This window comes from Pelobates fuscus, chromosome 12, assembly GCF_036172605.1.
Source record: "Pelobates fuscus isolate aPelFus1 chromosome 12, aPelFus1.pri, whole genome shotgun sequence".
Taxonomy (NCBI): domain Eukaryota; kingdom Metazoa; phylum Chordata; class Amphibia; order Anura; family Pelobatidae; genus Pelobates; species Pelobates fuscus.
Genome location: NC_086328.1, coordinates 87102356 through 87173922, shown reverse-complemented (window position 1 = coordinate 87173922; position 71567 = coordinate 87102356). Strand labels below are relative to the sequence as shown.

General features: G+C 43.5%; 1 long non-coding RNA gene across 1 annotated transcript; it reads left to right on the top strand.

Annotated features, from left to right (window-relative positions):
* Window positions 1-34951: 34951 nt before the first annotated feature.
* Window positions 34952-43704, top strand: LOC134578621 (uncharacterized). The gene is made up of 2 exons (XR_010086112.1): window positions 34952-35167; window positions 43450-43704. It is a non-coding gene; the product is annotated as an uncharacterized LOC134578621 (long non-coding RNA).
* The last annotated feature ends 27863 nt before the right edge of the window (window positions 43705-71567 follow it).

Here is a 71567-nt window from a genome sequence, read left to right as displayed (position 1 = left end):
CCCCCAAACTCCTTTATTCTTACCTTTACAAGTTCCACTTCCAACAGCTCAGGGAAGAAAGGCCGCGATGCAGACAGTTTCAGTAGAGCCGCCGCCGCGCAGCCGCCGGATGTGATGTCATGTCGTCATTTGCCGCTCACATCCGGCGGCTGACAGGAAGTATCGCACAGTAAGCAGCAGCAGCAGCGGCCGGCTCAGGTGTGGCTGCGGCCGCGCGGTTGTGGCTGCGGCCGCGCGGTTTTGGCTGCGGCTGCGCGGCCGCATAGGGTAACAGAAATTTTTTTTACAGGTCTTGTGGCTGAGTGCAGCCACATGTCAAAGCGGCCCCAGGGCTGGCGGCCTACCGGGAAATTTCCCGGTATCCCGGTAGGCCAGTCCGGCCCTGCCTGGAACAGCACTGTCACTTTAAATGTGGGAACCAATACAGCAGAGAAATAAATGCCAAGACACAAATGAATAGGATAAATAAAGAGATAATATATATATTTACAGGGAACCAAAGAAGAATGCAAAACAATATATACGCACACACAGACAAGGCCACAAAATATATACAGTAAATCAAAATAAGCACTAATCATGCAGGCAACAAATACTATAACAGTCCTTTGGTATAAGGGTAGGATTGTGCAGCTACCACAAGTATCCGGTAGGGCAAAGATCCAGAGTCACAAGACTAATATAGTTACATCAAGATCAAAAGGAGAATCAATGAACAAGTCTGCAGGGACAGGATCACTGGTAGGAAACCGGGACCACGGAACCAGAACACAGGATCGGAGGACACAGCAACGAAGGACCAGGAGGACACAATAACGCAGGATCAGGAGGATACAGGATGAAGACCAGGAGACACAGGACACAGGAAACAGGACCAAGTCACTGTATGCAGGAGCCAGGAGCACAGGAAACCAGGGAAACAGAAAACAAAGGGCAATGATCTGGCAAGGAGTGAGGGGAGAACCCAAACTAAATAGGTGCTAAACAAGGACCAGGTGAAGTGCTTAATGAAAAGAAATCAGGAACAGTGCCAAACAGAAACAGTGGTGAGTATGAGTACTGCACGAGGGCAAATCAACTAAGGAGTGTCGTGACAGTACCCCTCCCCCCCTTAAGGAGCGACTCCAGGCACTCCAAATCCCCAAGATCCCCCACAGGTGACAGAAGAAAATCAGGGTCACCCAACCAGTAGAGGAAAACAAGGAGGAGGTTCAGGAGGAATGAGAGGTGGAGAATCCCATGGGAGAAACCAACGAGGCAGAATAGAAACATACAAAAGCAAGGACTGTAGAGTAACATTTAACATTAGAAGGGCAGACACAGAAACTAAAGATTTGCGGCCTTGAATAGAACTTGAATAGAAGTTTTGACTATCCTCCTCAACAGGGTCTTGCTGACTTGATCTTATAAGAGCCCCCCACCAGTATTACTATACAACACTCACCTATATCCTGAACATATCTTCAGCTTGCAATAGTGCACAGAGAAACCTGCTCCAAGATTGTGGCTGCCGAGATGGGATGAGGCCATCTTTATAGCATTCGAGAATATCCGCACACAATTCTGGCTTTGCATCAATGCATGAGCGCTACAATCTACCCTCGCTGATGTACAATCGAACCCTAGTCATGCCTCACAATCTGGACCAGGAACCCAGAAGTGTCCTAACCCTTGACACCGCTCACAAACGTGGGAGTCTCTCCAATGGCAGGGATTTTTCCAGTACTGCGACCTGAGTACCTGGAGTGGAAAGGTCAGAGGACACTGTGTCATGGTTCTATTTAAAGCGTGGGGCTGAAGAATTGGACATCAGTGGCAATAGTGGACACACTCTGCTGTTCTTCAACTACGGTCTAGCAATACAGATTTTAATTGTCTGCGCATAATGCTACAAACAGGCTGACTTCAGTGAGTACATGCCTAGTACAGGTAATTTTGTGTTTGACCTCATTTGTACAACTCCTTTTTATTTTGTTTTATTTTGTCTCATTTTTAAATAGATGTGCCATATGAAAAAGTTTATAGAATTGTGAAGTCCAGCAGACTGGTGGTTTTCTTGCTCCTATGACCCATTTTGATTACTGAACCTTTTGTTACCTTTGTCTCTATACTCCTTATCACAATTCAAGTTGATAACAGTATTGACAGGTTGCTTCAACTTAGTTCTTGCTTGAAGATGTGTTACTAGACAGTTTACTTTAATTTCTTTTTTTTTATTTTCTTTAAAATGAAGGTTATTAATGGCATGTATTACAAAATTCGATTTATCTTAACTTTACGCTTTTGTTCTGCATTATACCTGTACTGTTCACACTTATATGTGAATCCATGTATTGCTGTCCTGCAATACCTTTGCTATACTTGTAAGATTTGTTGTATGAATAACCTCAATAAAAATAGATTGTCAAAAAACAAAACAAACAAGAGTATTGAGAGGTAAAAAATGCAGTGGAACTAGAGATAATATGCTGTTTTGCAAGATGAAGATAAGCCTCAGGATATCAGGCTCACGTTCGGAGTTGCAGGAGGAAAACAAAATAAAGTGTTCAAGTAGGTGGAGATTGTTCATGGCTGTTAGTTGAAAATGAGATGGAATTTGCTGCCTGGAAATAACAGTAGGCTTGGAGGTGAAGATGAGATTGGGATGTTGAAAGAGGTGAGGATATGAATCTAGGTCTAGGTGGTGGATGAGAAGCAAGAGGAAGGGGAGGAGGTTGTAGGCACCATTGAGGATGAAGCTGAGATGAGCTTTGAATCACTAAAGTAAGAATCGTGGATAAGCTTGAAGATGAGAAAATCACACAGTCGGGAAAATATATATTACCAAGGCTGAAGCGTCTGGTAAATAGGTTGCTGATTTGAATAAACAATAACTTTCCTTTCAATTACTTTAGGTAATTAAGTAGTTTGTGGTCCTGAAATAGATCTAAAAAGATTGTTTTCAAGGCAAGATAGAGGAGACTCTAAGCTGCGAACATCTTCCCCTAAGCTGGCATCACTAAGAGTGGCCTTCACATGGATAGTTTTATATCACTAATGGAAAAAACAAACACCGTATTCAGCTATTAATGGCAGACCAACTGGTTGTCATCATGCACCAGCTCTAACATCAGTCTTTAGAGTTATGATAGTGATGTAGTGTTACGATTCAAGAGTCAGTCTAGCTCTCAGACCTTTTGCACAGGTACTTGTTACCCTCACTACTAACACACAGAAGGTCAATGTTCCATTACCTAGACCAGGGGTAGGCAACCTTTGGCACTCCAGATGTTGTGGATTACCTCTCCCACAATGTTCTTACTGCCATCATGCTAGTAAAGCATCATGGTAGGTGTAGTCCAAAACATCTGGAATGCCTATCCCTGACCTAGACAATATCCTTCTGACAGCAAAGGGCCAGAACAGCATGATACGGATCTGTAGAGCTTTGGGAACTCTAATACATTATGAGAGCAGCCTGGCACCTTTGCAAAGGATGTTTTTTTGTTTTTTTTTTAATGGGGTGCACTTCACCAACCTTCAGAACAGACAGGGTTATTCACTAACGTGAGAATTCAAGATGAATTCAAAATTCATTTCAAATTTAAGGTCAAAATATCCAAACTGGAAAACTGGAAAGCAATCTCTAGGTCAGCTAAGCTTGCATTTTAACCGAAGAGAGGAGATTTTCCTATAAAGAGAACGAGAAAAATCAGTTTCGGGGACGCAGAGGAGGAAAGAAAAAGAAAAGAAAAGAGGTACAACCGATAATCCCGATTGGGATTAATAATATTTCCACATATTCCCTTAAGGAAAATGAAATTAAGGTCCTAAATAAGGGACTCAAATTTGCACCATCAAGAAGTTTTAATACGTTTCCAGCATATATAGATCTTATGAAGTATAGCAGAAGATTATGTATTAAAAAATTATTTTTAAACAGACAAAATAACATTACGTATAGTTCAGAAGATGAGGGTTTTAAACACACCTCTTTTCAAAATAAGTCTAATTTTTATCCCAATTATTTAAAACATGGTAATATAGAGGCATTCGAAAAAGCGGTTTTTAATGATTTTTCAAAATTAGAAAATAGACGTGTTCAACATAACCTTACTTATGAAGAAAGGGCAGCTCTAAAGGGACTCAGAGAAAATGATCAGATTGTCATCAAACCCGCAGATAAGGGCGGTAGTTTGGTGATAATGGACTCTGGGAAGTATGTGGCAGAATGTATGAGACAATTGGAGGACACTGAGGTTTATAAACGGTTAGATGGTGACCCATTGGGGAATATGAAAAAGGTACTGACAAGACTTTTAGATAGAGGAAAAGTAGAAGGCTTTTTAACTTGCAAGGAATATGATTTTTTGAATGTAAAAACACCAACAATTCCTGTATTTTATATCCTTCCGAAAGTCCACAAAGATCTAATAAATCCCCCCGGAAGACCTATTGTCTCGGGAATTGGGTCTCTGTCTTATAATGTATCTAGATATATAGATTCCTTCCTACAACCCCTAGTGAACAATACCAGTTCCTACCTGAAGGACACTTCTGATGTACTAAGGATGCTCAAAGATTTTGAATGGAAGGAGGGGTATGCCTTAGTGTCCTGTGATGTTACCTCCTTATACACATGCATACCCCACGATAGGGGATGTGCTGCTGCCAAGTACTTTCTGGAGTTAGATCAGACATTGGAGCAGAAACAGATTGACTTTCTCATCGAATGTATTAGATGGACTCTAGAGAACAATTATTTCTGGTTCAATTCCCAGTTTTTTTTACAACTAAGGGGGACTGCGATGGGCAGTACCTATGCGCCCAGTTATGCCAATTTATTTATGGCCCATTGGGAACAGAGTTTCATCTATGGGCAGCATGACTGGAGCGCACGGGTACGTGCCTATCGCAGGTATATTGATGATATGATTTTTATTTGGGATGGACCAGAACAGGATTTTAATGAATTTTTACATTTTATGAACAATAATATGTGGGGTATTCACCTTACTAGTTCTTTTAGTTCAGAGTCCATAGATTTTTTAGATCTCAAGATTCTTATAGATGGAGGAGTCCTGAAGACGGAAACCTTTTTTAAGAAGGTGGATGTTAACGGATATGTGACCTATAGCAGTGGGCATTATTCCCCATGGTTGAACAATATTCCAAAGGGCCAACTCCTAAGACTGAAGCGTAATTGCACAGAGGAAAAGAGATATCAAGAACAAGCACAGGACCTTTTGAAGAAATTTAAAGAGAAACAATATCCGGAGGAAATTTTAGAGAGAGCTATTGATGAAGTGAAAGGGATAACACAGATGGAACTGATAGATAGAATACAGGAACAAAAAAATGACCCAGATGTTTTTAAAGATGTTTTAGTTTTTGATTTCAATGATCAACACAGGTCGGTTAAACATATAATAAAAAAATACTGGCCAATATTAAGAACAGATAAAGATTTGGGAGATTTATTACCACCAGAACCTAAAGTAACTTTTCGAGGAGCACCCAGTCTAAGAAGCACTTTAGTACATAGTTTCTATAAAGAAAAGACGAAGAGACCACCTGGTACGTTTCTAGGAGAGTCAAAAGGCTTTTATAAGTGTAAGATGTGCTATGCATGTAGGACCGTTAATAAGAAATATACCAAAACGGAGCAAACTTTTAAATCAGAGAAGACAAGTAAGGAGTTTAGCATCAGAGAGCATATTAGTTGTCATTCCAATAATGTAATTTATCTTCTCCTGTGCCCATGTCACTTACAGTATGTGGGGAGGACCACACGTCCTCTCCATGTCAGAATAAGGGAGCACATATATAATATTAAGAGGGGTTTGGAGTGTCACAGTGTCTCTGAACACTTTAAGAAAATGCACAACCAAGACCCGAGTGGGTTGGAATTTATAGGGATTAAACGGGTGCTCAGGGATTGGAGAGGAGGAGATTTTATCCGTAAGATCGGACAGGAGGAGATGCGCTGGATTTTTTTACTTGACACTTTATCCCCGTCCGGTCTTAATAGGGACTTTGAGTTATGTAATTTTTTATAATTTTTACAAAGTTCCTGTCCCTTTAATTAATTTTTTATAGGAGATGGTATATTTATATGTTTTATATGTTTTATTATATTTAACATTTATTTGTTTATTTTAGCTTCATTTTTATCTGTACCCAATACAGATATATACAAATTATTTCTCTCTCCCTGTATGGTTATTATCTCCTTTATACCTTTATGATGTGTTATTTGGGAAGTTTGCGTTTAGAAGATCTTCCCCTTTTTCTCCAAATATAGATTCTTCTCTGGACTGTTCTATTTATGAGCTATGGGATGTGTCTCTTCCATATAAAATTAATATGTATTTAATGTAAGATCAATTTTTTGTACATATGATGTGGTTTTTAAATATAGATTATATATTAAACTCTATAATTATTGCTGTACACATGAGGTCGATATATAGAATAGGGCTTATAACGTTTTAGGGAATTGTAGGATTTTATCAGCTATTTTAAAGCAAAGTTTTTCCACAACTGATTGATAATAGACTTTTTACGAACTCAATGAGGTTGAAAGGCCGATTGGATCACGGCCTCAGGACATATGATATTTAACAGGTTCTCCAGTGGGAGGAGAATATGCTCGTTTGAGAAAGCCCCAAGAGGCGGGGCGAAACGCGTCACGGGACCACGTGATCAACATACACGGAAGTGTTTGTTACATATCCACAAGCGGGAAACACCACTCCGAACGGGGGAACAAGAGAAGGATCAGATCATCATCCTCCTAACAGCAACAGATCCCCAGATGGAGTGGTGAGCCTGCAGTGGACTTTGCCGCTTTAAGTTTGCAGATTGGAGTGTGTTTTTTTATGTGAATTAAATTTTTGGCGTTTGACACAGTGGTCACCAGAGCATTTCTTCGGATCCCACGTACCCAAGGGGCTGATCCTCCCTGGGTTTGATAGCCACGAGTGGGGCTTATACCACTCTTCACTTGTGAGTTTTTTATCGCTAGAGAGAATTTTATATTCTTTTATATTATTAACTCTATTGCACTAGGAGTGCTTTTTGTTGTCCCCCCTTCCCCTTTTTTTGTCTCCTTTATTATAGTATCCAGCTGTTCACTGGCAGGCTATAAGTATACACCTGTCAGTGTTTTGGTTTTATACACCTTGTTTGTTTTTTTTTAAATATCATCACTGTTTTGCATATTGCAAGTCACTTTTATGGATTGGAGGTGTCTTTATATGTTTTATGCGCACTAGCACTTTTTTCTTCCTATATTACTGTGTACCTTTTTACCAGGGTATTTTGTTGGTGCTGCTGTCCATACCCAGTTTCTATTTATAGAGGTGTTTTGCGCCGATTTATCTATCTTGTATATTATTCTAAGCTTGCATTTTAGCTACTCTGGCCTTAAATCTGAAATTAACTTTGAATTCTCACTTTATTGAATAGCTCTGAATGGTTTTATCTCAAGAAAGATGTCAAACTCTGATATGACACTTGTCCTTCAGCTTGAACTTCCATCTGCATACATTGTTCCCCTAGTAGTTGGAATGATTCTTACAGCTGTCTAGAAAATGGCAGAATTCATCACTGGCCTATTGTTGCCACTAAGAATTTAGTTTCCCATTAAGATGAAGATGAGCAGGTGAAATCCCACACTAAAGTCATACCCAGCCATACTTGTTATCATGAACTCTTTTGATTTGCTTGGATTTCGAGCATGGTTCTCCATCTATCTCTTATCATTTTGAAGCCTTTTTGAAGTCCCAAAAAGTGTATGTTATTTAAGGGTTCAAATCTTGGTTCTCTCTTCCTTGACATCATCATGTTTTTTTGTTGTTCACCCGTTTCATCTTGTGGAAGTGGTTATAATGTCCGAAGTCCCATGATGCCATCTTTCCATTTAGTGTTAAGCTTTTTAGTATTAATGCTAAACAGGAGCCCCCAGCAGCCCATCCCCTCTGTGCTGTTTGGGCTAATGAGGAAAACTTATTCTAAGTAGCAATGGGCAGCTGTGATTGGCTGAGAGTGTCAGCCGACCACTTTAAGCCAGGGCCGGACTGGGAACTAAAAGCAGCCCTGGAAAAAAATTCTATACCAGCCCAATAATCCGTCGCGCCAGCATAGTGTGCTGATACAGAGGGTGAAAAAATAACTTGAAATTGAAAACTCTTACTCCAACGAAAGAACGCATATATGGCTTCAAAATAAACAAAAGAGCACCTTTATTTTAAGTAGAAGTACATTTGCATGTAATCAATGTTTCAGTACAACTACTTTGGTACTGAAATGCTGAATGTCTGCAGTTGCACAAGTAAAAAAAAATGAAGTAATCTTGTTTATTTGGAAGTTCTATGGGTGCGCTCTTCACTTTGAATATGTTATTGTGCATGAGTATGCAACCAGCAACAAGACTGGGCCAATACGTGCTCATTACATGCATATATATATATATATATATATATATATATATATATATATATAAATAATACAAAAGTCCTTGCACTCACGCTTTGATAACTTTTGCTGTGCCTCTAGGCTTGCCGGGTGCAGGGCCGGTGCAAGGATTTTTGCCGCCCTAGGCAAAAGTAAAGTTTGCCGCCCCCCATCCCCCCCCCGATATGACATCACAATGCCCCATGTTAACTAACGCAAGTGCTGCAGTGCCACCGTGTTTACATTAAAAGGCCTGCAGGGACAGGCAATAGACACCAGAACCACTACATTAAGCTGCAGTGGTTCTGGGGACTAAAGTGTCCCTTTAATGTGAGGTAAATTAGAGATTAGTGCCACGAATAATATACTAGATTGCCTACTTACAATCAGATGAGGATGGTGATGGGCTCTACCTGCAGTCTGGCTCCACTGGTCTGGTGTAGAACAGGCTCTCTGGAGGCTGTTTGTGTTCTGGGAGAACAGGAAGAAGGCTCCATTTTTTTTAAGGCCCTTTGCACAGCTCAAGGTCTGGGCCCCAGGGTCCACCTTCATGTTCCACCAATTAGTTTGTTCACAGGAGTAGGGGATGTCCTGATATGTGTGTAAGGAATGCATTGTGTGAATCTGTGTTTGTATGTGTAAGGGCTGCAATGAGTGTTTCTGTGTATGTACGGGATGCAGTGTGTGCGTCTGTAAGGGGTGCATTGAGTGTGTGTAAGGAATGCATTGTGTGTTTCTGTGTGTGTAAGGGATGCATTGTGTGTAAGGGTTGAATTGCTTGTGTGTGTGTGTCTGTGTGTAATGCATTGTGTGTTTTTCTGTGTGCAAGGGGTGCATTGTGTGTGTGTGATGGATGTCAATCTCTCCCCCCTCCCTTGTCACTCTCTTCTCCCCCTCTCCCTCCCTCGTCACTCTCTTCTCAACCCCCCTTGTCCCTCTCTTCTCCCCCCCATGTCCCTCTCTTCTCCCCCCTCTTGTCCCTCTCTTCCCCCCCTCCTCCCTTGTCACTCTCTTCTCCCCTGCGTGTCCCTCTCTTCTCCCCCTCCCTTGTCACTCTCGTCTCCCCCGTTGTCACTCTCTTCTCCCCTCCCCACTCTCATTCCCCCTCCTAATCCCGTCAATTCCCCTCCCTGTCAATTTATCCCCCCCCCTTTCAATTTATTCCCCCCACCCTGCCTGTCCATTTATTCCCCCACCCTGCCTGTCCATTTCCCCCCCTCCCTGTCCATTTATCCCCCCCCCCATCCATTTATCCCCCCCCCCCTGTCCATTTATTCCCAGCCCCTCCTGTCCATTTATTCCCTCCCCCTCCCTGTCCATTTATTTACCCCCTCCCTGTCCATTTATTTCCCCCCCTCCCTGTCCATTTATTTCCCCCCCTGTCCATTTATCCCCCCCCTGTCCATTTATTCCCCCTTCCCTGTCTGTCCATTTATTCCCCCCTCCCTGTCTGTCCATTTATTCCCCCCTCCCTGTCCTCCCCCCTCCCTGTCCATTTATCCCCCCCCTGTCCATTTATTTCCCCCCCTCCCTGTCCATTTATCCCCCCCTCCCTGTCCATTTATTTCTCCCCCCTCCCTGTCCATTTATTTCTCCCCCCTCCCTGTCCATTTATTTCTCCCCCCCCCCTCTTCATTGATTTCTCCTCCTCTCCTCCCTGTCCATTTATTTCTCCCCCCCCTTCATTGATTTCTCCTCCTCCCCTCCCTCTCCATTTATTTCTCCTCCCCCCCCTCTCCATTTATTTCTCCCCCCCCCTCCCTCTTCATTGATTTCTCCTCCTCCCCTCCCTCTCCATGTATTTATCTCCCCCCCCCTCTCTATTTATTCCCCCCACCCTCCCCTACCTCTATAGTAGCGTGGCCGAGCTCTGTATCATGGTCCGCGGGTACAGGGAGCTTTTGTTTCCTGTACCCGGCGGACTAACAGGAAGTGAACACCAGTGTTCACTTCCTGTTAGTCCGTCCGAGTACAGGAGACAGATGTTCCCTGTACCGGCGGACTATACTGCGCTCGGTCACGCTACAGAGAGGGAGTGACAGGAGGGAGCGCTGAGCGCTTCCCTCCTGTCAGCCCCCTCCCTCTCCTCATGCTGTGCCCGGGCGCCTCATGGACGCACCAGCCCGGGCAAAGCTGCAGCCGCCTGAGGCTCTCTACAGAGCGCTCGGGCGGCTGCAGCATTAGGGGGGCCGGCGCTCCTGGCGGCGCCCCTTCCCAAGGGGCGCCCTAGGCGGCTGCCTAGTCCGCCTTACAGGTAGCGCCGGCCCTGGCCGGGTGCCAGTCCTTTAGGGATGTTGATGTGGATAGATAGAAAAATGCAGGCTGCACTCACGTACTTAGAAATTCAAATGGTATTTATTCCATCAAACAAAATAAAAAAAAAATTCTATTTTGTTTGATGGAATAAATACCATTTGAATTTCTAAGTCCGTGAGTGCAGCCTGCATTTTTCTATCTATCTATCTATCTATATATATATATATATATATATATATATGTATTACTGTCAGGATCACATCAATTTACGTCTATTACCTTTACCTCGTTTAGTATATCTTGTCTCCAATTGTCTCCTTTTCTTCTCTTACAGCGACCCTTGTGCATCTTTTACTTCATCCCAGTCCCTGTGTGTTTCTTTTTACCCTTCTCCAGCCTCTGTATTACTCTTTCCCCCAGCCCCTTTTGTGTTGTTCTTAGCCCCAGCCACTTTGTCTCTTTCTGCCCTTCCAAATCTCATCTGTGTGTCTCTTTCTAACTCCAGACTCTGTGTGCCTCTTTCTCTTCTCCCAGCCACTCTCTGTCTCTTTTTCCCCAGCCCAGCGTTGCCTTCCACAAATCTTGTGTCACTTTGTTCCCCTTCCCTACTGTATGTCTCTTTGTCCCCCCAACAAACCTTATGTGTGTCTATTTATCCCCTCTCCTCCCTGTGTCTCTCTTCCCCTCTCCTCCCTGTGTCTCTCTTCCCCATCTCCTCCCTGTGTCTCTATTCCCCATCTCCTCCCTGTGTCTCTTTCTTACCCCTCTGTCTCTTTGTACCCCATCCCCTGTGTCTCTCTATTACCCCATCTGTCTCCGTGTCCCCCCTTCTCCTGTGTCTCTCTATTACCCCTCTCTTTGTCCCCCCAACCCCTATGCCTCTCTATTACCCCTCTGTCTCTTTGCCCCCCCTTCCCTGGTGTCTCTCTATTACCTCTCTCTTTGTCCCCCCATCCCATGTCTCTCTATTACCTCTCTGTCTCTTTGTCCCCCCCTTCCCTGGTGTCTATTACCCCTCTCTTTGTCCCCCCAATCCCCTGTCTGTCTATTACCCCATGTGTCTCTTTGTCCTCCCCCCTCAATCTGGTGTCTTTCTATTACCCCTCAGTCTCTGTGTCCCCCCTTCCCCTGTGTTTCTATTACCCCACTATTTGTCCCCCCTTCCCCTCTTTTTGTCCCCCCTCTTTTTTGTTCCACCCTTCCCCTCTTTTTGTCCCCCCTTCCCCTCTTTTTGTTCCCCCCTTCCCCTCTTTTTGCCCCCCCCCTTCCCTCCTTCCCCTTCCCCTTCCCCTTCCCCTATTTTCCTATGTGCCTGCTGACCTTGTTACAGGAGGACTGAGGGAGGGGGCGGAGCTAACTACCATGCTCCCTCGCGGTTCCCATAATTCCCAGCATCTACACATCATAGAGTAGTGATTACTCTATGATGTGTAAATGCTGGGAATTATGGGAACCGCGAGGGAGCATGGTAGTTAGCTCCGCCCCCTCCCTCAGTCCTCCTGTGCTGACAGTTATGCTGCTGTCAGTATCAGTGAGTGTATCGCCGGATCGCTTAGGCGACCGCCCGGCACACTCACTGATACTGACAGCTGCTAGCACACCGACATGCGGCCGGCTGCCGCGATATTATTAAAATATAGGGAGCCGGGCTCCCTCTTTACATGCAGCCCCCCAGGTGCCGCTGCCTACCGGGAAATTTCCCGGTATCCCGGTGGGCCAGTCCGGCCCTGCTTTCAGCCTTTCACAGGGCCCATTGCTGGTCTGAATTGGTACAGCTTAAAGGAAGTGTGTAATCTCTGCCTTCACTATACCACCAGTAGGGGCTGGGCTGTATTTGATCTGCTACCCTTATTCAGTGTTAAACTGTTTTGAAATAGTTTACCACTAAATGGAGGAGGGACAGTAGCAGGGGATTCTGGGCACTATAACCAACTCAATGAGATGAACTGGTTATAGCGCCCACAGTGTCCCTTTAATTGTGGTTCTGAATATTCAGCCAAAATTAAGATTATTTGTGCCACTGTGTTACATAGTTACATAGTTACATAGCTGAAAAGAGACTTGCGTCCATCAAGTTCAGCCTTCCTCACATATGTTTTTTGCTGTTGATCCAAAAGAAGGCATAAAAAAAAAAAACCCAGTTTGAAGCACTTCCAATTTTGCAACAAGCTAGGAAAAAAATTCCTTCTTTACCCCAGAATGGCAGTCAGATTTATCCTTGGATCAAGCAGTTATTACCCTACATTGAAAGATTATATCCTTGAATATTCTGTTTTTGCAAGTATGCATCTAGTAGCTGTTTGAACATCTGTATGGACTCTGATAAAACCACTTCTTCAGGCAGAGAATTCCACATCCTGATTGTTCTTACAGTAAAAAAAACCTTTCCTTTGCCTTAGACGAAATCCTCTTTCTTCTAGTCTAAACGCATGACCTCGTGTCCTATGTAAAGTCCGGTTTGTGAATAGATTTCCACACAATGGTTTGTATTGGCCTCGAATATATTTGTATAATGTTATCATATCCCCTCTCAGGCGACGTTTTTCTAAACTAAATAGGTTTAAATTTGTTAACCTTTCTTCATAGCTGATATGTTCCATTCCTTTTATTAATTTTGTAGCCCGCCTCTGCACTTTTTCTAGTGCCATAATATCCTTCTTTAGAACAGGTGCCCAAAATTGCACAGCATATTCAATGTGTGGTCTTACCAGTGATTTATAAAGAGGCAAAATGATATCCCCCCCAGGTCCGCCGGCCAAAGGGGAGCGCAAAAATCACTTGTCAGACTGACAAGTGATGCTTGCCGTCCCCCTGACAGGCTGCGTGCGGCTCCATAATGGAACCGCACACAGTGTACGCTGGGAGGGGGAGCGCCTCCCCCTCCCGCTCTGCACAGGAGTGCCGGGTGTCACGTGACTACCCGGCGCTCAGTCTGACACCGTGCGCCACTTGAAGAGGTCCCCCTCCCCTGCTCTGTGCGGTAAAACGGCAGGGAGGGGGACAGACGCCGGCTCTGAAAAAAAAAAAGCAGCTGCCTGCCCGCCCTGCCAGGTATTTAGTATGGAAGGGTTAGAGAGGGGAGATATAATTTGGGGAGGGGGAGGGGGAAGAGGTGGGTAGAAAAATGAATGGAAGGGGTTAGAGGCTACTAATAGGAATGGAGGGGGGGGAGGTGGAAGGGTACTAGTAGGGGTAGAAGGGGATCCTAATATGAATGGAGGGGGTGAGGGTACTAATATGAATGGAGGGGGGTAGGAGGGGGTACAAATATGAATGGAGGGGGTACTAATATGAATGGAGGGGGTTAGGAGGGGGTACTAATATGAATGGAGGGGGGTAGGAGGGGGTATTAATATGAATGGAGTGGGTTAGGAGGGGGTATTAATATGAATGGAGGGGGTTAGGAGGGGGTATTAATATGAATGGAGGGAGTTAAGAGGGGGTATTAATATGAATGGAGGGGGGTAGGAGGGGTACAAATATGAATGGAGGGGGTTAGGAGGGGGTATTAATATGAATGGAGGGGGTTAGGAGGGGGTATTAATATGAATGGAGGGGGGTAGGAGGGGGTGCAAATATGAATGGAGGGGGTTAGGAGGGGGTATTAATATGAATGGAGGGGGTTAGGAGGGGGTACTAATATGAATGGAGGGGGTTAGGAGGGGGTATTAATATGAATGGAGGGGGGTACTAATATGAATGAAGGGGGTAAGGGGGCTAATAATATGACTAGAGGGGGTGGGGCTGTGGGGGGTAGTAATATGAACGGTAGGGGTATGGGGGGGTAGTAATATGAACGGTAGGGGTATGGGGGGTAGTAATATGGCCGGAAGGGGTATGGGGGGTAGTAATATGAACGGAAGGGGTATGGGGGTAGTAATATGAACAGAAGGGATAGGGTAGTAATATGAATGGAAGGGGTAGAGGGGGTAGTAAGTGTCCCTAAATGGCAGTTAGGAAATGTGGTCACCCTAAGTCAGGGCAGCCATTAACACGGGGCAAAAAGGGCAGCTGCCCCGGGCCCAGTTGCTCCTGGGGGGCCCAAGGCAGTTGCCTCTTGAGCCCCGCTGCCCACAATAATATGCTAAAAATGTTCCCTCTCAAATCCTGATCTGATTCAATCCTCCACTATTCGGCATCGCCACATATTAAAGGACTTTGTTTGCTCCTCCCGACCTCCCTTTCCCTCTGCGTACGCGCGTTCCATGATGTCACGACAACGCTAGGGTGAGCTCCGGTCTCCTACAACTGCAGAGCAGCGCCTCACGCTTTCAGCCCTGAAACCAGATCACTGCTGGTGTCTTCAGTACTGTAAGTACAAGAAGATATATTACTTGTTTTATGGGGGTTAGGAGGCTAGGTGGTTGGAGGGGAGACAATTAGGGACGGGTGGATAAAGGAGTTAACCAGGGATATCATACTGATTACATGGAATGCTCCCATCCAGCCAGGGATATCATTAGTACAGTACTATCTGCACATTGTTTCCAAAAAAAAAGGATCGACATTTTTATTTCATACATTTGTGATGATTCTTTTTTCCCCTCTATATTCAAGTGACACTATAGTCACCAGAACCACAATGGCTTAAAGGACCACTCTAGGCACCCAGACCACTTCAGCTTAATGAATTGGTTTGGGTGCCAGGTCCAGCTGGGTTTAACCCTTTTTTATATAAACATAGCAGTTTCAGAGAAGCTGCTATGTTTATAAATGGGTTAATCCAGCCTCTAAATCCTCTAGTGGCTGTCTCACTGACAGCCGCTAGAGGCACTTGCGTGATTCTCACTATGAAAATCACAGTGAGAGCACGCAAGCGTCCATAGGAAAGCATTGTAAATGCTTTACTATGCGACCAGCTGAATGTGCGCGCAGCTCTTGCCGCGCATGCGCATTCAGCCGAAAGGGAGGATCGGAGGCGGAGAGGAGGAGGAGAGCCCCCCGCCCGGCGCTGGAATAAAGGTAAGTTTTAACCCTTTCCTCTCCCCAGAGCCGGGCGGGAGGGGGTCCCTGAGGGTGGGGGCACCCTCAGGGCACTATAGTGCCAGGAAAACGAGTATGTTTTCCTGGCACTATAGTGGTCCTTTAACCCCTTAAGGACACATGACATGTGTGACATGTCATGATTCCCTTTTATTCCAGAAGTTTGGTCCTTAAGGGGTTAATGTAAGCGCACCGCCTTTTCAGAAAAAGGCAGTATTTACATTACTGCCGAGGAATACCTTATCAGGCGGCCACTAGAGGTGCTTCCTAGTCCAGTGTTGCACAACATGCAGCACTAGCATTCACGCTGAACACTCCTCATAGAAATGCATTGATTCAACGCATCTCTGTGAGGAGATGCTGATTGGTGCAGCGCAGTGTTTTGCCACGCATTGGGTTGGCTGATATATATTCAAACACTGTATATTCCTGTGCATTGTATTGATGAGGTGATCTGTAATACGCTCACAAACTGCACGTTCCTGTGAGTTATTTTGCTGTAGAGCTTGTGATACACTCACACACTGCACTTTCCCATGCATTTTATTGCTGAGGTGTTCTATGATGTACTTGCACCTCACACATTACTGTCAGTTGTATTGCTGTGGAGCTATGCGATACACTGATATGCTTCACATTATATTATTTCACACACACACACACTTAAAATTTAACATTATTATTATTATTTTATTATTTACATAGCGCCATCAAATTCCGTAGCGCTGTACAATGGGATAAACAACTCCCAGTTTACTGAATAAGAATATACCCGGCGAGTAAGAATGCTATCCCCCCCAGATTTGTGTGGGTTCCTACGCCCATGATTGCACATTGTTGCATAGTTTGTTGTCTATAACAATTCCCAAGTCCTTTTCGTGTGTTGTTATCCCTAATTCGCTTCCATTAAGGGTATACGTTGCTTGTGTATTCTTTACGCCGAAGTGCATAACTTTGCATTTTTCAACATTAAATTTCATCTGCCATTTGAGTGCCCAGTCCTCCAGTCTATCTAAATCCATCTGCAGCAAAGTAATATCTTGCTCACATTGTATTATTTTACAAAGTTTTGTGTCATCTGCAAACACTGAAACATGACTTTCAATGCTGTCTTCAAGATCATTTATAAACATGTTAAATAGAAGGGATCCCAGAACAGACCCCTGAGGGACACCACTTGCCACCTCTGTCCAGCTTGAAAATTTACCATTAACGACAACTCTTTGTACTCTGTTTTTAAGCCAATGTTCTACCCAAGAACAAGCATTTTCATCTAGACCGATTTCCTTGAGTTTGAACACTAATCTTCTGTGTGGAACTGTATCAAATGCCTTGGCAAAGTCCAAATAGATCACATCCACTGCAACACCCTGATCTATACTTCTACTTACTTCTTCGTAGAATGCAATCAAGTTAGTTTGACACGACCTGTGCTTCATAAAACCGTGCTGATTTTTGCTGATAACCATGTTCTTCTCAAGGAATTCTTGAATATAATCCCTTAATAACCTTTCAAATATTTTACCAGCCACAGAAGTTAAGCTCACAGGTCTATAATTTCCAGGCAAGGATTTTGAACCCTTTTTGAATATAGGAACAACATCTGTGATGTAATTCCAGTAAAATACAAGTTTAGCAGGCTAAGATTGCCACAAGGCATATGTATGTATATGTGTTTGTAGTATCAGTTGGTTAATTACACGTAGCTAAGATACTGTCATCACTGTACTGACCAGGTGCAGGAATGTAAGAACTGGAATTACGCGTCCCTCTCCTTTGTATCAGATGAGCCACGTGGTTAGACCGGATGGATGAGTTTAGACTCTATTCATTAAATAGGTTAAGGGTATGTGTGGGTGTAGTTAATTGTGGGAGGAGCTACAGTGCTATATAAGGAATGTACTCTATGTATTCAGTACTCAGACTTTGCTGTATTTTGGTGACGCTAGTCCCTCTGAGTCCCGATCGGTGATCCAATAAAGAATCTCTTCCTTCCTGAAGAAACCTGTGTCCATCTCTCTGTGCTTGGCTTCCGTCAGTTTCTCCGGTATCATTTGGTGCATTGGCCGGGAAGCTCATCGTTCAACGGTAGCTGAGAGGCAGAGGCGTGAGACGGTCTATCTTTGCCCACGTTCTCTACGGCTGCACCCCTGAACTTCTGCGTGGACCTCCCTTCGTCTCGGCGCCACTGGTCTGTTGTCCAGGAGATCATCGGCCTCTACGTGAGAAGTGCTGGGGTGTCCCCGTCGATGAGTGTGAACTCAGGTTCAGGAACGAGGAGGTAAGATAACTGCTGTTTTAGACGGCAGGACCCGCTAGGGGTATACCGATTGTGCGGTAGGCCCAAAGGGGTTTTTGAATCTGTATCTGCCCCCTCTGTCGGAGGGAAGGAGCGAAGGCGCACCGCTCGATCGAACGCTCTTTAGTCAGACCGTTTGATTTGGTTAGTCAGGCGGGGTCCTGGTGTAAGATAGCCCTAGCCGGACACCGGTGTCTTGTCTAGACTAGCGTTCTAGGGTGTATATTACGTTCGCTAGGTCGGAGGGACCGGGAGACTAAGCGGCGCCTGTGTAAATTCGGTTCGCTAGTTCTCATCCTATCTGGGCTAAGTGGGAAGGCGTGTAAATTTGGAACCCACTAGACTTTTGATAGTACGACTAAGAGGCGCCTGTGTAAATTCGGATCTCTAGCTCGTTGTATAGTGCGACTAAGAGGCGCCTGTGTAAATTCGGATCTCTAGCTCGCTATGTATATGTGGTGATTGGGCAGTGTGGCTAACCAAAACGGGTGTATATAGTTTTAGGTAGTCCATTCAAGGTACTGGCCAATAGTTTAGTTGGGAATTGTAAATGTGTTAACGATTGTTTTAGTAAAGTGTATATCTTGTTAGATAGCGCGAGCTCAGCCGTCTAGCGAGAGTGTTAATAGTGTGTTGCTGTATTATAGTGCACGGTACCATAACCCTGTATATTTACTGACATTGTATAATAAGTACTAATCATTGTCGTCCATTGCATGTTTTAACACCATAACCACTAATAATTGTATTGTGACCTTAACTTGTGCTTTGACCTATGCTAACCGTACTGTAACCGCTATTTGTAAAAGACGATGTTACTGGGTGTGTTATAGACGGGTAATTCGTATATAGAGAATTATAGCGTGGGTGACTGTGTAGTTACGCCAAAGGGCATAATATTGATTATATAGTGACTGGTGTAGCAGCTGTGTGTGTACGGGAATTCCCTGAGTGTTTATTGTTATGGTGTACGTTTCACTTGGTAACCATACCACGTGGTGCTGTTGCCAGAGGAAACGGGTGTGACTGTTGAATAGTACGCGTGTATAGTAATCATTGTCGACGACGTTCCACTGTTAAATATGGGCGCGTCGCAGTCAACGATTCCGGATCCCTTAGGATGTATGGTTAAGAATTTTAAAAAGGGATTCAAAGTTTGTGATTTTGTTGTTAAGATGTCCCCTGTACGTTTGGTCACTTTGTGCACTAGGGAGTGGCCTACTTTGGTTGCGGCATGGCCGCCACGTGGCAGTTTGGATCCAACTCTGGTACAGCGCTTACACGTGGCTGTATCAGGTAGGCCTGAACTTTACGGCCAGTTTCCTTATATTGATTGTTGGAGACAGGCCGTAAATGACTCGCCAAAATGGCTCCGGACATGCCACGAGGAACAGTGTCGCCTCATGGTAGCTAGGACTTGTTCGTCCACTAGGGCTGGTGTTAGGCCCATTTTGGACACGCCCCCTGAGTCCGAGATCCCTTTGCCGCCCCCTTACTTTCCGGTAAGAGGAAGTGACGCAAATACAGGAAGTCCTGTAACCCTTCCCTCATTACCCTCATCCACTTCCGCTTCCTCCTCCAGTACAGGATCCACCCCCCCTCGTACTAAATCTCCCCTTCCGGAACCAGAACCCACCCCCATTAGAAACGAATATCCTGATTTGGCGCCACTTCAGACTTCCGGTCAAGCTTCATCTAGCTCGGCCCGAAGTGTTCTATTCACTACCTTTTCCCAAAACCAACCTCCCACATCCCCATACCCTATATCTCCCCGACCGGAACCCATGACTGACGCTTCCCTACGTAGCCCCATCCAAACCCGACAGTTGACTGGTGCCCAACAATTAAAGCACTATCAGATGCCTCTTCGCTTAAATCCCGGGTCAGCTTATATCGATGCCGCAGGTCAAATGGCACACGCTGACCCTGTCTTCGTATATGTCCCTTTCACCACTACCGACCTTTTAAACTGGAAGACCCATAATTCCTCGTATACTGAGAAACCACAAGCCATGACTGATCTGTTCACCTCAATAGTACAGACACATAATCCGACATGGGCTGATTGCCAGCAGTTATTAATGACTTTATTTAACAATGAGGAAAGGACAAGAATAAATCAAGCAGCCATTAAAGCATTAGAGGATAGAGCCCGTGCTTTGAACCAAGCTAATCCAGCAGCATGGGCCGCAACACATTATCCCAACACTGATCCCGATTGGAACGTAAATGGTGCTGATATGGTTCAACTCAGAGCCTATAGAGACGCTATAATTGCTGGCATGAAAGCCGGAGGAAAGAAAGCCATTAACATGTCGAAGACAGTTGAGGTGATCCAGAAAAGCGATGAAGCGCCCAGTGTCTTTTATGACCGATTATTGGAGGCGTACCGCTTGTACACCCCCTTTAATCCGGAAGACGCAGACAATTCCCGAATGGTTAACTCCGCCTTTGTCAGCCAAGCTTACGGAGATATTAAGCGCAAGCTACAAAAGTTAGAAGGGTTTGCAGGTATGTCAATCTCCCAACTAATGGAGGTAGCTAATAAGGTCTATATGAATAGGGAAACAGAAAGCAAGAAAGAGGAGGAGCGCAAGATGCGTAAAAAGGCTGATATGCTAGCGGTAGCGATCGCAGGCGTAGATAAACGGGGCCCAGATAGAGGCAATAATAGATGGAGTAGGGAGCCTTTGAGTAGGGATCAGTGTGCGTATTGCAAGGAAGAAGGGCATTGGAGGAACGAATGTCCGCAAAGAGAGCAGTACGAGAGAGACCAACCCAGGGCAGGCTACGGAAACTTTAGAGGCAGAGCGAGAGGTAGAGGAGGTCCCGGAGGGAGTAATGGTTATAGAGGGAGTAATGGGAACAGAGGAAGTGTTAGGGAAGACAGGTATATTCCAGCAGCGCAAAGGTCTCGCGATAGAGAAGGTAGGGACTTTGTAGGATTGGCTGACACGGTCATGGAGGACTATTGATACCGACCGGGCTCCATCCCCCTTGGTCGAGCGGAGCCTATGGTCGATGTATCAATAGGGGGGAAAAGGAGTGCGTTCATGATCGACACTGGTGCTGAACATTCAGTGGTGACTAATCTAGTTGCTCCTCCATCTGGAAGGACTATTACTGTGATAGGAGCAACTGGAAGAAGTGCTGAAAGACCGGTTCTTAAAAGTCGACTCTGTACATTGGGAGGCCACGTAGTAAAACACCAATTCCTTTATATGCCTGAATGTCCAGTCCAATTGCTGGGACGTGATATGCTATCCAAATTACAAGCGCAGATTACGTTCCTACCAGATGGAACAACATCTTTAAAGTTTAATGGACCTTCAGGTATTATGACTTTATCCGTACCAAAGGAAGAAGAGTGGCGACTTTATACAGTGTTGACTAGCCAAAACCCTAGGAGTGATGAGACATTGTTTAACATACCAGGAGTTTGGGCAGAGAACAACCCACCAGGACTGGCCCGCAATATTCCACCAATAAAAATTGAACTGAAACATGGGGTTTATCCAGTGAGCCTAAGACAATATCACATTCCGCAGAAGGCTAAGAAGAACATCCAATCCTATCTGGATAAGTTCATACGGTATGGTATCCTAAAATTCTGTACTTCCCCCTGGAACACCCCATTGCTGCCTGTTCAAAAGCCCGGCACAGATGAGTATCGACCTGTGCAGGACTTAAGAGCAGTCAATGATGCGGTTGTTAGCATACATCCAGTTGTACCCAATCCATATAACCTGCTTGCTTTAATTCCGGGCGGGGCTACTTACTTCACAGTCTTAGATCTCAAAGATGCCTTCTTTTGCCTCCGAATTGCCGCAGAAAGTCAATGTATTTTCGCTTTCCAATGGGAGAACGCTGTAACGGGCTCAAAACGCCAAATGACTTGGACAAGACTGCCCCAAGGGTTTAAAAATTCACCTACCCTATTTGGTTCAGCCCTAAGTCAAGATCTATTGGATTTCGAGTCCATCCCAGGAGAGTGTGTATTGTTACAATATGTAGATGACTTGTTGATAGCAGCAGTTACAAAAGAAATCTGTCAGCAAGCAACGCACGATCTACTACACATTCTCTGGAAGGCAGGATACAAGGTGTCTAGAAAGAAGGCTCAGTTGTGTTTGCCAACTGTCAAGTATCTAGGATTCCATATCTCTGAAGGTCAAAGAATTATGGGGCCAGAGAGAAAAGAAGCTGTCTGCCAAATACCAATACCCAAGAATAGAAGACAAGTGCGAGAATTCTTGGGGGCAGCAGGCTTCTGTAGGATATGGATTCCCAGTTATGCGATACTAGCAAAACCTCTGTACGCAGCTATCAAAGGTACAGAGCACGACCCCTTCCTATGGACCCAAGAACAGCAAACGGCATTTGAAGATGTGAAGAAGGCTTTGATGAGTGCCCCAGCATTAGGTCTACCTGATCACACACGACCATTCTACCTGTATGTACACGAGCAAAGAAGAATGGCTGTGGGAGTATTGACACAGTACTTGGGATCATGGCAAAGACCTGTTGCCTACATGTCTAAACAATTGGATGCAGTGGCCAGCGGACTTCCACCTTGTCTAAGAGCCGTAGCTGCAGCCGCCCTGCTAGTAGCTGAAGCCGATAAACTCACTCTGGGTCAAGAACTTTATGTACGAGTCCCACATGCAGTACAGACGTTGTTGGATTACAAAGGAAATCATTGGTTTAGTAATAGCCGTATGACCAAGTATCAAGCAATGTTGTGTGAAAACCCAAGAGTGCATTTAGAGACTGTAAACACCTTAAATCCAGCTACCCTTTTGCCACAACCTACTGAAAGTCAACATGATTGTTTGGAAGTAATGGATGAAGTATTCTCAAGTAGACCAGATCTTCGTGATTTTCCCATCCAGAACCCCGATGTTCAATATTACACCGACGGCAGTAGTTATGTGAAAGAAGGGATCCGCTATGCAGGATATGCAGTGACAACAATAGACAAGGTGATAGAAGCTCGGCCACTGGCGAAAGGAACATCAGCACAAAAGGCAGAATTAATAGCACTAACACGAGCGTTACAATTGGCTGAAGGTTTAAGAGTAAATATCTATACGGACTCTAAGTATGCGTTTTTAACCACTCATGCCCACGGAGCTTTGTATAAAGAAAGAGGACTACTGAATTCAGAAGGCAAAGAAATCAAGTACGCAGCTGAAATCCTACAACTATTGGAAGCAGTGTGGGAGCCGAAAGAAGTCGGTATCATACATTGTCGAGCGCATCTGAGAGGAGATGGTGATGTAACCAAGGGAAATCGGATGGCAGATAGTGCAGCTAAGCGTGCTGCTGAATCAGGAAGACAGGAGTATGTAGGGCATATAGCTGCTCTTATACCAACTCCACTGTCCCAATGGACTCCAGTTTATACAGCTCAAGAAGAGGAGTGGTTAAAGACTGAACCGGGAAAGTATCTGGAGAACAAGTGGTATCAGCTAGAAGATGGAAGAATAGTTATACCAGCATCGCTAGCGGTAGAAATTGTCCAAAATTATCACAACGGGACACATTCTGGGAGAGACAGTACTGAAGAATCTCTTAGAAAACATTTCTACATACCAAGATTGTCCAACTTGACTCAGGCCATTGTACGCAGATGTGTAACGTGTGCTAAGAATAATGCAAGACAAGGACCAGTAAAGCCACCAGGAGTTCAGTTTATGGGGGGACTCCCCATGTCCGATCTACAAATAGACTTTACAGTGATGCCTAAATCGGGTGGACATCGTTACCTGCTGGTAATTGTGTGCACCTATTCAGGCTGGGTAGAAGCATGTCCTACTCGTACAGAGAAAGCAGGAGAAGTTGTGAGATTCCTGCTACGAGAAATAATACCCCGATATGGACTACCCTGTTCTATAGGATCGGACAATGGTCCAGCTTTTGTTCACCAGTGCCTACAACAACTGACTCATATGCTTGGTATAAAGTGGAGGCTTCATACTGCATATAGACCCCAGAGTTCTGGTAAGGTAGAGAGAATGAATAGAACTATAAAGAACCAGTTGGCTAAAATGTGTCAGGAAACCCAACTTAAGTGGAACGTTCTCTTACCCATAGCTTTATTGCGAATCCGCAGTACCCCTACCAGAAGGATGGGCCTCTCTCCTTTTGAAATCATGTATGGGCGACCACCTCCCGTACTTGGTAACTTAAGGGGGGACTTGAGTCAGTTGGGAGAAGGAATTACCCGGCAGCAGGTTGTAGAGTTGGGTAAGACTATGGAGGAGGTACAGAAATGGGTACAAGATAGATTACCTGTGAATATTTATCCCCCTGTTCATAGTTATCATCCAGGAGACCAAGTGTGGATTAAAGAGTGGAATACTGTACCGTTAGGGCCCAAGTGGAGAGGTCCTTATGTTGTTCTCTTGTCTACCCCTACAGCAATAAAAGTAGCAGAAGTGACTCCGTGGATACATCACTCCAGGGTTAAACCAGCAGCAGTCGATTCTTGGCAAGTTACAGCAGATCCAGAGAATCCCTGCAAGATCCGGTTAAAACGCACTACTCAGTCGGAGTAACGAGGAATTATTGTGGATTACAAATTTTATTGTTACAGGTGTGAGTGAGAAGGCCATAATAAAGCCTGTCCGCTTACCATCACATAGTGTATAAGCCAGGAAAGTCTCGAAGGGACACCTGTGAAGATGAGCAGAACTCCATTCCCTGCAGCCCCTCACATCCTGGAAGCTGAGGCGCCATCGCACGGACGAAGACTGAGGATGACGGCGAAAGATGTGCTTTTGATAGTGTTTATTTATATGTGTTTTTATATTCAGGAAGGTAGAGGTACCGACACTCCTAGCTGTGAGGTATGCATTAAGACTACGAGAACAGGTAACCATATTTCCCAAACCCTAATTTGGCATTCACAATACGAGTGTAAAGGAGATGTATCGAGATGTAGATACTTAAATATAGATTATAGTGTGTGCCATTTAGGAGTAGGAGAACCTAAGTGCTTCAGTCCGGAGTATCAACCTCGTACAATTTGGTTGACTCTCAGGAATGGAGATCCTCAGGGGACCCTAATTAATAAAACGGTGTTAGAATCCGTACATTCTTCGGGTGTTCTGCTATTTGATGCGCGTAAAGCGATATCGAGTGGTAGAAAGCCGTGGAATGTATGTGGGGATCTTAGATGGGAGAGGACGTATGGGTCTAACGATAAATATATTTGTCCCAGTAGCAAAAATAAATATGTAAGTCCTAGATGCCCAAATAGAGATTATAACTTTTGCCCATATTGGTCTTGTGTGGGGTGGGCAACTTGGGGACAGACAGTAGACAAAGACATGATAGTGACTAAGTTGCCGACTAGCCCTTATTGTAAGTCTATGGAATGCAACCCAGTCCATATACTCATTAATAACCCCGACAAGTTCTTAGATAAGTATGGAAATTTATTTGGGTTTCAAATATACGGGACGGGTTTAGATCCTGGGACATTATTGTTTATAGGAATAGAGACTGATACGGTATCCTCCCAGACTCATCAAGTATACCATTCCTTTTACGAAGAGATGAGTATAGATAATAAGATCCCCCATAATGCTAAAAACCTGTTCATTGATCTAGCTGAAAGTATTGCCGGTAGTCTTAATGTTACCAACTGCTATGTGTGTGGAGGTACTAACATGGGAGACCAATGGCCTTGGGAAGCAAAGGAGGTAATGTCCGGTTCTGAGGCAGTTGACCAATTAATATCTTCACAAGCCGATTATCAGATGAGTGTTAGAGGTAAATCTGAGTGGAGATTAAAGACCTCCATCATAGGTTATGTTTGCATAGCAAGGAAAGGAATGATGTATAATACTTCTGTAGGAGAATTAACTTGTCTAGGGCAAAAAGCTTATGATGATGATACAAAGAATACAACTTGGTGGTCGGCTTCAAATGTCTCAGAACCATCTAACCCGTTTGCTAGATATGCCAATTTAAAGGATGTGTGGTTTGATCTATCCATCACATCTACTTGGAGAGCCCCAGCAAATTTGTACTGGATCTGTGGTAAGAAAGCCTATTCGGAGCTGCCACAGGACTGGGAAGGGGCATGTGTGTTGGGTATGCTCAAACCATCCTTCTTCTTGTTACCGATTGAAACAGGTGAGACTTTAGGTGTTAAAGTGTATGATGTGAATCATAGGAAGAAAAGGGGACCCATAGAGATAGGCGCCTGGGAAGATGATGAATGGCCTCCCCAGCGTATCATAGATTATTATGGGCCAGCCACGTGGGCTGAGGATGGTACCTTTGGTTATAGAACCCCTATTTATATGCTCAACCGTATTATAAGATTACAGGCGGTGGTTGAGATTATCACAAATGAGACATCACAAGCGCTCAATCTTCTAGCGAAGCATAACACCAGGATGAGGACAGCAGTCTACCAAAATAGATTAGCCTTGGATTACCTTTTGGCAGTAGAGGGAGGTGTATGTGGGAAGTTTAACCTAAGTAATTGCTGTCTTCAAATAGATGACGAAGGGCAAGCAATAGCTGAGCTTACTAGCCATATGGTTAAACTAGCGCATGTGCCTACTCAGGTATGGAAAGGGTACAATCCAAGTAGTTGGTTTGGTAGCTGGTATGAGTGGTTTGGAGGGCTTAAGGCAGTGGTAGGTGGAGTCCTACTAATTTTAATGTTGTGTCTACTCCTGCCGTGTCTTATACCCTTAGTAGTTAGGTCTGTGCAAAGCCTGATAGGAACTATAGCAGAGAGGAAGGCTGCTGCACAGATAATGGCCATATATAAGTATAAGGCTTTAGATCAGGGAGAAACTATGCAGGAAGATGAGTGTTGAAAAGATTCACATCATAAGAAAAGTCTGGTCTGGTTCATGGTAACCTGAGGTATATGCAAACCAAGGTTAAGTGATGCCTCAAGTAATTGTGAAATATCAGAGGCATCAAAGGGGGGAATGTGATGTAATTCCAGTAAAATACAAGTTTAGCAGGCTAAGATTGCCACAAGGCATATGTATGTATATGTGTTTGTAGTATCAGTTGGTTAATTACACGTAGCTAAGATACTGTCATCACTGTACTGACCAGGTGCAGGAATGTAAGAACTGGAATTACGCGTCCCTCTCCTTTGTATCAGATGAGCCACGTGGTTAGACCGGATGGATGAGTTTAGACTCTATTCATTAAATAGGTTAAGGGTATGTGTGGGTGTAGTTAATTGTGGGAGGAGCTACAGTGCTATATAAGGAATGTACTCTATGTATTCAGTACTCAGACTTTGCTGTATTTTGGTGACGCTAGTCCCTCTGAGTCCCGATCGGTGATCCAATAAAGAATCTCTTCCTTCCTGAAGAAACCTGTGTCCATCTCTCTGTGCTTGGCTTCCGTCAGTTTCTCCGGTATCACATCTGCCTTCCTCCAATCCTCCGGAACACTTCCTGAAAGAAAAGAATCTTGAAAGATTAAAAACAGAGGTTCACTTATTTCTACACTTAGTTCCTTAAGTACACGTGGATGGATACCGTCAGGCCCTGGAGCTTTGTTTATATTAACTTTCTTTAGTTGCTGCAGCACCTTGTCTTCAGTTAACCAATTACAATTATTCTGCAAGTTTTTAGTAGCAATCATTTGCACATCTATTGCTATGGGTTCTTCCTTAATATATACAGAGGAGAAATAGTTATTTAAAATTCCTGCCTTTTCCTGGTCTTCATTGACTAACACCCCGTTTCAGTTTTTAGTGTAGCTACACTTTCATTTTTGGGTTTTTTAGAATTTATGTACTTAAAAAATGCTTTAGGGTTGGTTTTGCTCTCTTTAGCTATAATTTTTTCATTTTGAAGTTTAGCAAGTCTAATTGCCTTTTTGCACGCATTATTTGCTTCCTTATATCTTTTATAAGATGCATCTGATTTGTCCGATTTAAATGCTTTAAATGCCCTTTTCTTATTTTTTTTTTTTTTATAAATTCTTTATTTTGGTGCGTTTTCATTTTAACATAAACACTTCCGGCCACAACAGCCAGGACTGGTACTGTATCCGTAATGCAGGGTAATAATGTTAGATATTGGTTAGTAGTCAAGGCATCATAATAAACATTTCGCACATTTTTTATTATTTGTGAGGTGTTAGCTCCCGGTGGGATGGAGGGGATGATATGTATGGTTTCCTTAGTGTAGGTTTTCCTCCCTCTAGTCCGGGTAGGGAAGTATACTATGTTTTAGAGGGTTCGTGGAGGCTAAGTGTTAGTATACTGGGTATTCATGAGTGGGTTGAAATTCGTACATGAGGTTACCAGTAGGTTATGTTGTAGTTGTGCGTTAGATCATGAGAGCGCTGATAAGGGAAGCGTGTGGGTAACCAAGGTGTGAGTGTTGTTTATCTGAGGTTTGTTTCGGTTACCCTAATGGGTAGATACCCCTAACCAAGGGGGCAACGGGGGGGGGGGGTGTTTGTACACCTCTTGTGGGTGTATCTCATATGTGTGTGCGAGACGGGTCTGGGACTGTCCCTCTCTGGGTTTGTTAGTATGTAGAACGGGTAGTAGTAGGTCGTTTGGTGTATATGAGGGGTAAGAGTAGGGTAACCATTGAAATGGGAGAGATCTGAACAGAGGTTAGTATAGCGCATAGTATAAAACAAAAACATTGGTGATGTGTCAAAGTTCGTTCCTCAGTGTGAGGTAGCTGCGCCCTCTTCTTGTTCGGTCAGGTATTTGGTGCGGCTCTCGGTACGAATGGGATTGTTGACTTGGGGTCCCAGGTGTGTTCGACCCGGGGAGCAGGAGTTGTGGTTGCCACTTCTGTAAGGCCCAGCTTGTGGAGTATTTCAGGTGCTTCTGATTCAGTTGTGAGCTTGTGGGTCGTCCCATTGTGTGTGATTAGTAGGGATCTTGGCGTGCCCCAACGGTACGTTATCCCCGCTGAACGCAGGTGGCTGGTGAGGGGCTGCAGTGATTTACGCCATTGAAGTGTAGTTTTAGTGAGATCTTGGTAAAAGGTTAGGTGTGATTCCTCGAATGGTAATGGGGTCTTTCCCCTCACTGCTGCCATAATCTGGCCCTTTTCTTGTGGTGTACAGCATCGGAGGATTACGTCACCGGTGATTGGGGCTGCCGTTTTAGTGATGGTGGGCAGTCGGTACAGTCCATTTATAGTGAATTTCTTGGCAAGCGTTGGTGGTAATAGAGAGGCAATTAGCCGTCTTATATAGTGAGGTAATTCCTCTGCGTCGATCTCAGCGGGGACCCCGCGGATTTTAAGGTGGTTGCGGCGGTGCCTATCTTCTTGTGCAGTCATTTGAAGTGACATGGCCTGCTGTGTAGTTTTTAAGTGGACCATTGCTGTTTTCAGTTCAGCTACTTCATTGTGAAGCTTCCCAATGTCCCCTTCAGTGTGTGTTGTCCTGTCATTGAGCTGCTGCATATTAGATTTTATGGAGGCCATGTCTGCAGTTAGGAGCTTCTGTATTTCCAGCAGTGTATTCTGCATGTTGTGAAGATCCTGCTTAGTGGCAGGGGCTGTGCCTCCAGGGATATCCCCAGTCATGGAGTTTGGATCCCCTTGTGTTGCTGGGATTGCGGTGTGTGTCTGGTTTGGTGAGTCAGGGGACGTGTGGGTGTCAGGGCCGCTGGTGGCCGCCATTTTGGATGGTACCTGTCGCTGCAGGAGAGTGCCGATATCACGCTGATCTGTTGCTGAGGTGGATTGGGGTCTCTGGGAGCGGCGCCCCATTGCTGGGAAGGAGCTGTGAGCAGTTGCAGGGGGGTAAGTGGGGATGTCCCCTGCTTTGTGTGCGCCCGTTCCGCCGAAGAGTTCCTCGAGGTCGGCAAGCGTCGGTGCGTGGTAGGCCCCGGTTTTTCGTCTCGGCTTGGTCTGCCTCGGGGTGTATTGGAAAGGCATCTGTCGATGCCGCGGGATGTCACGGACCCGTACCTGCTGCAGTCAGGGTTGGATGGGGTCTTTTTATGGGCGATATTCGTGCGATTTTAGACGCCGGGAAGGAGCTCCCAGGAATGGCGTCTAGCCCGTCTCGCTGTCAGGCTCCGCCCCCCCCTTTTCTTATTTTTAATCTCTTGTTTTACTTTTCTAGTAAGCCACATTGGTTTTAATTTGTTTCTTTTATATTTATTTCCCAATGGTACATACTGAGAAATGTACCTTTCTAATATTTGTTGGAAGATGATCCATTTATCCTCAGTGTTCTTTTCACTAAAGAGTTTATGCCAGTCAATATATCGTAAAGCTTCCCTTAACTTATTGAAATTGGCCTTTTTAAAATTATATGTTTTAGTATACCCCATGTGCTTTTGTTTTTTTGAGTTTTTTTGAGTTTATTTCAAAGGACACTATATTGTGATCACTATTTCCCAAGTGCTCACCTACTTGAATGTTGGCCAAAAGATCAATGTTGTGTGATTGTACATTCATCCCATTTCAATGTTTGAACCAAAGGACCCTCTCAGCACCTCCTCAGGAAGATCTTCTATTACTGGCTATGTGGTCTGTCTACACAATATGTTAAATTCTGGCCTCCCCTGAAATTTTCTGTGAGCATAGAGTAGTTCTTTATCCAGTACCAGAACCTTTTCCAGTTTTTCTACCATGAGAGTTAGGGGCTGGCCCATACAGACACATTGACACTGACCCATACAGACACACACTGACCCATACAGACAGACACACTGATCTGCACAGACACACACACTAATCCATACAGAGTGACACTGACCCATACAAAGTGACACTGACCCATACAGACAGACTCACTGACCCATACAGACTGACACTGACCCATACAGACTGACACTGACCCATGCAGAAACACTGACCCATGCAGACACACTAACCCATAAAGACACACTGACCCATACAGACAGACACCCTGACCCATACAGACTGACACTGACCCATACAGACACACATACTGACCCATACAGACTCACACTAACCAATACAGACACACTGACCCAGACAGACATCCACACTGACATACGTAAATATACTAACTGAAGCAGACTAACACACATTCTCTGACATACCTTACCTTCATTGCTGTTCATTCCCTTCGCCTGGCTGCCCTTTCTCTGCACATTTCCTCATTTCTCTGTACATTATGCTCCCGCCCACTTCTCCCCACGTACAGAGGAAGGGGCGGGAGCGAGGAATTGAAGTGCCTGCATGCTGCCGCAATGTATGCCTTGGAGGGGGGAACCTGGCTGAGCGGGCTGATCTGTATGCTGCCGGACCTGTGTTCTACCGGGTGCTAGTGAGCAACAATGTAAGTGCTTACGAGTGCTTGGTAAAATGGCCGGTGGCATACTCACAATAATCTAACTTGTCAGGGCTGGCGCCTAGTTTGCCTATAGGGAGCGCCGGCCCTGCTAGCAAGGCCAAAATTATATTTTGAGGTTTGCCGTTTTGCTCTATTTCTTGTGCTGTTTTGCTCTATTTCTTGTGCAGAGAGAGTCGGCCTGCATTTCGTATCTGTTTACTGAGATAAATGAGGAACTGCACTTAATCCCATAATTCTGAGCCAGGGTGCAACTAGACCTGGACCCAACACCAGGTCCCAAATACCAATATAGAGAAACAAGAAAGGATTAGGCACTCCAAGGTCCAGTGAAGACAAAATTTATTGGAGCCAAATAACTTGTATCAAAGTTTCGACCTGTGAAGGTCTTTCTCAAGCTAACATATGATACACCACTACAATTTATAGGCAAAGATTTTAACACAAACATCACTAAGTGCACTTAGAGACTTTATTTTTTTCTAAATGAACTGAAACAGCTTAGTAAAGTTTCAGTGGGACAACAGCTCTGGGCACCAATCTCTAGAGCAGCATTTCACAAATGATGTTCCGCCATAATTTTGGCAAACAAAATGGCCGCCGCGATTGAGGCCGCTGATAATTGAGGCGAGCGGCAAGGGAGCAGTGATCTTCCTGTTCAGCTCCCTTGTGCGCACCACAGTAATGCTGGAGCATGACGTCACTCCAGCCCCAGTGTCACAAAAAGGCGCGCAAGGGAGCTGAGCAGGAAGATCACTGCTCCTTCGCTATCCGCACTGTACGCCCGCACGCCAGCCGCTCAACCCAGCAGCCCCACTGGACCCCAGGTACTGCACGCCAGCCGCTTAGCCCAGCAGCACCACTGGACCCCAGGGACCGCACGCCAGCCGTTTAGCCCAGCAGCATCACTGGATCCCAAGGAAATAGAGACTCCGTTCCAGCACTCCCAAAGGTAGGGATGCTGGGTAGAGTAAAATTTAAAATAAATAAATAAATTGTGTGTGTGTCTGTTAAGGAGTTTGTATGTGTGTTTGTCAGTGAGTGTGTATGTGTGCTTGTCAGTGTGTGTGTATGTGTGTTTGCCACTGAGAGTGTATGTGCGTTTATCACTGAGTGTGTATGTGTGTTTGTCAGTGAGTGTGTGTGTTTGTCAGTGAGTGTGTATGTGTGTTTGCCTGTGAGAGTGTATGCGTGCTTGTCAGTGAGAGTGTACGTGTGCTTGTCAGTGAATGTGTGAGTGTGTATGTTGTTTGTCAGTGAGATTATATGTGTGCTTGTCAGCGAGAGTGTATATGTGTTTGTATGTGTGTCTGTCAAAGAGTATGTGTGTTTGTCAGTGAGAGTGTATGTGTGTCTGCCAAAGAGTATGTGTGTCTGAGTGTGTGTCAGTGTGTGTATCTGTGTGTCAAGGTTTGTGTATGTGTCACTGTGTGTGTGTGTATGTCAATATGTGTGTATTGGTGTGTGTGTGTGTGTGTGTATGTGCCAGTTTGTATCTGTGTGTCAAGGTCTGTGCATTTGTCAAGGTGTTTATCTTTGTGTCTGTGTGTATATGTCAGTGTGTAGATGAATGTGTGTGTATGTGTCAATGTTTTTATATGTGTGTCTGTGTGTTAATTTGTTTGTGTATGTATGTACGTATGTGGCATACGTACAGCAATCATATGTGCATACATCCCAGCAATCAAACACATATATGTGCTTACATCCCAGCAATCAAACACCAACACAACATGCAAACACTCTCCTGCAAACACAAACATTACATACAAAAACCCCTGGATTCAAATTTCAAATTTATATACAAACACTCAAACACACCCTTCACTCAAACACTAATACTACACACAAATGTACATCCGCATATAAAAGCTAACACTACATCCAAGCACACCCCTGCACGCAAATGAAAACATTACATACAAACACAGCCCTGCACGCAAATGCAAACATTACATACAAACACACCCCTGCATCAAAACGCTTACATTATATATAAACACCAACTGTACACACAAAAGCACACCTGCTCCTAAGTACTACTATCTGTTTACTATCTGTGCTACGGCGCCAAACATTTTTGAGGATTCCACATTGTTAGCGCATTATGTCAAAGGGTTCCACTAGAAACATTAATTGGGAACCACTGCTCCAGAGGGTTCCACTGGTGTGGGGGTCATATCTTGCTACCTGTGTAATGTGCAGCTGCACATTGATCTTTTAACACCAGGCACCAAGCACAGCAAAATGCCACTCTCACCCCCTGATAAATGTTAGAAGAGATTGGTAAAATAACATTATCAAAGTATGAGGGCCTGTTTATATATGTTTATATATACATATGTGTGAACATTTGTTTGAGAATCAAGTCTTGTTGTTTGTGCGTCTTTGTATGTTCATTGGGGTGATGAGTGAAGGGTCTGATAAGGAACAAGAGAGGGTGCCCCCCACAAATTGTAGTTGCCAGGGGTCAAGAAAATGGTCAAGGTGCCACTGGCTTGGGATATCTATCTTTCATACAGAGCATGTATGTTCCTTTTACTACAAAATATGTGTATTTGGTTATAACAGATTTATTTGACTGACTATCAATTAGTACTGTTTTACATGTAACTAGAAATGCTGGGAAAGTAACATTAGACATGAAATACAGTGCCAACTAGTGCTAAATGTGGGAAAGGATTTGAACCATTTTCTGTTTTCTTTTTCAGTCCTCTTTCATTCAGTGGGCTCATAGTGAACCCTGGTCACTTGGATAACTAAGCCTACTAAGTGGTTAGGTCCAATTTAATTTTACAATGACTTTTCCTATTGAAATTGGGTTGTAATGTGCCTCTGTGAATTAGAAATAACTTTTTGCACAGGTATTTGTCTTATGCATGGGAATTGGCTCAAATAAGGATATTGTGTGTACATTTGGCATCTACAAATTGTGTGAATGCTGTGGTTGATGCTATAGTTTAGGGCCGGTTTCAACCAATTTGCTATTCCTAACTTCTGAGACCCAGTGTTAGGCTGCTGAAAATTCACCACAGGGCCTCATATTCACTAGGTAAAACCATTTATTTTCAATCACCCAGCTATCAATTGACTTGAACCCCACTAACTAAAACCTGGCATAGGTCTATGTTTGGGTAGGAGACAAGGAGTCCATTATTTGGTCCTTGATTTGCTTTTATTGTCCCTCACTCCTGGAAGCTTTAGTTGGAGTGTATAATAGAAACATAAAATGTACTGTTCTGTGTCTTCAAACCACACTTTTTTTTTTTTTTTTAAATATGTTTTAAATTGTTCAAAATATTTTTTGTTGTTGTTGTAGTAATAAATGGTTACCATTAATAAACACCTACTATCATCATGCCTTAAACCACACCCTCTAAAATCTAAGTACTACTCTTTGAACAGCTCAAATATTGAAGACATGGGATACCACTAACTTCATCTCATTCAGAGGTTTCCCAAATAATAAAATGTTTTATTTAATGTACTCATTTGGACACAGTCACACAGTGATTTCCATCAAACTGAGCATGCCCACCCCTGATATCTTCTTGGTATTTGTTCCCCACACTCAATAAAGTTTTTTTTAATGCAAAACACTGCTCTCTGTAGTCTTCGCCCCGCCCCCTCGCCTATGTGTAGTGTTACAACATGTCGCTCCCCTGCTAGGCGTCAGCCCCTGTCACGTGTCAGGGTAACTATAAAAGGCAGTGTACGCGGCTTCTTCCGTTCAGGCTGACCTTTCTCAGTGTCTTATAGCTGCTGCTTGTTATCGCTGTTCGACCATCCAACATGTCCGCCTCACTAGCCCGGCTGTTCCGGATTCCAAGCCTGGCTCAGGTCACAGCTAGGAGGGGGATTGCTTCCAAGCCAGCTCGCAGCCCAGTGAGCTCCACGGTGAGTGGCCGGGAGGGGGCTGTGTATGTAGACATTAGGCCATGCTGGTAACCCCACATTGTGAGCGGTGGAGCAGGGTTATTATATAATTACCTATAGGCAGGTATAGGGTTATACATTATCAAAAATACACTCACTATATTTCTATGCAGTTTACATTTTCCAGAAGATGCTTTTATCATTTACTTCAACCTGCCATGTTATTAGTCCACAAGCTCTTTAGGCCCTACTGAGTTGTGAAAAATCTGTCTACAGGGCAAGTGTCGTGACAATCGCTATATAGGTTGTAACTTTTAAATCTATGCAGTGTTTTTGTTACAAAAGTTTACTTTTTTTTTTTTTTAATATAATCATAATTTTGACTGTTAACCTGTGTGCCATTTACTGTAAATGTTAAAACAATATATAGTTACATGTCTTATCCTGCTCCTAACTATTTGATTAGTGTAGCTTTTTTTTTTTTTTTTTATCTATTTTTGTTTTGGAAACTGAAAAATGGTTCTCAGTATTCATATTGTAGACTGAAATCAGTACACTTATTTATAGTGTTGGGAAAAACAAATGGGCCTCCTTTGCCAACTTCGTGTAGAGTTAACTTAAAATGACAGTATAGGCTTTCATCTCGTTGAAGTAGTCTGGGTGCAATGTCCCTGTTCCTTTAAAGGGACACTCCAGGCACCCAGACCACTCATGCCCATTGGAGTGGTCTGGGTGCCAACTCCCACTACCCTTAACCCTGCAAGTGTAATTTTTGCAAATTTTATAAACTGCAATAATTACCTTGCAGGGTTAAATCCTCATTTAGTGGCTGTCTCAGACAGACACTAGAGATACTTCTGTGTTCTTAGAACACAAAGTGTTTTAAGCAACGCTGGACGTCCTCATGCTATGTGAGGTCCTTTAGCACTGCCAAAATCGTCATAGGAAAGCATTGAATAATGCTTTCCTGTAGGTAGTTCTAATGTGTGGCCATTGCCGTGCATGCACATTAGGTCTCCCTGCCGGCTGATGCAGGGGTGGGGGGGTTAGCTGGAGCCTGACATCGGTGATTAACTTTAACACCTTCAGCAACTTAGGATTGGGTTGGGAGGGAGGGGCACTGCAGGGTCCTGCAGTGCCAGGAAAACAAATGTTTTTTTGGCACTGGAGAGTCCTTTAACACTGCAATGTTAATTATTGCAGTTTGAGAGAAACTACCGTAATTGCACTGCAGCATTAAGATCGCCTCTAGTGGCTGTCAATCTGACTGCTACTAGAGGAACTCCCTGCTTGCTATAGGATTTTTGGTTAGCTAATGCTGGACATCCTCAAGCTCTGTGTGAGGACATCCAGCATCAGTAAAATCCCCATAGGATAACAGCAGTGCTTTCCTATGGGAAGGGCCTAATGCACCTGCTGCACATGCGCATTAGCCCCCTGTCTAGTGACTTCAAAGGAGGTGGTGCAATGACCCAGCACCTGGAATCATGTGAGTACAGTAAGGGTTTAACTTTAACAGTGGTGTGCTGGGCTGTGAGAGGGGAAGGGGGCTGGTGGCAGAGGCAGCTGTAGTACTAGGGAAAGACCTTTGTATTCCTAGCACTATATATCCCTTTAACTATACATTAGTAGTAAGTGTCCATTCCAACTCTGCCTGCCAGGAGATCGGTACTGATGGTCTCCTGGTCAGTTTGATGCTTCTCATATAGAAGCACTGGGGTGCATGGACAACAATTGCCACCCTGCCCCTGGAATGCTTGTAGTAGAAGCATTGAATGAGTAAAAAGTGATGCCTTAGGAGCACCATCTTGGCTGTCTGGCAGCTTGGTAGGAGCAAACTTGTCCATTTCTCTCTGACTTGACAGCAGTTTATTTTTGGTGTGACACTGGATAACACTAGTTATTCTGTCTTATGGTTTATATGCAACAGTTTCCTGTTAAGCAACTTCCCACTGGCTTGAGGGAAAATTTGACTTTACCTTTCACACATCCATCCCTCTCTACAGCTACACTGGTAATACAAATATTTATACTTTATCAAGTGCAAATCTTGATGCCACTGCTGAGTGTTGATCTAGATCTACCCCACCCCAGTGAGTTGCACGTGAGGTGGATTTTGGGTGCCAGGAGAGCCATGTTGTGTGTATTTTTTTTTTTGGTCAAATAGCTCAAAGATGGCTTGCCAGTAAAGCAAAGGATGGCATTTAGATTCCTAGTATCATTATCATTATAAGGAACTATAGTGGTCATGGTGCTTAGACTGCCTTAGAACATTCACACATTATAACCATATCACACTGCAGTGATTATGGTGTCAGGAATTCCCAGGTAGCATTCCCTGCGTGAGGCAATTTTCCAATTGCTTGACACTAGGCTTCCTTGCGAGGAAGCCCTCAGTTCGACCTCTAAAATCACTAATACAAAAGCTTCTACTTCCGCTTTAATTACATAAATTCCACTGTGGTTGGGTGGAATTCATTGGCTGGGTATGAATACCATTCAAAGAAGATAAAATCTTTATGCAATGCTCACATTGACTGTTGGAATTTCACTGAAATTCCAATGCTGTCAAAAGATATTCTAGGACAAAGTTGGAGCTTCATTGTCTTTGTATTTTTCTTACACGTAACAAAGGCAGAGCTACCTTTGTCAAGTTTTATCTTGTCCTCCCAGCAGTTACTAGTGACGGCTGTAGGGAAAGACAATAAAGTGGCACTGACTCCCCCACGATGGGAAAATTAATATTTTGTAAAAATAAAATCTTTATGAAATACTCACTTTGGCTGTCACTTCACTGACATTTGTCAAGAGATACTGAGACAAAATAACTTTATCTCTGTATTTCTCCTCTGCCTGACTTTTTTTTTTTTTACTAAGGGCAGAGTCTGAGTCAATCCAGACAGTCATCAGAGAATTGGCTGTCTATGGAGGGTCTTGCGGAATCCTAGACCTCACTGCTGTACTGTCCTGAATAATCAAAGATTCATTGATCACAAAATTGAGGTCCGGCCATGACCATCCTGGTCTCTTGACTGGAATCCCATAGAAAACCTATGGGGTGAACTAGAGTCTGCCCATATCCACCTTGATAATATACACTGAAGGGTTCTTGTATCAGTGAAGGGCACTGTATGTATGGGGAAGATGTAGCTCTGTCTGAATGCACAGATCATTTTTGTCTGCATCTGGGAGTACAGATCTGCAGCCCCTTAAACCCTTAAGGGCCAAACTTTTGGAATAAAATGGAATCATGACGTGTCACACACGTCATGTGTCCTTAAGGGGTTAAAGAGGTTACTTGGACTGTGGTCTCTGGGTGATATTGTCCTGGCAGATCAATGTAGGACTGAGACACTGGCCCTCTACTTTAGTGTGGCTGCCTTCTGGCAAATTCTGGACTAATAGAAGATCTAGTGAGTAGTAAAACCCGAATCCGAACACCATGCAGATAATTTAAAGGACCACTATAGGCACCCAGACCACTTCAGCTGGTCTGGGTGCCAGGTCCAGCTAGGTTTAACCCTTTTTTTTTTATATAAACATAGCAGTTTCAGAGAAACTGCTATGTTTATATTAGTGTTAATCCAGCCTCTAGTGGCTGTCTCATTGACAGCCGCTAGAGGCGCTTGCGTGCTTCTCACTGTGAAAATCAGTGAGATGATGCCGGCGTCCATAGGAAAGCATTATAAATGCTTTGCTATAAAAATGGCTGAATGCGCATTCAGCCGAAGAGGAGAGGAGAGCTCCCCGCCTGGCACTGGAAAAAGAGGTAAGTTTAACCCCTTCCACTCCATCCCGCCCAGCGGGAGGGGTCCCTGAGGGTGGGGGCACCCTCAGGGCACTATAGTGCCAGGAAAACAAGTGTATTCCTGGCACTATAGTGGTCCTTTAAGCCATCTGCCCTGGACTCTTATCAATTTTAAAATTCACTTACATCCGGGCTTGACAAATCCCAGGTCACCATGTCAACTAGTGTGGTTTTCTTTTTTTTTTCTGGTGCCTGGTTGTCAGCCCCAGAGGTGGGTGGCTGAGGGAGCTGTGATCGTCTTGGTCTGCTCCATGTGTCCTGTGATGCCTGGAGCTGGAGTGATGTCACTCTGCCAAATCATCGCTAAACGATGGAGCAGATGAAGGTGATAGTATCCCAAATGGAAAGGATCCACTTCAACTCTCCCAATGGTAGGGAGGCTGGATGGTCTTAAATTAAAATAAATTGTTAGTGAGAATGTGCCTGTGTCAAATCAGTGTATGTATCATGGAGTGTCTGTTTCGGTTACTAACCCCCCTCTCCTATAACTTGGGGAAAAGGTGTTCTTACTCACTTCCCCGTGCCATGCTGGTCTCACCTCCACTGGCTAAGATCTCATATCTTGATGATCTCAGCCAATCCAATGCTTACTTATAGGAAAGGCTTGGGAGGCAATTTTGCATGTGCAACGAAACACTGTACTCTGCCACTCAGAATCTCCTCGTAGAGATGCATTGAATCAATTATCTCTACGGGGATCAATAATAATCTTCATGCAAACAGTGGAGACTCTTAACATAGGTGCCACACTGGACTAGGAAATATCTCTAGTGACTGACTAGTTACGGACTGCCACTAGACTGCCACTAGTGTTACTAGGAAGCAATGTAAATACTGCTGCTGCTCTGAAAAGGCATTGTTTAAATTTAAAAGTCTGCAGGTACAGGCTATAGACACCAGAACCACTACTCTAAGCTGTAGTGTCTCCTTTTTTAAGAATTGTATTTTTATCATTGAAACTAAAGCTTTATTCAAAAAATCCTGGCTCCTAGATTCAAAGCAAACTTGTCAAGACCTGATTTACTCAACACTATTGCATCCATAATACTGGCACTAATGTTGCAGTAGGCAGTGTTGATATAACCTGGAATTTACTATCCATCAGAGTGAAATGCATTCACCTGTCAACATAAATTTAAAAATAAAAAATAATTTGTGTGGTTACAGTGATCCAGATAGGGGAAAGGGCACGCAATAGAAGCGTTTAATATGAAAACATCTATAAACACAACATCCTCGTGCTATGCGTGAGTGTCTAGCCTGGCAGTGATCACACATATTTATTTCTGAATGCTAGAAGGTAGGCTTGCATGAAGGAATGTTTCACTGGCTACCAACAGTTATGAGTTGGCAGCATTGCTTAGACAGCGTTTTCATTCAGACATTTTATTAGATCTCTACTACAGAGCCAACAAATTGTAATCCCACACATGGCTGACCTTATGAATTAGATTTAACCTCTTTATGACTTCTGAGCACAGTCATATAAAGGAATTTTGCCTAGGCCCACTGAAAATAGATTCTGTAGTAGGCAGGTCTTAAAGGCAGAAGTATGTGAAAACTTGGATTATTTTTATTACTTCATATTAAAGGAACACTCCACACATCTAATGCAGTTTAGCTTGCTGAAGGACTTTATATGTACTGTCTTAGTTGTTTAGCTCAGTAGAGCTTAACTCAAAGGCAGCAGTTACACAGAGCACCTGCCATGCAAAGACTTCTCAGAATTGAGCTGCATTGGAAAGTCTGATTGGACAGCCACAGAACATTTGGGGGGGACTTGCAAAGGTAGCAGACATGAGATATGCTTTTGCAAGCTGTGTGTACTTATATTTATATAGTACCAACAAATTCCATAGCGCTGTACAATGGGATTTACATATAACCCTAATGAGAAGGGCATTTTTTCACTTTGGGTTGATATAGAAAGTGTATTTTAGATCACTGCTTATAGGGACACTAGTCACTATAACTACAGCTTAATGTTGTTCTGGTGAGTATAGAATGTCCCTGCATGCATTTTCATGTAAACACTGCCTTTTCAGAGAAAAGGCAGTGTTTACATTGCTGCCCAGGGACCTTCAGGGGCAGTCAGACATATACAAAACTTCCTGGGAGATGCATTGATTCAATGCATTTCTGATGAGATGCTGGTTGGTGTAGATGCACAATATCCTCCCAATGTGTTCCTATGGTAAAGCACTGAATTGGTTGAGAAGTCAACTGTAAATTCTGATCTCAAGCAAAGGGGGCAAAATCAGCACTGTCAGACTTGTGTAGTACTGGAATAAAGGTGAGTTTTGCAGGTTTTTAAGGAGGGTGGCCACCTAAACCTTTTTAAATGTTTTTTTTATTTTACACTGTGTGGCATCAGGGATACATGTTTGTATTCCTAATTCTACAGTGTTCCTTTAAAGCGCAACTTCAATGAATCTAGTCTTATTCAGTAGTGTGAATTCCAAACTTAAAGCTAAAATAAGAAAGTTGACTTTAATCTTGACAATCTGGCTGTTTCTGCCTTGCATTTGTAATATTTTGACTTTAGCATGGTTGTTTTTTTTTTTTTTAAATTTTTTATTTTTGTAGTGCAGGTGATTACAGATTATTGTCATACGCAACAACAGCGTTCATTTTCATAAGGTTACAGATGCGTTAAACAGTGGCATAAGGAACTTGCACAAAATTTTTGTTTTTGTTAAACATGCTTAGTTATACGATTTATGTATATGTTAGCAATCTAGTTGACAGACGAATATTACTTAGTGTTGCTACTATACGTATGGGGGTTGTATAATACTCTCTAGCCAGTCTATTTGGCTCTATGCATTCTAAGCGTAGTAGATTCAGTGTTTTATCATGAATAGTAAGAGCATGCAGGTTTACGAATACAATAAGCGATTAGCTACACGCTAGGATTGACATGAGTGTCCTAGAGTCTCTCCCCCCCCCCCCCGCCCTGACAAAACAATATTGCCCAGTGGCCCAATTAAGTATACAATTTAAGACAAACAACTTAATTGCAGGATGGGTTAATCCGGCGTGTGGTGAAGCATTTCAGGGGCGCAGATGCTTGTCTCCAGGCGTTGGGTTCAGCTGTGGAGTGTCCAGAGAGGGTTAAGCAGTTCTTAACGGGTGCTGGAGTAGGATAAGTCTCTGTAGGTTCGTACCTTCGCGGGAGCTGGTGAGAGTACGTTCTTACGACTTGTTTTGCCGCTTGATTGAGGGTTCTCCCTTCCGGTTTGAGGGAGCCCGGTCGACTTTCTAGGGTTTGTGTAGGCCCGGTCGGGATTCACTCTGCACGGTGTGTGGTATATGGCGTCGTATCGCATTGCAGGTCCCCTCTCATGGAGTCCGACGGCTGGCTCACCGGTGAACAAGTCGCTTTGCCTTACGCCTGGTGGATTTAATAGCTGTTTCTCCCAGGTGAGGTGGATAGTACAGGGTAGGTGTTGCTGCGTTCCGTGCTCTGCCATTAGTCTCGGCGTACGTGAGCTGGTTGAGCGGGAAGTGCTTTCCCTTGTTTGCAGGTCGGAGCTTGGCGGCCATCTTGGGCCCGACATGTGGGCTGCAGTGCGGGTGGGAGACTCAGGATGCTGGCTTGGTAGGTTGGGTCTCAGAGGTGTGGACCGGGATCACCCCCCCCCGGTCCATAGGGGGGGGGAACGGGGCCGGCATCCCCGCGGGTCCGACTCCAAGCCCCGAGCAGTATGCGGCAGGGCAGCGGCCGTCCGTCCCGCTCGCCTCTGGAGTAGGCCTCAGAAAGGGTCGGATAGGTTTCCTCGTCCAGGGGACTGTAGCCCGTAGGACCAGCCTCGCCCTGGGCCCCAGGGCTCTCTGCCCGCCAAGGGCCACCGTTGCCGGCAAGTTTTTGCGAAGAATTATGCTTAAAATCGCCTGTTTAAAGGCTAGGCTGTAGGAGCTGGTCTAGCATGCGACCAGCCGGCTCGGCGGTCCGGCCCCGCCCCCCTTTAGCATGGTTATTGATCAAAATGCCATGTGTTAAGAACTGGGTCTGAAAAGAGAAATTCTACTGTAAACTTTATGTTCACAAACTACATAAGACAGCCTTTTTCAGCATGTGGTTAATAAATACTGAAATTTCCAATTTAAACTCTTCTCAATTTATCTATAATGCATTCGATTTCAGTCTCACATTTTAAGTAGATCAAGGTAATATATTTTTCCTATTTTTTATAACATCTGTTATAATCCGCAAAGATCATTATATTTACTACACATTATCAGTTTTTGTCACTGTATTCTATCGGAATTATAACAGGCTTTATTGGTTTACATTCTTTGGTGGTTTTCACCTACTTTTATTAATATATTATTAAAGGTTACGTATTAATGACGCAGGGCACTCATCCTGTTTCTGCTTTGCTTGTTACTACCCTGGTAGTTTTTTGAGGGTTATCCCCTGCCCATTGAGTGCTCGTTCAAGGCTTCCTTTCCTCTTTGTCTAATATATTTTTCCATCTATCTTCTCTCTCAGGAGTCCATCATTGGATTTACAACATTTGTTGTATGCTTCCTGGCTCCATCCGGATGGGTTCTCTCCAACATGGAGGTTTATAAAAAGAGGGATTGAATCCAGCTCTTCAACTGCATTTGTTACATTCCATTCGAGAGTCAAGACACAAGGATACACATGTCGCTGGTCCTGAACGCACATTTTCTCCATGTCTCTAAAATAATTTAGTCTGTTACATTAAAATGTTTACTCCTACATATTAAATTGCAGTTCCAAGTTTCTGTCTTTTGTTCTAAATGTGTAAGGCCAATTGACCAGGTCAGTCAAGAGCCTTGAACTCGGTGGACACCTGTCTAGTCTCTTCTGATTACATTACAAATGTTTACTAGATCCAAAGTCTCAAGATGTTCTCTGTATAAGCACTGGTCTTTTGCAATGTAATATTTTTTTTAATAGGCACATTAATTCCCTTCCCACTTTAGGCTTTATTTAATAAACATACCTGTATAAAATGGATGCCACAATGGCAAAGTTTTTATATGCCTGCTTTTAAGGGAAGTTTTGCAAACTGTTTCCAATTCACTATCCATTGAATAAACTCTTATCCATTTAGGTGAACCTGTCCTAACAGGCTCACATTAAATATTTTTGATTTAGGAGTTCTTATGTTGATAACGTCTTTATGACTAAAAGGGATTCTATAATGTTAAGAATACAGAACATTATAGTGCCCTCTGGGGGGAGGGGAGGGCAGGGAGACAAGGACACAGCGCCCAGACCACTTCAATGAGCTGAAGTGTTCTGGGTGCCTATATTGACCCTTTTGAAGCTTTAGGTGCTGTTAAAGTGGTCTCTGTCCCTCTAAATACACATTTCCTCTTCCAGAATCTATTATTTTTCTTGTAATAGTTCGTATTGGCCTCTGACTATATTTGTATAATGCAATTTTTTTTTTTTAAATCCTCTCTGAGGAGACATTTGTCTAATTTAAACATATATAAATGTGTTATCCTTTCTTCATAACTTAAATGTTCCATTCCTTTTAATTTTCTAGCCCTTTTTTTTTTCTAGTGCCATAATATATCTTTCTTTAGAACAGGTACCCAAAATTGCACAGCATACTCAAGGTGTAGTTTTACCATTCTTTTATAAAGAGGCAAAATTATAGCTTCATCCTGTGAATTAATGTTTTTTTTTTTAAATGTTTAACAATACCTTACTGATCTTAGCGACTGCTGATTGACAGTCCTCCTCGTGTTCTTATCCATAATTCACTAAAGCTTAGGGTGTAAGTTGCTTGTGTATTCTTTACCCCAAAGTGCATAACGTAGCATTTATCCGACATTAATGGTGCTATTTGAGTTCCCAGTTCCCCAATGTGTCTAAATCCCTCAGCAGGGCTTTCACATGTGGCTGCAAATTGAAAAATTGATACCAGCCATCCATAGTTTTGTGGATAGATGGTATCAATTTTTCATATACTGAATCCTGACTTGTGTCTTTGAGGGTGAATTCAGCTTACAAGTTTTGGCAAAACAAAGCCACACATACTCTAAGATAAGCTTGCATACTGCACAGGGGAGAGTGAGGTTCCTGTAATCTTAATAGGAGATCCACCTGGGGATTCAGTCCTGGTAAGGCACCATAATAATTTAGCAAAGTGCAAATGGCTTACTTTTGGGTTAGGACCACCACGATGAACTACTGTGCTTGCAATGTATAGCAAATTTCTTGAATCTGGGTTGATAAAGTAACTTGCATCATATTAATGAAGATATTAAACCAATCATTCCCTTTATAGCTTTCAACTAGGTTGTGTTTTCATCTAGAGCTAAAACATGGAGAGCTGTCAAAGTTTTTTTTTTGTCTGCAATTAGTTTTATAGGATGTAGACTCCCCTTCTGGGTGACTTCTCATGAAGATTTGCACAAAAGGGAGGAACTACCTTGCCTGAAAAAAATACGTAACGGATTGCAGAAATTTAAACCTATCATCCAGGCAGTTTTAATGTTAATCTGAGCAATCACTCTATGAAGTGGGACTAGACATGTAGAGCATGTCTGCAGGCCACCTCAGTACAGAGTGCCAGGAAGCAATTACATGGCTGCTGCCTACCACTTGGCATGCACTCAAGCTCGCAGAGTAATTTACTTAGAACCAGGCCCTCCTCACAGACATTAATGGTAACAGCGCACAGGTTCATCATTTGCTCACCCCTGCCTTGTCATGTGGGAAGATAGCAGTGGGGCTTAGATGGGGAGAGTGATGGGCTGTCAGCCATAGTCCAAGTGCCTGGAACACAAAACATTTAGCTGATATGTGAGATGAAGGCACGATGGTAAACAGTACCTTGTAGTGTGTGTTTCAGAGAATGTGTTAGCTTGAGTCCGTGGGTAAGTGAATTTGTCTGTGTATGGGTTACTGTTTGAGAGTGTGTGAGGGGTCATTTAGTAAATGAGTGTGTTTGTCAGTGATTGCATTTGTGAACAAAGGAGTTTTAATTTAAAGAAAATATATACTTTTTTTTTTAAGGAAGATATACTAAAAGTCTATATGCTGAAAACTCTAGTGTCCCTGTAGATTCAAGCACTTTCACAGTGTAGATACTCCTAAAGAAATAAACACGGTAGAGGGCCCATTGGGTTGAAAGTTGCTTCAGGTAGATCATTGTTCCATAATTTGCTTCAACCATATCCTCTCTTGTGTCTTAATGAAACACTCTAATCAGATAAAGCACTTCAGCTTTCTGCAGCAGTGAGTGTTCCCTTCCTGTCAATGAAATTGATGGTCTTCTCTTGATGCAGACAGGACGTCAGCTATCTATCTCCTATCCACATGGCTTCCAATGGGATTTACTGTAGCATAGCTGAACTTCTAGCACTCCATGCTTTCCTATCCTGGCCAGCCTGAACACCCAGAGAAACTGCCAGCAATATTGTAAGAGAGACACAGGTAGCTGCCGCATCATTACCTAATATCCCTCCTGACGCAACATGACCATTTACGTGGAGTTCAAGTGCTGAAACTGAGCAGGAGGGGGGAAACTGAACAGTATAGCCAGACTTCTCTTGATAAACACCGCGTTTCCTGCTGAGCACCTTCTCATGTGGTTCCAAATAGCATTATCTTGGGTTAAAGACGATACATAATACAGTGGATACAAGCATGGAGATAAATTTCTTCTTTCAAAGAAAAAGCACGGCTTCAAATCCAGTGAAATTTTTTATACCAAAATGTCATATTAAAAAAACCTCCATGCAGTCCTGAATCCTTTTTTTTTTTAAAGATTAAGTTGGGGGTATAGGCCAGTACCTTTGATTACGTACAAGCCTTTGCTTGAAAAGTGTTAGGTTGAAGCCGGGACGGTATGCATAGAAGTCTGTTTTGTAAGTTACATTTTGGAATAATATATTTTCATTGGATTTAAGGCTGCATTTATTCTTTTTATCCACGTTTGGATCTATTATATAATTTATCAAAAAGGGGGGCATGCTACAGGAAGGTAGAGGAATAGGAAGTCAGTTATTCATGGGGTTTATCAAGATGTATTTTTGCCTGTGTAGCTAAAACTCCTTTCACATGGTCTATTTACTTTTTTATAGTTTGAAAAAACTGTTGTCCGGCTATAGATTTGTTTTGTGCACCGGACATTCTGATAATGTTTTAGGAACTACACCTAATTGCTATTTAGAGAAAATCTCCAAATGTAACACCAAATTGCATTTGGGAAATATCTGAATTGAAATATCAGGTCAAATTTGAGTATTTTATCTCAAATTTACCATTATGGGGCTGAGTGAATGAGAAAAATTTAGCTACATAAATATCCTCCATTTTTGCTTGTACGACAAGAAAAACAAAATGTGTTAAAGAGATACTATAGGCACCCATACCACTTCAGCTCATTGAAGTTATAGTGTCAGAAATTTGTGTCAGTGTGTGTATCTGTGTATGTGTATGTTTGTATGTCCCAGTGTATATGTATCTGTGAGTGTCAGTATATATGTATTGGCGTCCTATAAGATTATAGGGCTCAGTTTAAAATTCTGGTTCTTGCTTTCAAATCTCTACATAATGCTGCTCTCTATCTATCCTCCCTAATACACAAGCATGTCCAGTCTAAGCCCTTACGCTCTGCTGAAGACTTACGTCTATCTTCTGTCCGTACTCCCACCTCTGATGCGCGCCTTCAAGACTTCTCGAGGGCTGCACAGTTCCTGTGGAACTCACTTCCCTCCTCTGTTAGATGCTCACCCAGTCTCCACTCCTTCAAATAATCATTAAAAACCCACTTCTTCATAAAAGCGTATCAATTAAACTGTTAATAGCTCCCAACTGATTCCTCTCTTGCATCTGTCATTAGTCTAATACTATCCTTTACCTTTTTGTGTCATTTTACCCCACTCCCTCTAGCATGTAAGCTCATTAAGCAGGGCCCTCAACCCCTCTGTTCCTGTGTGTCCAACTTTTCTGGTTACAACTACATGTCTGTAAGTCCACCCATTGTAAAGCGCTGCCGAATTTGTTGGCGCTATATAAATAATAACATAATAATAATAATATGTGTAGGTATATGTGTGTGTGTGTGTGTGTGAGTCGGTATGTGTGTGTATCTCTGTGTGCCAATGTGTTTTCTGTAGTTATGTGTGTGTGCCAGTGTGTGTATGTAGGTTTATGTGTGTATGTCTGCCAGTGTGTTGGTGCCTATGTATGTATATGTTTGTATCTTTATATGTGTGCCAGTGTAGGTATATGCTTGCATATATGCACACTTCACAGCATTCAAACACCAAAATTACACACAAATACACACCTACATTCAAATACCAACACTACATACAAAAACACTGCTGTATTAAAATACCAGCATTATATACAAACATCAAAACTACACACAAATACATACCTAAATTCAAATACCAACACTACATACAAACACACCCCTGCATTCAAATGCACTACACACGTACACCACTGCTTTTAAGGAGAAGCAGTACATATTAACACACACAACACATAACAAATGCACTATACACAAACAGACTTCTTCGTTTCACACATACTCAATAAATAAACATGCCTACATTGCAAACCCTGCAAGGATGAGCAAATGGTAGAATCCCAGCAGGCAATACATCATAGGATATGTACAATACATGGGAATCTGTCTTTTGGCCACCCTTGTGCTCTGGGGCCCAAAATAATTTGTTGCACTGGGGCCTTCTCTGCATTAGTTCTGCCATTGACATTGGTGCAACCATAATAGAAGAATCTTTAAACATCCATATATAAAATATATCACCCAAAACATGCTAATTTTTTTTTTTCTTGAGATTCTCCTTTTTGTTTTAAATGTAAATATTTAAAGTTGTCACATCACAATCCAGTTCTGTACAGACACAGCCAGCTACTCCTCATACTAGGTTCAATGACAAAAAAGGGCATAGTTTTAACAACATTTGACAGGAAGCCAAGATGTCCAGATCCAGGACAAGAAGAGGCAAATAAAACAGTGTGGGTTTCTAAATTTAATCTTTACATAAATACTATACATCTTTGTTAAACACATGAAATAACTAAATGCAATATTAAACCTTCTGGCAACTGATCGTTTTCATTTAACAACAACATCAAGGCATACGACCTATGTGTATAATTTTACTATTAATCATACACAGTCTGCTGTGTAAATTCATGTATTCATAGACTCCTTCATTTCTAAAAAAAAATATTTATTTTTGCAGAGCAAAGATTAATGTACATGCATACAGAGACATAGTAACATACGTAGAGGCTGAGATTCATGCTTTCCCGACGATGTTATACAGGAATGTCACACTTATTTGTTTTTTTATAAACCATGCATAGTACACAAGAGAGACAACATGTCCGAGAACATGAGGTTTACAAGATCAAATAGTTGTAATGACAGTGAAATGCCAAGGACATAGAGAGAAAGTGCACAAGTAGAATACGTGTTTGCAGGCTAATTGAGGAGTAGTACTTGTGCCCACCAACGAGGCCCTGCAATAGTTTAGTAGAGGTCTAGTGGCGAGCAGAGCACCAAAAGATTTACAGTGGGGGGAAAAAAGTATTTGATCCCCTGCTGATTTTTAACATTTGTCCACTGTCAAATAAATGATCAGTCTATCATTTTAATGGTAGGTGTATTTTAACAGTGAGAGACAGAATAACAACAACAACAACAAAAATGCAGAAAAACGCATGTCAAAAGTTATAAATTGATTTGCATGTCAATGTGTGAAATAAGTATTTGATCCCCTATCAATCAGCAAGCTTTCTGGCTCCCAGGTGTCTTTTATACAGGTAACGAGCTGAGATTATGAGCACTCTCTTAAAAGGGAGTGCTCCTAATCTCAGCTTGTTACCTGTATAAAAGACACCTGTCCACAGAAGTAATCAATCAAGCAGATTCTAAACTCTCTACCATGGCCAAGACCAAATAGCTGTCCAAGGATGTCAGGTCAGGAACGAGATTGTAGACCTACACAAGGCTGGGATGGGCTACAAGACCATCGCGCAGCAGCTTGGTGAGAAGGTCACAACAGTTGGTGTGATTATTCGCAAATGGGAGAAACACAAAATAACTGTCAGTCTCCCACGGTCTGGTGCTCCATGCACGTGGAGTTTCAATGATCATGAGAACGGTGAGGAATCAACCCAGAACTACACGGGAGGATCTTGTTAATGATCTCAAGGCAGCTGGGACCATAGTTACAAAGAAAACAATTGGTAACACACCACGCCGTGAAGGACTGAAATCCTGCAGCGCCCGCAAGGACCCCCTGCTCAAGAAAGCACATGTACAGGCCCGTTCAATGAACATGAATGATTCAGAGGAGAACTGGGTGAAAGTGTTGTGGTCAGATGAGACCAAAATCGTGCTCTTTGACATCAACTCAACTTGCCGTGTTTAGAGGAGGGGGAATGCTGCCTATGATCCCAAGAACACCATCTCCATCGTCAAACATGGAGGTGAAAAAATTATGCTTTGGGGGTGTTTTCTGCTAAGGGGACAGGACAACTGCACCACATCAAAGAGACGATGGAGGCAACCATGTACCATCAAATGTTGGGTATTCCAGCATGACAATGACCCAAAACACACAGTCAAGGCAACAAAGGAGTTGCTCAAGCAGAAGCACATTAAGATCCTGGAGTGGCCTAGCCAGTCTCCAGACCTTAATCCCATAGAAAGTCTGTGGAGGGAGCTGAAGGTTCGAGTTGCCAAACATCAGCCTCGTAAACTTAATGACTTGGAGTGGGACAAAATCCCTCCTGAGATGTGTGCAAACCTGGTGGCCAACTACAAGAAACGTCTGACCTTTGTGATTGCCAACAAGGGGTTTGCAACCAAGTACTAAGTCGAAGGGTTCAAATACTTATTTCACTCATTGACTTGCAAATCAATTTATAACTTTTTTGACATTCGTTTTTCTGGATTTTTTTTTGTTATTCTGTCTCTCGCTGTTAAAATACACCTGCCATTAAAATTATAGACTGATCATTTCTTTGTCAGTGGGCAAACGTTCAAAATCAGCAGGGAATCCAATACTTTTTTCTCTTACTGTGCATAAATTATATAGGTAGTTAAATGTATATATTATTGCTTTTTAGTGTGTTTGAAAATGTTACTTGCATTATATAGTTCATGTATTAATTATAATTGCTCGTTCTCCAATGTTCTATATATTTGTATTTTTAATGTTTGTCACCACATGTTATGGTCCGCACAGGTCAGTCCATGTCCAAAATATTGAATGTTATGTTAGTTCTTTTTGGAACTGTGTGTCCTGTGTGGATTTGTTCAGGGATCCCAGTAACAGAGTCTTCAGACATGTTGGTTGTCTGCTTGATCCCTGTAGCCCGGGACTATTCTAAAAGAGAGTAAGACCTGAGAGCCGCAAGTGCCACTGTAAAGGCAGGAGCTAATCACATTACAGGCAGAGGTGTGATTACCTGCCTGAAGAAGCTGAAGAGAGAAAGGCAGAGGGAATAATACCTGCCTGGAAGAAGAGAGCTGCAGCGTGGTCGGGTGGAAAAGTTCTAGAGAGACCCCAGTCAAGCTTCGGTGACTGGGTCTGAAGTGCTCCAGAGTCCCTGGTAGCAGCAAGGAAACAGACTTGGCAGTACAAATGTAGAGAGAGAACTGGTGCACAGGGCCAGTGCAAGGATTTCTGCCGCCCTATGCAAAGATCCATTTTGCCGCCCCTTCATGTCACTCACTCGCTGACAGACACACACACATGCTGACACACACACACTCACTCACTGACACACATACACTCACTCACTGACACACACACACACAGAAACTCACTGACAGACATTCACTCACTGACAAACAAACACATACACTCACACAGACACTCACTGACAGACATACACTCACTCACTGACACACACACACTCAATGACAGACACACACTCACTCAATGACAGACATACACTCACTGACAGACACACACACACAGGCAGACACTCACTCACTTTCAAACACTCACCTCCCTGGGGTCCAGTGTGGAGCAGCTCCTCACTCCTCCCACCCGTTTAGTATGCCGGGGTCTGGAATGACCTCATATTCCGGCTCCCGGTATCACAGAGGGTGCGCGAGGGAAGAGTGTGAGGCTGCAAAAAGAGCCTCCCTCGCCGCCTGCCTGCTCCATCCCCTCTCCTCTGATCACTGGCATTTGATGGCAGAGCAGGCATCTGTCATCAAGGTAAGAAGGTGCCTGCTCTGCCATACTGTGACAGGGCTCCTCAGGGCACCCCCACCTTTGGGCGCCTGGAGGAGCGGCCCGGCGCTGAGGGGGGGTGGCTCTAGAGCCGCTCGCCCAGCGCTGCGGCCCAAGACAGGGGGAGCCCACCAGGAAATATCCCGGTGGGCGCCCCCAGCAGGCCGTCACCCTAGGCGAATGCCTAGTTCGCCTAACGGTGGTGCCAGCCCTGCTGGTGCAAGAGATGTATATATATGCGTGTATGTATGTACACCCTGTTCCAAATTATTATGCAAATGATATTTTTCTCATTTACCTAAATAATTGATGTAAATAACAGTCAGCATAATTCTCATGTTATCAACTATTAAGAGTACAATTCAAATTTTATTAAACAAACCTCCTAATGATAACAGTATTTTTTTTTAAACATAAAAAACGTACAATGCACTGTTCGGAATTATTACGCACAGTAAGTTTCAAAACACTTTTATAGGTTGTAAAGAACTGAAAATTGTCATTTGTTGTGTTTGCAGCATATTTACTAAAATCAAAAGCTATTTCAATCAAACTTATAACAACATTTTAACTTTTTAAAATTTTAACAGGTCACGTTACATTTTAACATAGGACCCCTTATTTGATAGCAGCTTCACAAGTCTTGCAACTTGTGAGTTTTTGGACAGTTTCTGCTTAAATTTGTTTGCAATATGTCAGAATAGCCTCCCAGAGCTGCTGTTTGGATGTAAACTGCCTCCCACCCTCATAGATCTTGGGCTTGAGGATGCTCCAAAGGTTCTCAATAGGATTGAGGTCAGGGGAGGATGGAGGCCACACCATGACTTTTTCTCCTTTTCTCCCCATAGCAGCCATTGATGCAGAGGTATTCTTTGCAGCATGAGATGGTGCATTGTCATGCATGAAGATGATTTTATTACGGAAATCATAGTTCTTCCTTCTGTACCTCGGAAGAAAGTGGTTAGTCAGAAACTCCACATACTTTGCAGAGGTCATCTTTACACCTTCGGGGACCCTAAAGGGGCCGACCAGTTCTCTTCCCATGATTCTAGCCCAAAACATGACTCCATCACCGCCTTTCTGCCATCGCAGCCTTGTTGGAAGAGGGTGGCCGTCCACCAACCATCCACTAATCCACTACTCCATCAATCTGGACCATCCAGGGTTGCACGGCACTCATTAGTGAACAGGACTGTTTGAAAATGAGTCTTCATGTATTTTTCTGCCCAATGCAGCCGTTTCTGCTTGTGAGCATTGGTTAGTGGTTTGCCGAATAGAAGGTTTATGCACAGTTGCAAGACTCTGGAGGACTCTACACCTTGATGTCTGTGGGACTCCAGAGGCACCAGCAGCTTCAAATATCTGTTTGCTGCTATGTAATGGTATTTTAGCTGCTGCTCTCTTGATCCGTTGCATGGATCTGGCGGAAATCTTCCTCAATGTGCCTTTATCTGCACGAACCCGTCTGTGCTCTGAATCAGTCACAAATCTCTTAATAGTGCGATGATCACGCTTAAGTTTTCGTGAAATATCTAATGTTTTCATACCTCATCCAAGGCATTGAACTATTTCACTCTTTTTGTCAGTAGAGATATCCTTTTTCTTCCCCATATTGCATGAAAATGGTACTCTGCATAATAATGTGGAACACCCTCCTTTAGTAGTTTTTCCTTAAATTGGGCTCACCTGGCAATCTAATTATCATAGGTGTCCGAGATTGTTTTCAGTGATCAAAAGAGCCCTGAGCAGGGGCGTACCTAGAGCATATGGCACCCGGGGCGGATCCATTGCTTGGCACCCCCCTAACTCCCCCCCCCCAAAAAAAAAAACCTGTACATTTTTTTAAATGTTTTCTTTTTTTTTACAATTTGTAAACTTGCTGTCAGCCCCTCCTACAAAACCCTTGTCCTCCCCCTTCTACAAATCCTGTACTGCCCCCCATCTACAAAACCCCTGCAACCCCCTTCCACAAATCCCCTGCTTATCCCCCCTTTAAACACTCCTGTCAAAATACAAAACCCCTGCCCCTTCTACAAAATCCCTGCAGCCCCACACACATTTACAGGCAGGCAGTCACTCACACAGTTACAGGCATACAGTCACACGCACACAGTCACATGCAGACAGTCACACATACAGTCACAGACAGTCATGCACACAGTTACAGGCAGACAGTCACATATACATTGACACACACACGGTCACAGGCAGACAGTCACACATACACACAGTTAAAGGCAGCAGCAGACAGTCACACATACACACAGTTAAAGGCAGCAGCAGACAGTCACACATACACACAGTCACAGACAGATAGTCATAGGCATGCGCAGCCCATTGCATAAGGGTGTGCATCCTAAAGCACAAACACACGCTGCTTATGAGATATATATATATATATATATATATACACACACACACACACACACACACTACTGTGTGTGTGTGTGGGCGCTGTGTGTGTGAAGGCGTTGTGTGTGTGTGTAAGGGTGCTGTGTGTGTTTGTTTGTAAGGGTGTGTGTGTGTGTGTGTAAGGGTGCTGTGTATGTAAGGGTGCTGTTAGTGTGAGGGTGCTGTTAGTGTGAGGGTGCTGTGTGTGTAAGGGTGCTGTTAGTGTGTGTGTGTATGTGTGTGGGTGCTGTTTGTGTGTATTGTGTGGAGGCGGGGGGGGGGGCTGTTTAGTTAATATCCTCCCTCCCTTCTTACCTTATGTAGGGAGGGGGGACCGTGCTGCTGCCATCCCTGGTGGTCCAGTGGTGAGTGAAATTTAGCCTGCGGGGCTAGAGTTCACTCTCGCGAGATCTGAGCGTTGCTGTGGCAACGCTCAGATCTTGCGAGAGGAACCTGGCGGAGCTGCTGGCTATAGCTCCCCGGGTCCTCTCCTGCCTCCCTCCATGCTGCTGTGGGCCGGTGAGGTAGATCTTTGATCTCCCTCACCGGCCCACGGAGGGAGGCACATAGCGCGTGCCGCAGGGATTAAGGTGTGCCCAGGCACACCCCGTGCGCATGCCTATGCAGATAGACACACACACGGTTACAGGCAACATTAAATAGTCACAGGCAGACAGTCACACATACATAGTCACATGCAGTCACACACACAGTTATAGGCAGACAGTTACACACACAGTCAGTTACAGGTAGTCACACACAGTCATAGCCAGACAGTCACGCACACAGTTACAGGCAGACAGTCACGCACACAGTTACAGGCAGACAGTCACATATACAGTCACTCACACACACAGTCACAGGCAGAGAGTCACACACACTTACAGTCACACACACACACAGTTACAGGCAGACACACACACACACACAAAGTTACAGGCATGCAGTCACACACAAATACACAGTTACAGGCAGTTACACACACACACACACACAGTTAAAGGCAGACAGTTTTACACACACAGTCACACACACAGACACACAGTCACACACACTCTTACTTACAGACAGTGGGCTGGAGGAGGACTGGATTCCCTGAAGCCTGTGGAGAAGCAGGGAATGGGATTCCATCTTACTGCACCTCCATGTGAAGCAGTAACCGGTAAGGGCCGTACTATGCCCTGCCCCTGCTGCCGGTTTGGCTCCGCCCCGATTCTGCTTAGCTCTGCCCCCACTTTTCCTCCGTGCGGCCAGTTCAGCAGCCGTTTGCTTGTGTGAGCTGTTCTGGCCGCACGGCACCCTAACTAACATGGGGCACTGTGCGGCCACAGTTCACACAGCCCCCACACCAGGGTCATGGCACCCGGGGCGGACCGCCCCCTCCGTCCCCCCCTTAGTACGCCACTGGCCCTGAGACACAATGCCATCCATGAGTTAAACTGAAAAACTAAATATTTAATCTTTGTGACACTTAAATAGAATTTGCATAATAATTTGGAACAGGGTGTAGTGCTTGCATTTGAATGCATGGGATGCAGTGGCGTACATACCAGGGTCGCAGGGGTCGCGGCTGCGACCGGGCCCGGCCCACCAGGGGGCCCGGCCGCCCCTGCGACCCGGTATGTACGCTCTGGGCCAGCCTCTTCTCCTGGGGGGCCCAGGAGCCGGCCACCTCCGGGCCCCCCGAGGCTGGCCCTGCTTGCACCCGGCGGCCGGCTGGTGCGCGAGGGAGCACTCTCCCCTGAGTGCTTCCTCTTCAGCTCCCTCGCGCACCGCACTGATACCGGAGCCGGAAGATGACATCATCTTCCGGCGCCGGTATCAGTACGCGGCATGCGAGGGAGCTGAAGAGGAAGCACTCAGGGGAGAGTGCTCCCTCGCGCGCCCGCAGGACCAGCCAGCCCGCCGGGTGACCGGCCCCCCCAGGAGCCCAGCAGCACCACTGGACCCCAGGGAATCCCCTCAGCACTCCAAAAGGTAAGGAGGCTGGGGGGATTAAATTTTAAAAAAAAGTGTGTGTGAGTGTAAGTGTGTGTGTGAGTGTAAGTGTGTGTGTGTGTGTGTAAGTGTGTGTGTGAGTGTAAGTGTGTGTGTGAGTGTAAGTGTGTGTGAGTGTAAGTGTGTGTGTGAGTGTAAGTGTGTGTGTGTGAGTGTAAGTGTGTGTGTGTGTGTGAGTGTAAGTGTGTGTGAGAGTGTGTGTGTGTGAGAGTGTGTGTGTGTGAGAGTGTGAGTGTGTGTGTGTGTGTGTGTGTGTGAGTGAGTGTGTGTGTGTGAGTGAGTGTGTGTGAGTGAGTGTGAGTGTGTGTGTGTGAGTGTGTGTGAGTGTGTGTGAGTGAGTGTGTGTGTGTTAGTGAGTCTGTTTGATGTCTGTTAGTGAGTGTGTGTTTGTCAGTGAGAGTGTATGTTTTGTAAGTGAGTGTGTATGTATGTCTGTTAGTGAGTGTGTCTTTATCAGTAAATGTGTGTATGCATTTGTTCGTGAGAGTGTGTGTGTGTGTGTGTCTTCAGCACTTACCTTTCTCCAGCGCCGGACTCCCATGGCGCTGGGGATCCCTCCGCCTCTCAGCTCCGAATGCACGCATTCAAACCGCCCATAGGAAAGCATTACTCAATGCTTTCCTATGGACGTTCAGTGTCTTAAAATGGCGGAAGCGCCCCTAGCGGCTGTCAGTGAGACAGCCACTAGAGGCTGGATTAACCCTCAGTGAAACATAACAGTTTCTCTGAAACTGCTATGCTTTCAGCTGCAGGGTTAAAACTAGAGGGACCTGACACCCAGACCACTTCATTGAGCTGATGTGATCTGGGTGTCTGTAGTGGTCCTTTAAGTGTGTGTGTGCATCTGCATGCAGTGGCGTACATACCGCGGTCGCAACCCCTGCGACCAGGTGCCCGTCGCCATGTGTTGCTGCCCCGGCCCGCGCAGAGTAAGCGCGAGGGAGGGGGGCCCACGGATCAATTTTCGCACCGGGGCCCCATGGGTCATGTGTACGCCACTGATGGGATGTGTATGTTTATGGTGTTGGTGTTTGAATAAAGGTGTGCATTGTGTAATGTTGGCGTTTGAATGCTCAGGTGTTTTTGTACATATTGTTGGCATAAAAGAAGTAGTGTTCACGTTTGATTTCAGGGGTGTGTTTGAATGTAGTGTTGGTATTAGACATGTGCAATTCGTTTCGGCCTGAATGAAAATTCGGCCGAATTTCAGGCAATTCGGACATTCGGGTGCTTCCGAATGTCCAAATAGCTGAATTGCCGAATTGTCGAAGTCCCAAAGTGCTGAAATTACCGAATTTCCGAAGTGTAGTAGTGCTGAAGTTCCAAAGTTGCCGAAGTTCCGAGGTGTCAAAGTGCCGAAGTTCTGAAGCACAGTATTGCCTAAGAACTAATATACTTACCCAGTGAAAGAAGAAGAATGCTACATTGTATACAATTTTTAATAAATAGTATACAAACATAGCCAGGATTCAGCTGTAAGCATTTGCAACAACAATCAAGTAACACAGATTCATATAAAATGTAAGTTACTTGGCCAGTCAATGTAATGACAGGAATGAATAAGTAGATAACTCCCTAATTCCCACGGTATTAGATAACTATCTACTAAAAGGCTGAAAGACCTGATTTGGTCTTTCAGCCAAATTTTCTAATACTATATCGCGAGTAGGGGCATGTCTATTAAACAGTGAGCAGCCTGTGAGTCAAATTACACAGCGTGGGAAAATTCCAAAAAACTTTCCCACGCTGTGCAAAATGACACAGAGCACTCTGATTGGTGGATTTCAAACCAACCAATCAGAGTGCTGTGACAGGTAAATGTAGAGACTTACCTGTCAGTCTCTTCATTTACCTGTCAGAGCACTCTGATTGAATGGCTTAAACCCACCAATCAGAGTGCCCTGAGCCTAATTGCAGGGCGGGGCAAGGCTTATAAGCCTTCCCCCGCCCTGCAGAGCTCAGTCTGTGCGGAGCCCTCTCCGGGTGAAGATGGATTTATTTTTTTGCGCTCAGGTTTTTTTTTTTGTTTATAAATTGCGTCGGTTATTATGGATTTTTATTTGGCCTTTTTTGGGGCTGAAAAAAGATTTTATAAGAAAGAAAACATCAAATGGTAAGTTTTTTTTAGGGTGAGGGGGGTAGGTAAGGCTTAATTTTTTGGGGGAGGGGGTGACTAGGGGTTTGGGGACCCCTAGTCACCTGGGGGGGTTAAGTTTGTATTTAGGGCCCCCACCCTCCGCTCAGGGGTGGGGGCCAGGGGGGAGGACATTAGGTCCCCCCCCAATTTGTATTTAGGGCCCCCACCAGATTTGTATTTAGGGCCCCCACCCACCGCTCAGGGGGGAGGACATTAGGTCCCTCCTTATTCTAGTTAAGGGGGCAGGACATTAGGTACCCCCCCAATTTGTACTTAGGGCCCCCACCCACCGCTCAGGGGTGGGGGCTAGGGGGGAGGACATTAGGTCCCTTCCCCTTATTCTAGTTTAGGGCCCCAACCCCTGAGCGGTGTGGGCCAGGGGGAGGACATAAGGTCCCCCCAAATTTGTAATTAGGGCCCCCACCCACCGCTCAGGGGGGAGGACATTAGGTCCCCCCTTATTCTAGTTTAGGGCCCCCACCCACTGCTCAGGGGTGGGGGCCAGGGGGGAGGACATTAGGTCCCCTTCCCCCCGTTTTTATTTAGGGCCCCCACCCACCGCTAAGGGGGCGGACATTAGGTCCCCCCCTTATTTTAGTTTAGGGCCCTCACCCACTGCTCAGGGGTGGGGGCCAGGGGGCATTAGGTCTACCCCCTACAATTTTTATTTAGGGCCGCCACTCAGGTATACTTGCTATACCGCGAGTAGGGGTATGTCTATTAAACCTATTGTCCTCCCCTCTTTTTTTATTTTAGGGCCCCCACCCGCCGCTCAGGGGTGGGGGTCGGGGGGGAAATAGGTCCCCACTTTAGTTTAAAAGCCCCCACTCGCATATCGCGGGTAGAGGCTCGGGTGGGGGGCCCTATTTTTTTTTTTTTAACAGTTAACAGTCACAGGCTGCTCACTGTTTAATAGACATGCCCCTACTCGCGGTATAGCAAATAGGGGCATAATTTACTTAGTATTAGTAAATTTGTCTGAAAGACCAATTTAGGTCTTTCAGCCTATTGGTAGATAACTCCCTAATACCGTGGGAATTAGGGAGTTATCTACCAAGCGGCTGCAAGAGAAGTCCCGAAATGCCGGAGTTCTGAAGTGCCGAAGTTCTGAAGTGTCTAAGTTCCGAAGTGTTCAAGTGTCGAAGTCCCGAATTTCGGAATGCCGAACCGAGCCGAATATTTTCCCCATGCACATGACTAGATGGTATTTTAATGCAGGGGTGGATTTGTACGTAGTGTTGATGTTTGAATGCAGGGGTGTGTTTGTGTTAAGCGACGTTTGAATGTAGGTGTGTATTTGTGCGTAGTGTCAGCGTTTGAATGCCAATATGTATGCATATGTACACATATGGCCACACACATATAATCATACTGAGACATACACACATTTTACAACATTGATACACACATATACACACTGACACAAATACAGATACACAGTAATACAAGTCACAATTTACACATTTTTAGCCACCCTCCTGTTTCCATACCGTTTGGGTGCAGGAGAGTAGCTTCCATGGGGTCCAGTGGTTACTTGCTGCAGGAGGTCTGTGGCTGGCTCTCTGGGTTCTCTTCTCCTCCTCTCTCTGTCTCCTCTTTGCTCTGCCCCCCTTCAGGTGCTCAGAAAGCATGGAGGTAGTGACCTGTAAACATGAATGATTTGGTGGGCTCTTATCAGACATACAATACAGCAAAGGGGAGAGTCAGCGCTAAATAACACAAATAGAGAGGCAGCAACCCAATGCAGGGAGTCCCTCTTAAACCATTAACAAACAGATGTAAGAACAAAAAGAAGAGGTGAGGGTTGCAGCAATAAGTCTCGTAATGATAAATATACAATTCAAAACAAACCAGTGGTCTAAGTGATGATACAGCAATAGTATATCTCACAAAAAAATAGCAATGTAGTTCTCAGGATAAAAATATTCGTATAAAAAGTCTCGCAGTGTAACAGGATAACAGGATAAAATAGGGGTTCCTCAGGAGTTGATCCATCTGGATGGGTAAAATATCCGTATATGTGAAGAGATAAGGGAAGACACGGCAGACTGATAGTGTAATATATCAAAATCCAAAGGTAAAATGAATAAAAACAGGTAGTCAACTCACATTTAAAAGAGCTTGAACCAGCTCTGGGGTGAAGGGCGTTAAGCGGTACAATCCCCGCTAAGGGATACAATGGAGAGGTATGTCTGTCAATCTGGTCTGGATATCCAAACCTCCGAGATATATAAAAGAAAACAATAGTTCTCTCAATTTATAAAAGATGCGGTATAAAATATAAAAAGTATTACTCACAAGTGTAGAGCAGACGATACTGCTCTATTGTAGTAGCGTTGGTGGAATGATCCCCACCTAGGATTTCTTTGAGTACAGGATACGTAAAAATGCCAGCAATAAAAAGTAATTAGGGTGTATATAAATTACAATAAAAAAAGAATTTGTATAGCTAAAAGTAACCAAAAAACTTTAATTGTTAAAATACACAAGTAAAACACCATTAACGCATTTCGCCAACACAGGGCTTCATCAAAATGGGATAAAAGGGGGGGGCGTGGCCAACTACGAGACTGAACGGACGTCTCCTAGCGGGGCTCCGTGCTACAGAAACAATTACGAAGCCCTTTGGCCGAAATATAAGATTTTACCAGCAACCACAATTCACCCCTCAACAGCAGACACAATGGGGCGAAAAAATAAGAAGGCTCAGCGTCCGGAGGCACCCCGATCCCAAGATATAAGGATCTCCTTTGAAAGGCCCGTGCAGCGGCTGCAATACAAAATGGGGCCGGAGGCAGACAAAGAACAGGGGACGTCGGAGGACTCCAACGAGGAGGATGTAATCTCCACGCCTCAGTCAGGCGGAGAATCCGACACACCAGAGTCGGACGAAGACTCAGCCCCTGCAACAAAGGGAGACATCAAGAGGCTTCTGCTAGACCTCAGAAAGGTATGGAGGGAGGACTTACAGAAAGTCCAGAAAGAGGTGGGAGAGGTCCAAAACAAAATCCGGGCTATAGAGGCAAAAGAGGTAGCCAGAAGCAGTCAGATGCAGGAGACCAAGGTACAGATGGAGGGCTTAGCATCACAGGTGCAGCAGTTACACCGCACGGTGACAACACTAGAAACGCGCCATAGGCGCCGAAATATACGCCTAAGGGGGATACCAGAAAACATAGGCACAGAGCACCTGTTACGATACACACAGACCCTCATAGACTCACTGGGAATCAAGGGGGAGTCCAATCCACCAATGATCTCCTCGGTATTCAGAGTCAGGAAATCCCCGGCGGCACCAGAGGGAACCTCCAGAGACGTCATAGCGGTGACACGTGATATCACAGTCAAGAACGCGATAATGACGGCCTCTAGAACGCAGGGGAACGTAACCCATGAAGGGAACCCAGTGGCAATCTACAGCGACATCCCGTTCACAGTGCTGGCAGAACGACGCAAATTGGCACCTGTGGCAAGAAACCTAAGAGACCGCTTGATAAAATACCGCTGGGGAGTGGAAGGAGCCCTAGAGGTGACAGCTGGCGACACGACCTATACAATGACCTCGGCAGATGACCCCGAAGAGCTGTACAAACTCCTTGAAGCAAGCCCGCAACAAGGACAGAGACGCCCGCCACACAATAGAAAGCAGGCAGTAGAGAGACAGGCTCAGAAACTGGCAAAGCCATCAGAGGGGGCTGCATCCTGGCGCTGAGTTACAGCAGCTGCAGCAGTTACAGCTACAGCAACGTTACGGTATTACCTACTTGAAGACCCCACGACAGCGAGGTTCAGAGACTTTCAAATCAACCACTAATATCTTATATATAATGGCACAGTTCTGTTTTACTCATGTTTATATTACCCATGCAATACTGCAAATTCTGTCTTACGCATGAAAATTCAATAAAATACAAATTATAAAAAAAAAAAATGGGATAAAAGACACACACTGGCGCAGTACGGGTTTAAATAGGTGTACATTTGATTAAAATTGGCGCAAAAAATGAGGTCAGCCAATCAGCATTCAAATAACAATCAACTATTTAAAAGGAGATAATACTTAAATTTCTATAAAGTGTGTGGGTTTATGAACCTTATCTATTGTATAAATATGAAAAACGAGGGTTATGTTATGGAGAGATAAGGGATTGAATATAATCACGTGACTTTCGTGATTGTCTGCACTTTTTAGCCGCAAAAGTCACGTGATTATATTCAATCCCATATATCTCCATAACATAACCTCCATTTTTAATATTTATACAATAGATAAGGTTCACAAACCCACACACTTTATAGAAATTTAGGTATTATTGTCACGACTGCTAGTGTGGTCCAACACGCAGAACTATGTAACCATATACATAGAAAATAGCAAGGAAATAAAAAGGACAGAACGTAAACCGGACCTTAGAATGGCCGGACTAATACGTTAGAGACAGAGAATGATCAAGGGATAGCCGAGGTCAAGGAAGCCAGAAATACACAAAAAACGTTAAACAAGCCAAGTCAAAGGAACCAGAAATCAGAGTAATCAGGAATAGCCAAGGTCAAGATACTGGAAATCACAAATGGAACCAGGATAAACGCACTCTCGGGAACCAGGACAGGAAACCACGACAGGGCAAGGTACTGGAGTGAATCAGGGATTTAAATATCCCTCTCTGGGCTATGATTGGTCAGAGGATGACCTTTGACCCCAGAACGTGTGTGCGCGTTGACATCGTGACGTCACACGCACCCTAGTATAATTTTGGGGGCCAGAGCCAATGATGGACGCGACCGCATGGTCGGCGCCATCTTTGTTTTGGCGGAAGGACACGGAGGAGCGGATCCCAGTTCGCCGCCAAGCAGGTAAGCTCAGCTTGTCAGGCAGCGAGCCGGGAGCCGTGACAGTGCCCCCCACTCGAAGACCGCTCACCGGGCGGGAAGGAGCCGGCTTGTGAGGAAAGCGGTTGTGAAACGACCGGAGAAGACGGGGAGCATGAACCCGGTCAGCAGGAACCCAACTACGTTCCTCCGGGCCATATCCCTTCCAGTCAACCAAATAAGACATAACACCCCTAGAGATCTTGGAGTCCATTATAGATCGAACTTCATATTCCTCCTGATCACCTACCACCAATGGCGGAGGAGGAACGACTGTTTTAGTGTATCGATTGCAAGTGAGAGGCTTATGCAATGACACATGGAACGAATTGGTAATTCTCATGTGCGCAGGTAGTGCCAAGGAATAAGTCACAGGGTTAATACGACGAAGGACACGAAAAGGGCCTATGTATCGAGGAGCAAGTTTCATAGAAGGGACTTTTAGCTTGATATGACGTGTGGATAACCAAACCCAAACCCTGTCCCCTACTTGATAGACAGGGTTGGCACCCCGTTTCTTGTCAGCTTGGACTTTACTACGTTTAGAGGCATTCTGTAGTGCTGAATGAACAGAATCCCAAGTGTCATGAATAGAAGCCAAACGGGTGTTCAAAGCAGGAATATCAGTGCCTGAAAATTCAGAAGGTAAAACAGTGGGGTGATAACCTTGATTTACAAAAAAATGGACTATGATTAGAGGATCCATGAGTCGCATTATTTCTGGCAAATTCAGCCATGGGTAAGAGTTTGTACCAATTGGACTGATTGGCATCGATAAAGCAACGCAAATAGGATTCTAAAGATTGATTGGCTCTCTCTGCTGCGCCATTAGTCTGAGGATAGTACGAAGAGGAAAATTAAAGTTCTATGCCCAATTGTTTACAGAAGGCAAGAACCTAGAGATAAATTGGGTACCTCTGTCAGAAAGAATGGTTTTTGGTACTCCATGTAAGCGAAAGATTTCCTTTATGAAAATTTGGACTAGATCTTGAGCAGATGGCAATTTTTTAAGAGGTAAAAAATGTGCCATCTTGGAGAATCTATCTACCACCATGAGGATGGTGTTATACCCATTAGAACAGGGGAGTTCCACAATGAAATCCATGGCTAAATGGGTCCATGGAACATCAGGTATTGGAAGTGGCTGTAGCAACCCAGGTGGAGATTTATGACATGTTTTGGAAACAGCACATATTTGACATGCCCCTACATCGTCTTTAACATCACCTCTGAGTGTAGGCCACCAAAATTTCCTGGAAATGGCAGAGAGAGTTTTATGTATTCCAGGATGTACTGCTGTCAGATTATCATGAAATAATCCAAATACTTTTTTCCACAACAATGGTGTAACGTATAGTTTGTCCGGAGGTTTCTCCACGGGTGCCTGAGTTTGATCTGCTATTATGGTACAAAAAAGTGGAGAAGAGACTTTGGAAATCGTAGTAGCAATAAGACATTCTGGATGTACGATTGGGAATACCTCTTGTTCACGAACCTCATCTGTCTAAAACTGTCTAGGCAGCACATCTGCCTTAGTGTTCTTGGTCCCGGACCTGTATGTAATGACAAAATTGAAACAGAAGAGGAACAGTGACCATCTAGCCTGTCGGGAGGATAATCTCTTAGTGTCCCCGATATAAGCCAAGTTCTTGTGATCGGTAAAAATCAAAAGTGGCTCTTTGGAACCTTCTAAGAGATGTCTCAATTCTTTAAGGGCAAGGACAATGGACAGTAATTCTCTATTTCCGATGTCATAGTTTTTCTCTGCAGGAGTTAGTTTTCGAGAGAAAAACCCACAGGGATGTAAAGGCTTGTCAGGACTTTCTCTGACGCATCTACTTCTAAAATAAAAGGCTTGGTCGGATCGGGGTGTGTCAGAACAGGTGCCGAGGCAAATAAAGATTTTAATTTCTTGAATGCTTCCTTTGCTTCCTTGGGCCATGAATTGCAATTTGCTCCTTTTTTGGTAAGGTTGGTAATAGGAGCGATTACCGATGAGAAACCCTTAATGAATTTGCGGTAATAATGATCAAATCCTACAAAACGCTGTGTAGCTTTAAGACCTTTAGGTAACGGCCATTGTAAAACTGCCTCCAGTTTGCATGGGTCCATTTTAAAACCAGAAGGGGATATAATGTATCCAAGGAATTGTATTTCAGTCTGGTCAAACTGGCAAATATCCCTCTCTGGGCTATGATTGGTCAGAGGATGACCTCTGAACCCAAAACGTGCGCGCGCGTTGACGTTGTGACATCACATGCACGCTAGTATAATTTTGGGGGGCGGAGCCAATGATGGACGGGACCGCATGGTTGGCGCCATCTTTGTTTTGGCGGAAGGACGCGGAGGAGCGGTTCCCGGTTCACCGCCGAGCAGGTAAGCTCAGCTTGTCAGGCGGCGAGCCAGGAGTCATGACAATTATCTCCTTTTAAATCGTTTGTTGTTATTTGAATGCTGATTGGCTGACCTCATTTTTTGCGCCAATTTTAATTAAATGTACTCCTATTTAAACTCATACTGCCAGTGATTGTCTTTTATCCCATTTTGATGAAGCCCTGTGTTGGCGAAACGCGTTAATGGTGTTTTACTTGTGTATTTAAAAAAAATAAAAATGTTATTCTTTATTTTTGACAATGCAGTAGGAGGAAGACAAATTTCAAAAGGCATGTATATATATATTACGAGGCATACATTCAAATAAAGAAGGTTATTCATACTGCGCTGTTTTTTTGTTTCTTTTTAAAAAGTCAATAAAAACATAGAATAGGTCAAACGTGAGAGGGTCTCAGCCAGCATGACAGCATTTGGGGGTCACAATCTTGTACAGTGGGTGAGTAGGTCCGAGAGTGGGACAGCGAGACTCCCTATGCGTCAGCTAGGCGTGAGAAAAGGTAATAAAATAGAGTATTGAAAGCAACAAGTGCCAAATACACACACCACTCCCTGTGTCTAAAATAAGAGATAATAATAGTTATATATATACAGGTACATATGGAAGATGTTCCATGTAGTCAAGTCCTATAAAGACAAAAAATACATAGTATAGACTGTATATATAAAAAGAAATATATGAAAGTGATAGAATACACTCACGGATTCCAGAGCCGTACCAGGCTCTGTATATAGTGCCCAAGGGTGCCTTAGAAGGCTATATGGAGAATCTTGGATGGTGTCCCCCAGAAGCAGGAAAAAGCAGCAAGTGATGATGATAAAAAAATTACATTTATTGTAAATAAAAGTTTAAAAATAACTGTGCAGGTCCCATATGGTGACACACAAAATCACAGTAATGCAGACGCGTTTCAACTCAGTCCGAGTTTTCATCAGTGCATAAAACATCCAGCTGCTGTTCCGTTTTAAGTTCTCCGCTTTTCTGATTGCCGGTCACATGGGCGGAAGTTCGGGTGGCCGGCGTCTGACGTCACTTTCGGTATTTTCGGCGCTCGTTTTCTGGCTTCATTCTGTTCAATGCATTTGCCCAATTGAAGCTGGAAACTCCACATTGTGAATGGGCACCTTGTATAGTCCTTAAAGTGCATACATATAAGCAGTAGCTTGTAATAGGAAAAGTGACATAGTTATATATACAGATAACGGAGAATAATATAGTAGAGGGACTTAATGAATTAACAACTTATAAGTACATAATACATAATGTCAATATTAATTTGTTGGTGCATTTGCCCAAATGATGCAAAGGGCTCCATATTAAAAATGGGCATTTTTCATATCTTACAGAATACATACATATAAACAATGATAAGTAGTACAAAAAATGACATAGTTGCTTATGCAAATAGCAGCAATAAAGCAGAATATATATGTGTATTAATAAGCAACATATGGGCACATAATATGTAATGCCTTAAAGGTGTATATCACCTCCAATTTATATGGATATAGCCCCTATAGAGTAAGATTGATGGGGTGGAAGGGCCAAAAATATAAAAATGAGTATAGATATAAATGTAAAAAGCATATATCAAAAAGTATATAGAAAACTATGTAAAAAAAAAATGAGCCAACTCAAAATCTAAATTTAAGCCATTGGGGGATAAAGTGTTTAGTTCGAATATCCACCTACTTTCAATTTTGCATAATTCTTTAAAATTGTCTTCCCCCCTCCAATCTTTTTTCTTTTGGGCAATGGCAATAAAATTAACGTATGAAGGATCACTATTATGGCATTGTGAAAAATGTGCAGAGACACTGTGTTTGGCATACCCCCTCTGTATATTTCCCAAGTGTTCCAGTATGCGGGTTTTTAAAGTTCTCGTGGTCATTCCCACATACTGTAGTCCACAGGGGCACCAGAGGAGGTATATCACATTGCTTGAGTGGCATGTGAGAATAGAATTAATTTTATATTCCTTTTTGGATATGTTGGAAACAAAATTAGTACGTGTATCTTTTTTAAATTTTGTTCTTTTACAGGCTGTGCACATTTTACATGGATAGAAGCCATGTTTTTGATTAAAGGTATTAATATTAGCAGTATGGGTTTTTATATGATTTTTAACCAATAAAGTTTGGAGATTTTTTGTACCTCTATATACGATTTTGGGTTTATCACCAATGATGTCATTAAGACCTTCATCAGTTTTCAAGATATGCCAGTATTTCTGAACAATGGATTTTATATGTCTAGCATCACCACTATAGTCCAAAATTAATGGAGGTTCCTTTTTTTGCTCGATTATTTGTCTATCTCTATATTCTAATAGGGACTCTCTATTTAATTGTCTAGTTTCCTCGATTTGGTGATCTAAGATAATCGGATCATATTTCTTTTCAACAAAAAAGCTTTCTAATCGTCCTGCCTGTTCCTCATATTCCTCAATGTCACTGCAGTTTTTGAAGATACGGTTGAACTGACTTTAGGAAGTAGATATAGACCCTTAATGGATAATACAACAGGTGATAATGCAAATTATTCTGCTAGAAACAAAGCGAAATCCTATGCTGAAAATTCTCTACATTCATCCCATTCTTCTTTTTAGTACAGGACCCCTCCCGCCCACAGAGGTCCAAAAGACCATGGGATCAGGGAGAAGGGGATGCCGAGCAGGAAGACTTTTGGACTTTGAAAAAAAGAGGGAAAAACCATCATTAGGAATTTTCAATCTTTCAAATAAAATACTAACTAACAAAGAATTGGAAGTCCTTAATAAGGGCTTAAAATTCGCACCGACTAGTACCAACAAGCCCTTTAACACCTTTATAGACCTCCACAAGTTTATTCGAAAACTCTGTTTAAAGAAACATTTCAAGAAATTTCCTACTAATGAATTAAGAGAAATTGATAATGATCACTTTATACACACAAATTTAAAAGATAAATCTCAGTTTTTCCCAAAAAATCACATTAGTGGTGAAATGAAAGTTTTCGAAAAACTAGTAACCAATGACGTGAGGCAAATATCCAGAAAGAAAAAAAGTAATCTGAATTACCCTCAAACCAGAGCCCTTAGAGATCTTCAACAGGATCATAGTATTGTGATTAAGCCGGCAGACAAGGGTGGGGGCATCGTTGTGCTAAATGTTGAGGACTATATGGAGGAGGTATACAGGCAGCTCAACGATGCCTCCACCTACGTCAAACTCAATGCTGACCCTACCCCAGAAATAAGAAAGAAATATACATCACTATTGAGTAAAGGTATGGAAGATGGGATCCTCAATAAACATGAATATAAATATTTAAATATATCGGTATGTCGTATACCAGTTCTTTACATCCTCCCAAAAATCCATAAGGATGCAAAGAAACCTCCCGGAAGGCCCATAGTATCCGGGATTGGTTCCCTATTAAGCAGGCTATCTGAATACATAGATAGACAACTTCAGCCTTTGGTGATATCACAACCAACTTACCTTAGGGATTCCACACAACTACTAAAAATCCTACAAAATATTCAATGGGAGGAAGACTATCATCTGGTCACATGTGATGTGACCAGTTTATATACTATCATTTCACATGAGCTGGGCTGTGAAGCTATTAAATATTTTTTGCAACAAAGCAATAAGTTTGTTGAGAACCAGATCAATTTTATTATAGATAGTATCCATCTAATCCTCACTAACAATTTTTTTTGGTTTGATGGCTCATTTTTTCTTCAGTTAGTCGGTACTGCGATGGGGACCAGATTCGCTCCCAGCTATGCTAATTTGTTCATGTCCCACTGGGAGGGCACTTTCCTTCCAGGTCGGGAGGCTATGGGGGCGGGTCTGGTCCTCTATCGCAGGTATATCGACGACATTTTCTTTATTTGGAAGGGGTCCAGAATTTCTTTGGATCTCTTTTTGAAAGACCTCAATGACAATTGCAGAAACATTGTCCTGACTAGTCAAATCAGCCAAACGTCGGTCCAGTTTCTAGATTTAGAGATTTATATATCTAACAATCATATTTCCACTAGGACTTACTTTAAACCGGTGGATGTTAATGGGTACATTGACACCACGAATTGTCATTACGACCCGTGGTTGCGCAATGTGCCCAAAAGTCAGTTCAACCGTATCTTCAAAAACTGCAGTGACATTGAGGAATATGAGGAACAGGCAGGACGATTAAAAAGCTTTTTTGTTGAAAAGAAATATGATCCGATTATCTTAGATCACCAAATCGAGGAAACTAGACAATTAAATAGAGAGTCCCTATTAGAATATAGAGATAGACAAATAATCGAGCAAAAAAAGGAACCTCCATTAATTTTGGACTATAGTGGTGATGCTAGACATATAAAATCCATTGTTCAGAAATACTGGCATATCTTGAAAACTGATGAAGGTCTTAATGACATCATTGGTGATAAACCCAAAATCGTATATAGAGGTACAAAAAATCTCCAAACTTTATTGGTTAAAAATCATATAAAAACCCATACTGCTAATATTAATACCTTTAATCAAAAACATGGCTTCTATCCATGTAAAATGTGCACAGCCTGTAAAAGAACAAAATTTAAAAAAGATACACGTACTAATTTTGTTTCCAACATATCCAAAAAGGAATATAAAATTAATTCTATTCTCACATGCCACTCAAGCAATGTGATATACCTCCTCTGGTGCCCCTGTGGACCACAGTATGTGGGAATGACCACGAGAACTTTAAAAACCCGCATACTGGAACACTTGGGAAATATACAGAGGGGGTATGCCAAACACAGTGTCTCTGCACATTTTTCACAATGCCATAATAGTGATCCTTCATACGTTAATTTTATTGCCATTGCCCAAAAGAAAAAAGATTGGAGGGGGGAAGACAATTTTAAAGAATTATGCAAAATTGAAAGTAGGTGGATATTCGAACTAAACACTTTATCCCCCAATGGCTTAAATTTAGATTTTGAGTTGGCTCATTTTTTATAATATATTTTTTATAATACATTTTAAAAATACACATTATTTTTTACACAGTTTTTTACATAGTTTTCTATATACTTTTTGATATATGCTTTTTACATTTATATCTATACTCATTTTTATATTTTTGGCCCTTCCACCCCATCAATCTTACTCTATAGGGGCTATATCCATATAAATTGGAGGTGATATACACCTTTAAGGCATTACATATTATGTGCCCATATGTTGCTTATTAATACACATATATATTCTGCTTTATTGCTGCTATTTGCATAAGCAACTATGTCATTTTTTGTACTACTTATCATTGTTTATATGTATGTATTCTGTAAGATATGAAAAATGACCATTTTTAATATGGAGCCCTTTGCATCATTTGGGCAAATGCACCAACAAATTAATATTGACATTATGTATTATGTACTTATAAGTTGTTAATTCATTAAGTCCCTCTACTATATTATTCTCCGTTATCTGTATATATAACTATGTCACTTTTCCTATTACAAGCTACTGCTTATATGTATGCACTTTAAGGACTATACAAGGTGCCCATTCACAATGTGGAGTTTCCAGCTTCAATTGGGCAAATGCATTGAACAGAATGAAGCCAG